Here is a 72089-nt window from a genome sequence, read left to right as displayed (position 1 = left end):
TCAATATGCAAGTCCATCAACTGATCCAGAAACACGAAAATCAAAACTGTAGCAACATGTTTTCGACTGGCGTGTGAAGGCTGTTTTTATGGCAATTTTGGTGGTGGAGATCTGACGTTCTTGAGGTAATGACCTTTGTTGCACTTTCAGCAGAGACAGAGGGTGATGGGCTACTGAAGAAGCCGCAATTATTGGAACAGAGCACCTTATCAGATGGTTATTGCCGATTTTGTTGGATATTGTGACGGCCGTGATCGTCTAATATGGTATGTGGTGGATATGGTGAGGGTGGTGATCGTCTAATATGGTCGTGGTGGTCGCCGACATGTAACGTTTTGTATTTTTTTCATTAGTCGTGTCATTCGTATTTTCATTTCAATCCTTTGTAATTCGGGACTTGATCGTAATGGAAATTATATTTTATATAATTTTTGCATAATTAATCTTGCATGATGCGTAAACAATCTCAAATACGCATTTTTATCCAAAATCGAGCCATACATCGGCTTATATTTTCTTCGGAATGTTAATCATAAACCTTAAAACCTTAAAAACATGCTTAACATTGAGTTTATAGCATAAAATAACCAACAAAACAAATCAAAGGGCTAAAAAATAATTTGTTTTTTTTTTGGTAATTTTGACGGTTCATACGGACCGTATGGGCCTCCTTGCGGTCCGTATGGAGCGTCGCTACAATAGAAAAACGCGAAATTGTTTGATTTTTGATATTTTCCTTCTCCTAACTCCGAACCACCTTCATTATACACCCAACCATTTACCCCCATTATAAATACAACACTTCCACACCTTCTAAACACTTTTACACTCCAAACACACTCTCAAACACTCTCTAATCTCCAAGAAATCCAACTTTGGGTAGAAAGTTCTATGTTCAAAACAGTAAGTTTTGAGCTTTGTTCTTGCACTTTTCTTCTTTTTTTTTTTCTTCCCTACACTTGGATAACCTCTAGGAGTATTACCACGTGTTTACCAAGGTAAACAAAGATAGTAAACGACCATTTTTGAGGTCCAATTTAGGATTTTTGTTAAACTTTATGTACTTGTTTTCCTTTACTTCTTTTTGGAACACCTCCAAGTCGCCAACAAACTTCCACATTGCATGAATTGGATGAGGTTAATTTCCAGAAACATGAGGTCATATACATCCACTTCTTATCCTTGGAAGTCAATAAGTAACCTACAAAACAATAAAGTGAGCGAAACTACACTAAGTCTCCAATCATGCAATGTTGGAAGCATTCGTCTAGGATGTACTTCATTTGGTTACTTAGCACATTAAATAGTTTATTTTATGCAATTCTTACTTATATTCATGACCATCCAAATCATCAACTATGTTGGTGATTTTGTGCAATGGTGAATTCTTGAGATTTTTGGATTTTGGATTTATCCTATCTCTAATGCTTGACAATGCTTGACTACATACATATTAATATATATGCATAATACTTACTCTAAAAACTAAACCACATATCAACCAATCTATGGTTGAATGTGATATGATAAGGTGGATAATATCTTGATCTTAGATTTCCTTATGTTGGGCTTCTAATGAGAGTTTAACACTCATGAAAACACAAACTAATAATTGTGTCCAAATAAGTGTCTAAGCAAGATATGTTTTATGTATTTCCATACTCGTAGATTCCAATTATTTTCCAATCTCCAAGGCCTCGTACTCATAAACCTATGTTTACCTTTGAGGGTAACTGATTCCATTCTTCAAACCGTTCACTCGCATTTTGTGGAAAATCTGTGCAAACCATGAGTTCTTACTTGACCCTTTTACGCTTTAAACACTAATTGGGTTGCAACATGTGTCCATACTAAATACACATACACACATATACAAACAAACTTATGTAAACACTCAATCCATAAACATGCTTATTTGTTATACATGCTAGAACATTCTTATCCTTTGCTATATATTATTAACCTTGCAAGCCTCCCTTAACATGTATAGCGCTATAGGAGTAGCACACACCCGTTTTGTGGATCATTGTTAAGTTATTCTTTACGGTCTTATTACTTCGATTCTAAGGTTACGCTAGTGCTAAACATTGGATTGATATTTAGTCTTTGCATGCTAGTATGATACATAATTTAGTAAACTATAAACGTGTGGATTTAAGGTTTTATTCATACTTATGCTATGTAAACAAACTAGTATGCTCACCGACATAATTTGTGTTGACGGATATTTTATACATGTTGCAGGAAATATTTGATGATGATATCATGAGAAAAGACTAGGGTGGATTTAGATACTCACCTGGTTTAAATTATGCATTTTGATATTTTTAGTTCGAAATTTCAATTGTTGTACTTCTCTCTTTTAAGAATGTAATGCTTGTTTTGACGAAATGGAATTTTAAATTTTTATCTATTATCGCAAATTTAATGTTAGGTTGTCTTTGAGCAATCTATTATGTCACGTCTCGATGTTTCCACCATCGATTAGGTGTGACACGATAAAAACAGGTGCTTTTGTCTTTTCACAACAACTAAACCGAATAAGCAGATAGGGTTAGTAGGGTGGGTCTAATCTATTATATTTAATAAACAAAAAAAATATGGGACACGTGTCGATTCATTAGGGCACTTCTAATTGGCTTTTTGGCGGGAAAAGTAATGGGTTTTTTTTAGCAACCGGTTTAGGTCCATGTGTATTTGGATCGGTATTTGGATCCATATATATTCTTCTAATAAAATAATTTCCCTTCTATTATCATCAGTTACACCTTCATACGCTTCCTCCTCAATGATTCCCCTTTCATTCGTTCTTTTCAAGATCCGCCTCCGCCATGCACTTTAGGGTTTAGGTTTTTTCCGATCTTATCATTAACGGTGAGTGAAGATCCGATAGAATAGCTTGGATTTGTGAAAAAGGTAATCTTTTTTTGATGATATTATGGTTTAGGGTTTTCCCGATTTTAAGCTTTATGGTTTAGGTTGATTTGATGAAGGTTTCTTTAATGTGCAGGAAGAATAGCTACACATAATACTTCAACCACTCTCTCACTTTCTCTAATTCATAGATCTAAAAACCCCTAAAACCCTTTGATGATCAAGTAAACCAAAACATCCGGTAAGTGTTTATTGTTAATATTATCCGGTGAACTGATTTTTCTGTGTTTACTGGTTTAAACTCTCCGATCTTTGTATTTCTGAATACCGTTTTTAAATCTGTATCTATATGTGTGTGTCCGTACACACACAAGTTAGACATACTTTTTGTGTTTTGATGAATTTTACCCGACCGGTTTTCAGTTCAAGAAACGGTTTTTTTTTGGTAAAAATTTCTGCTTTTTGATCGGTTGACGAATGGGATTTTTGTGGGTTGATTGACAAGAAACGGCATAGATGAATCATGTTCGTTGTTTTCAGAGCAAGAAAAAGTACAAGTTGGTATGCGTGTGGTACAACACCTTTCTGATGATTGATTTTTGGGGGTTTTGTTTGTTAATTTTTTTATTTTGATGTCTATTTTCTTATGGGGTTTTTGGGTTTGTTTTAAAGAAGTGATTGAGTGATTGTTGTGAGTTCGAATAAAGATTTGGGTTTTTGTTTCAATTTTGACTATTGGTCAACTTTGTTGAATACCCTGTTTTCATGCAATCTTGATGATTAGATAACCAAAAATCAGGGATTTAAAAGACTGTTTTTAATGGGATTTTTATTTTTCTTTGAAATAACTGATTGTTGTTATTAATATTTGGTTAAAGATTTAGCTTTAACATTCTTGAATACACATAACTTCTTCCATTCAATCTTGATGATAAATAACCCACAACCAACGGATTTAACGGACTGCTTTGTAACAATTGGCAAGTTTACTATTAATGATCATTATGGAAATTCAATTCAATTGTTTGAATAGTTTAGTTATGTTTAATTTTTTGATTTGATTGTAGATTTGAATATAATGGCGCATCGATCATCTACTGTAGCAATGGCGGCAACATTGATGGCTCTAGATCAAGTTTTGACCAGAGAATCAATGGAGATCAAACTGAAGACGACTTGGGTTAACCAGCTTTTTGATCATGTGAGTGAGTCTTTCTATTGTGTTTATTTTTTTATTTTTATTTTTTATTTTTTTATTTTTTATTGGTATATTATTATTCGTTTGTTTGATTTTTACTTTTTCTTTGTTTTGAGTTTTGAATAATGCATACTGAACTGGTAATGATCAGTTTTTGAGTGTTTGGATAAAAGTCGTTATGATTTTTCTATGATTTTTTTAAATAATTTTGAATTTCAAAGTTAATAAATAAAATGTTAATCAAATTTGAATTCTTATTTTGGTAAACTAAATAAATTATATTTCTTCTATAATTATCAAAGATAACATATTTTTCTAAATTAAAACTCCAATCAGTGCCGATTTCAAGGGATTTCATATTCCTTAATTGTGTTTTTTTTAATTTGCATTTTTTTTCTCTTTCTAAGATAACATAGAAGTAATTCGGATTTTTATTTTTGGTAATCAAACCTGTTCCATTCTCAAAAATTTATTTTGGGTAACTTTAAAAATTTAACTTTCTCATATTTAAATTTGTATAACTACTTAAAATAACTCCCTACTTTTTATTATATATACAAGTTCCAAAACCGAATGCTCAAACACGGTTTAGATTTCTTAAACCTATTGAAATATCAGTTTTCAATATGGAACCTCAAAACATAACCATGTTGAACAATCTCAATCCTTTGTCAAACAACTACACGCTCAAGTTGAAGATCGTTTCCCTTTGGAGGAAAATGATGCACGGCCGTCCGTCAGAAACTTATCGTGTCGACATGATATGCATGGATGAAGAGGTACAATTTATCAACTTTTACTATACTGTTATTATATTATCTATTAAGTATGGGTCTTCATCTCCTTAATTTTTTTTATTTAATAACTTAATTTTTTTTTGATATTTTGTAGGGTCACCAGATTCAGGCTAGCTGTATGCATAGGATTTTGCCAAGACTTCAGGAATACTTCAAGCTGGATGAATGTCTTCTGATAACCAGACCATCGCTTGCACCCAACAATTCAACCTACAACTACACCAAAAATAATCAGAAGTTAACTTTCAGTTTTTTCACCCAGATTCAAAAAAGTCAAGATTGGAACGGGCCTAAGTATAACTTCAGTTTTGTGAATTTCAAGGACGTTGTCCAAAATCGACTTGAAGTTAATACCACAGTTGGTATGTCATTTAATTCAACCTGTTTTAAGCAATTCGTGATATTTCTTTTTGTTTTTTATTCATAATTGACCCTTATTTTTTATTTATAGACTTTATAGGATATGTTGAGGTTTGTTTCAATCTAGAGGACACCAACAAGAAGGATGGTACGAAAGGGAAGAGATTGAATGTTAAGCTTAAAGATCTTGAGTGAGTTCTTTACTTAATCATTTATTTATTTCGATATATTGTATAATTGATATGTATTTTACGTATACTTTCATTTGTTCCATATTTAGGAACCACCAGATTATTGGTACACTTTGGGATGAATTTGCAATTCGGATGCATGCCTACTTCAACGCTGAAAATCGAGAGAAGTATGTCGTGATGGTTGTTCACTTCGGTGTTGTGAATCTTTATAAAGGTACAATTTTTACTTACCTATTTTATATTATTTTTTTAAATAACACTTTCATGTGATTCGTTTCATTGTTTACCGAATAAAACTAATAATATATGTTGACTGTTTTTTTTATTAATATAGGAAAACGTGGTTTGTCAACCTCATTTGACATTAGTAGAATTTTCATCGACACTGACATTGATGAAATTACTACTTTCAGGCAGAGGTATTCTATAATTGTTTATTGCATACTTTGAATTTATTAACAGTTACAAATTATCCATACATAATTGCGAACTAATTCCTACGTATACGTATTTAAAATAATGTAGTTTAATTGAGAAGTTTTTTTCGTCGCCATCTTTAAGTGACAACATTGGATCGTATTTGATATCATCAGTGGAGGATGAATTCATGAATAACAGTGATTTTATGCCGACTGTCTATCTTGGTAACATATCGGAGGTAAAATACATTCTTACATATATTTTATGTTATTATATTTAATAATACTTATTTAAGTAATATTTTTTATTTAATTATTTTTTGTTTAATAATTTGTTTAATTATTTAAGTAATATTTACGGTTCTAAAGCTACGAAAAGATTCATATTACTTGATTTGTTTAATTATTTTTTGTTTAATAATTTGTTTTTATGCTTTTTTTTGTTTAAATAGCCGAAGAAGGTTATGTTGGTTGGTACAGTTACTGCAATTTGTTCCGACAAGATCTGGTACTACAATGCCTGCAACCATTGTAAATCGGGTGTCGAGGAAGCGTTTGTTACCGCTGAAAAAGAAGATGGTTCTGTTGATGTTGAACACAGGACGACATTAATTTGTACCAACAAAGACTGTCAAGGAGTTGATATTTTCTCGATACCTCGGTTTGTAACTTCATCTATTATCTATATATTTGTTGAATTAAGTAAATCGATAAATATATATAATATAAAATGGGTAATTTATGTAGACTTTTTTTTTAATATATACAGTTTCAAGATACCTATTCGTGTTCAAGACTCATCTGACACTGTTACGTTGACACTGTTTGATTTCGAAGCGTACAAGATTTTCAAAAAAACTGCAAAGGAATTGTTGCAGGTGCAAGATGAGGTAAATTTATACATCAAACTCGGTATTTTGCACAATTCGCTTGACTAATTTATATTTTTGATTTGATAGTTATTAATATAGATTTGTTTTAACTTTTTAGGAGTTGGCAAATGGCGGTATCCCAAAGCCATATCCTGATGTATTTGACATCTTGATTGGCAAGAAGCTTGCTTTCATCATATCTGTTTCTAAATTTAACATCAAGCATAAAGTCGAGAACTATGGAATTCATATGGCTACTTCAGATCCTGACATTATTTCTGCACTTTACACCAAATTCAAAATTCATCAGGTTTAAGTTTGATAATAATACTACCTGATCTTTTATTGTAAACATACTATCCTCAAGATTCAAGTATTTGTAATTAAAATTTGTATTGTTTTAGGACGATCAATCCGAATCATCTGGTGTTCACCTGTCCGAGATTCAATCTGTTTCGTTTGAAGTTTCAAAGGTATTTTTTTAAAAGGTTTTTTCTTTGAATATTTCTGAATCGTACATTTCTGAATCTTTCATTTTTTTTTTGAAGGATGACGTTTCTTATACGGGAGACAATGAAACGCCGGTGTCTAATGTCATGAAAAGTAATCAGAAGTCGCCGTCTACTAGCGAAGTGAAACGCAATCTTCATGAGGTTTATGATGTAGACAACCCAGTGGGAAGTTCTTCAACCAAACGTCGTGCCAGTGTTGAAAACCATGAAGTGCAAGATTCCGACTCTCTCAAACTTCTCATTCCAAAGATGGAGAAGTAGCGTGTGTCCTCATATTTGTGTGTTTTGGTTTGGTTTTTAAGACAATTGGTTACTATTCTCTTTTCCACATCCTTGGTTATTATGGTTTTTTATGTTGTTTTGGTATGGTTTTGAAAACAATAATATTTGGAATAATATGGTTTATTTTATGTTAGTTATTATTGTCGTTTATATTACTGTTATTCTCAGTATTAAAATTTTGGTTTATTAAATCTCTTTGTACGCATATATTTATCGAATATGATCTATTTTTTAACATTTGTTCTAAACTGGATCCGATTAATAGCGTTTTTTACTCAAAACCTTAGTGCATGACATATATATATGATCTACGCTGCTACCCCTTTTTGAAATTTGTTCTAAACTAGATCCCATTATATATATGATCTACGCTGCTACCCCTTTTTGAAAGTTGTTTGATCGTATATTTGTTCGTGCAGTTATCATGCATCGATTGTGGCCACAAATGTTTGGGCAACAAACTGTTCAAGGACACACATAGTGCATGACGGAATGGTGAGATTTCTATTCGACTCTGTAGTGTTGTTTTTTAATATAATAGGTTTGTGATAGGTTTATTATATTGAGCTTTGGAAAAGTGATAGCTATATCTGTTTTAAGTATGTCCACTGTGGCTGAACTTGGTGGTTAACTGTTCTGACCAATTGAACCGATTGTTTTCGTATAATGTTTTTACTCAAAACCTTAGGTTGAATTTAACTTTTAAAGTGTTTAACATGGATCATGAGTATAATGCATATATATAAATCAAAAATGAAAACTATTTATAAATAATAGAAGTTAAATGGCCTCTTCGGTTTACACATCCAATCTTAATTCTCAATTTCCAAATTAGACATCCAGTCTTAATTCCAAATTTCCAAATTTGACCGATTTAAAGGTGGTTATTTGTATTCCTTAAATAACTTGAAATCAAATTTTAAAATTCCTATATTATTGCTAATTTACTTGCTAAAAATAAAGTTAAACATTCTAAATTTATAAATTTTATTAGATATAAATGATACTTTATAAATTATTGTATTTCCTAATTAAGTCTCAGTCAAATTTTTTTAATAATTTCCGTAAATTAGTGTATTTCCTATAAATAGTCGAAGTTAATAATTAATAATTAACAAAATTTTGATTTTTATTATCTTCGTTAAACTTTTAAAAAATTTTAAATAATATAAATGATTTTTCCAATTCATGACTATATATTTGACAAATCTTTAATTATTTTTTCATTATTTCCTAACATACATTAGTTTTAGTCTATAAATATACCTTTAACTCACATGTATACCTCCCCACTTTCACATAACTCTTTTCCTTCTTTCTTTTGGTCTTGCTACCTCAGGGTATTCATTTAAATTTTGATTTAATTGTTAATTATGCCATAAGGATTAATTGTTAAATCCTGTTTACTCTAATTATCTTTATTTAGCATACTAACGGTTGTTATTATTAAAATGTAGAATTAATAATGTCTGCCAAAGATGATGCTATCTTAACTAAATTTATTAAAGATGCAAGTTTTACTACCATTGACACTATTTGGGAATTAATGGAGGTCAATTTCAACACTTATTAAAATTGTGTATTTAATTTACATACATTATTGAACTTATATTTTTCGATGCAGCCAAAATCTCTTATTATATTGGCTACCGTGGAGAAGGTCGACACTGGCTTTGGCTGGTACTATATGACGTGTCCTACGTGTTCACATGAGGCTTCTCATGAGGTTGAAGAATATATCGCACCCGATGACTATGATGATTTTAAGAAATACGATGTTTATGAGTGCTCAAATTACAAATGTTATGAAACTATTGTTCAACCTGTTCCTAAGTTTAAGATCAAAATCGAAGTGAAGGACAACAGTGATTCTGTTTCACTAATCCTAAATCATGAGCAGGCTACTCACCTTTTTACCAAGACTGCAGAGGAGTTACTGAAACAGAACATATTGGTTATATTATCATCATAATTCTTCAATTATTTGATACCTATATAAATTTGTTTTTATTATTCTTTTGTTATTATTAAGGATATGTATTACTACATATACAAGATGTTGGCATTCCCACCTTTCCAAAGGAAATCAAGTCTGTCGTTGACAAGTTCTTTGCTTTTAAAATTTATGTCAGTGAGTTCAATCTACAAGAGTTCGACGAAGTTTATGAAATTACTACCATGTCTGACGACCAATATCTTATCTCCGAAATTAAGAAGAAGTTTAATATTGGACAGGTTTGTATAACACTTTTGTAAAACAAAATTTTACTTTATAATATTTGATATATAATAGATTTACAATTTACAATGTATACTTACTATGATTATTTTTGTGATTTGACTTCATTTTTTTTTTTCTATCTATAGGACCAAAACACCAATTACGGCAAGCGCAATATCTTTGAAGTCTATGATGTCGATAACTCTATGCCTTGCTCTTCTGCCAAGCGTATGAATTCAAATGGCAATGGCGGTGATAAGGATTATGAGTGAAGATTCAAGCGTTCGCATTTTGAATAATGAGGCTTACTTTGTTTTCAAGGATAATATTACAAACTTTTATATTAATCTATTTTATTTCTGATGTTATTTACATTATTTCTTTTAAATTAATATGAATGCATCTTTTGTTTTTAATTTTCGTTGTTGTTAAGTTTTGAATTTCACAATAGTGTTTCTTTTAAATCCACCACACATACCACCCCCATTTGTGACATCAACACAAACGATCAGTGATTAGTATTTCAATGGCTTTAAAACTATTGAACTCATCACTATTATTTCCTTTATGCTTAATTGAGCTATTTGACCGGGATTGACAGTAATGTTCGCCATTTCCGTTTTTAAACAAATCAAGAACCTGGACATTATGTGGAGCCATAAACACACCAATCATACCATTTTGAAATCCGGAAACATCGTAACATGCCGAAAATAGGAATTGGAACGATTATATAAGCTAACTAAATGTATCACACACATATGTTTCATTCGTAAACAACTCACTTCTCCCTTCTCCATTATTAACGATCCGAAATCCTTCTCTTTTCCTTGCACTGATACCACCATTTCTTTATACATATCCTGTGATTCATCACATATCGGTCATCACCCTTCAACCATTTGCAAGCATTGCTATCTCTGTCTCACTCTACATATGCACTTTGCTGAAGTCGGAGAATATCGCCGGAGCATTTGGAACTCGCCGGAGTTCGTCGAGTTTACGTCCGAACACGTTCGCATGTAAAAGCAACCCACCAGAGTCCACGGATATACCAGAGACACCTATAGCGGCGGGACAAAGTCGTTGGCGGGATCGGGATCACGTGGACATCATTTCGTTCACTGTTTCGGTATCTTCTTTTAATTTCTTCTATTCCTTCTTATTTATAAATCTTTTCTTTTATTATTTTCTATTAGAATGATTTTTCACTAAAATGATTACCAGTGGTTATAAAATAATAAGAAACAAACATTATGTTGCGGAAGAGTTGGAAATCTTAATAAAACTTCGCTCTCTATCTGTTTGCATCGCCATGGGAAACGGTGGTTATTTTCTGTGATAAAAAACCTTTAAATACCCCGTGAATTTTACTGTTCATTACGTTCCTCTTTTAATATGTAGGAGAATATGTAGGAGAATATCAAAGCAAGCTCTTATGCCAGAATTTAGTAGTTTTTATATTTAACAATTATGAGAAGATCTTATTAAAAAAAATATGCATCTAAATAAACTAATTTTGTAATTATTTAATTTGTCAAAAGTGACGGTGTAAAAGTCTTTTATACACCAATCACTACAGAAAACCAACTTGTATAATATTTGATTCAACCTTTTTTAGTCCACTTTTAACTGTAAGAAAAAAAATTCGTCAATGATAAAAGTTAAGACTATCGGGTATGGTGGCTGTGGGTCTGGGGCCATGAGTTGACACGTGGAAAACAAACCCAAACTCACGCCCATGGGGTATGGTGGGGCTTGGGTTGAGGCCTTGGGTTGAGGTCATGAGTTTGGTTTGACCATTGAAAGCCCGTCATGTCACCTTGCTAGCCCGCCCCATGCCCGGCTTGAAACCCAAGCCCCCGGGGTGGTGGCTTGAGTGTTTTTAGCCAACCCACACCCCAACCCAAGCCCCATACCCCATAGCCTAAATAAAAAATGAAATGGATAAGATTAGTTGATAAATAAAAAATTCGTGTACGTGTCATTTTTGTTACATTGAAGTTTCTCAAATTTTTGTATTAATTGGTGCTGTGTGGATGCAGAAACAGTCGAGTGCATATCAGTTAACCTTTGATTGACCAGGTATAATACTTTCAATTTTTTTCTGTAATATTTATTATTTATTTTTATTTTCAATAGATTGTAATAATTATATAAAACCGTAGTATGAGAAGGTCGAAAAAAGTTATATTCTTATACAAATACAGCTACGTAATGGTTTGCAAATTACTTAGATGATTCATCGGATATTATCGATGAATGACCAATAGATACCACAAATTATAACTTCTATTATTTTATGCTTAGAGACATTCGTCGAGGATATATATGACAAATCACCAGCATATATTTAGAAAATCATAACCTTCATCTTTTTTCGGATAATACCGGCTCTTATAAAGAAAAAGGTATTTTTTCAAGTTTATTGTTTTGAGGTAAATACTTTTTTTAGAAATAACGGAGAAAACGATAAATTTTATAACCGTATTCAGGAAAAAAAACACTCCTCCTTCAAGTTGTATTTTTTATAAATGTCTTATGATTTCTAATGTATTCATGTTTTATTGATTCACATCAACAAATGTTCAGGTGTGGACAAGATGTCAAAGAGATCATATTGTTCACGTGCTTCTTCTAAAGCCGATAGTCGTTTACAAGAAAATGTTAACAGTAAGTCCCCAATTTTGTAGTTTGTTTGTAGTTTTCAGTCAATGTCCCATCCATATATCTTACCTAAACCTGTATTTATACTTTTGTTTACATAGGTCACATTCAAAGAACTCCTCTATCAGATATCTCTAATGGTTGGTTTTAAATTTCTTTATAAGCCGCAAATATATGTTATTTTTTCACTATATATTGTTATTTTTTCACAATTTATGTTTTAAATCTTTCAGTTACATCTCCTGGTGATAGGCGTAAATTACGAAAACAAATAATGCTTAGTAAGAAGTCCAACAACACAACATCATTCAGGAATGTTGGTGTTAATTTACATTGCCAACAAAATTCTTCACAACCTTTAGAAGTTATAAACATATCAGACAATTCAAACCTGACTTCCAGCTTTATAAATGCTTCCAGTTCCTTACATCATTTGTCGCCGGGTATTTGTTTTGTTCTTTATTTCTTTCTCATCTTATAATTTTTTTTTTTTTTTTTTTTGCAAAATTGGCCTACTAATTTTTAGTGTTTTATTTTATTTAGTTTCTGATGTCGCTACCAGTAGCCATTCACTGTTACCTACAAGTGGTCGTTACTCCATACAATCAAGCATCATTAGAAGTACTAATCACTCCATGTTAAGTGGTACATCTTCCTTAACACGATTGTCATCTGGTAAACGCAATCTAAAACACAAGCCACGTGATAAAACTCCTATACCTATGGTCAGTTTGGATTCAGATGATGACTCTTCGGTTGTACGTATTGATCAAGATCCTTTTAAAGGAATCTCTAAAGGTTTGACATTTAATTCAATTATTTTCAATTTGTTACTGCTTTCTTATAAAACTATTATGATCTATAACAATACTTATTTATCAGATTATTTGGATCACAGTGACCAAGTTCTCATATGTGAGATTTGTAGTGCTAAATTGTGGACATCTGAAGGTGGTAAAGGTCGTATCACTTTGGAAAAGCTAACTTATAGTTTGTGCTGCGGTTATGGTAAAGTGGAGCTCCCTGCTTTAAAAGATGCACAACCATGTTATCAAGATTTGTTTCGTTCCACCAGTGACAAAAGCAAGTTTTTCCTAAAAAACATTAGACGATACAATTCTATGTTTTCTTTTACATCGATGCGTGGAAAGGTTGATCACAAAATCAACAAGGGTAACGCTCCATTCATTTATCGAATAAGTGGGCAAAATTACCATTGCATGGGTAGTCTTAGACCAAGTAATGGACAGCAGCCTAAGTTCTCCCAACTATACATATATGATACTGAGAATGAAATTACAAATAGGCAGACAATATTTAGGTAATTTAAATTTAATTATACTATTACTTTATCATTAAAGTACTGAATATAATTCTAATGTTACTCTATTTTCTAATTTATCTCTTTTGATGTTCTCAGCGATTCAACCCAGCCGTCATCGTCTACTGATAAAGACGTTGATGTTCAAATTATTGAATATTTAAGGGATTTATTGGATTCACAAAATATGCTGGTTCAGACATACAGGAAGGTTCGAGACCATTTTCATGGATCCCCTGAAGCTAACCTTAAACTAAGACTTATTTACAAAAGAGATAAAGATGGTCGGACCTACAATTTACCGTCAACTTCTGAAGTTGCTGCGTTGATAGTCGGTGACGTGAATGAGTCTATAGATCATCGCGATATAGTTGTTGAAACTCAATCAGGAGTTTTACAGCGTATTAGTGAGTTGCATCCTTCCTATCTTGCACTTCAATATCCTATACTTTTCCCATATGGTGATGACGGCTATAGGATTGATATTCCCCACAGAGATTTTATGTCCACAAAAAAGAAAATAAAACCAAAGTGTACAATGAGGGAATTCTTTGCATAATCCAAGACAGAACGTATGGGTTTTCATTAATTTTAAATGGAAGAAGATTGTTACAACAATTTTTGGTTGATGCGTACACCATGATTGAAAGTGAAAGACTAAACTACATACGCAGGCAACAAAAGAATCTTCGTTGTGAATCATTTGAAAATCTCAAGAAGCATAAAGAGGGTGGTTCAGATTCATTATCGCAGACCGGGAAGCGCGTTCTTTTACCTTCTTCGTTTACAGGAGGTTCTCGGTTCATGCAGCAAAATTACCTTGATGCAATGGCTTTATGTAAGTGGTATGGCTACCCGGATTTTTTCATAACTATAACCTGTAATCCAAAGTGGCCTCAAGTAAAAAGATTTCTTAAGGATTCAACCATTAAAGCTGAAGATAGGCCTGATATATTATGCCGATTGTTTAAGATGAAGCTCGATTCTTTAACAAAAGATCTAAAGGATTCTAAATTTTTAGGTGATATTAATGCTGGTATGTATTTGTTTATTTTTTTCTTAAACCTTAACGTATTTATTCTAATTTTTATCCCGTTTACCAGTCACCTGATAATTTTCCCCTTTTATTTTGTAGTTGTTTATACAGTTGAATTTCAAAAACGTGGTCTGCCCCATGCTCACATTTGTTTATTCATGAAGGCCAATCACAAACTTCCTACCGTAGATCAGATAGACCCCTTTATTTCTGCTGAGATTCCAGATAAGGATAAGGATGAAGATCCTGAACTTTATTCTCTTGTGACTGATTATATGATTCATGGTCCGTGTGGAAATGCTAATTTGAACTGTCCTTGCATGGTCCGTGTTCAAAAAACTTTCCCAAGAGTTTTACATCTCATACAACAATTGATTCAAATGGCTTTCCGATATATAGAAGAAGAGATACCGGACATACTGTTGTAAAATCCGGGGTCAAATTAGACAACAGAAGTGTTGTTCCATATAACAAAATCCTTTTGAAAAGATATCAAGCACACATCAATGTTGAGTGGTGCAACCAAGCTGGTTCAGTCAAGTATTTGTTCAAGTATATTAATAAAGGCCCTGATAGGGCTACTGCTGTTGTTTATAGTGATGGTGATCAAGGCCAACAAGAGAAACCGAGAGATGAGATCAAGGAATATTATGATTGTAGGTACATATCAGCTTGTGAGGCAACTTGGAGAATATTTTCAAACGAGGTTCATTATAGGTATCCAGTTGTTATGAGGCTGCCATTTCATTTACCTGGTCAACAGAATGTTGTTTATGGTGCAGATGATGACATTGATAATGTTCTAAGTAAGCCTTCTGTTGCTTCTTCAATGTTTATGCAATGGATGAAGTTGAATGAAAAAGATCCGGCTGCTCGAAAGCTGACATATGTTGAGTTACCTACTAAGTATGTTTGGAAACTTGAGAAAAGATGTTGGCAAGTTCGTATAAAATACCAAACTGTTGGAAGGATTCATTCCGTTTCTCCTGCGTTGGGCGAGCCGTGTTTTTTAAGAATTTTACTCAACAAAGTTAAAGGCCCACGATCGTTCGAGGAGATACGAACTGTTAACGGGAAAGTGTTCCCGACTTTTAGAGAAGCATGCTATGCTTTGGGACTATTAGACGATGATAATGAGTACATTGAAGCCATTAAAGAAGCAAGTTTCGAAGGGCATGGTCGATATCTACGTGCTTTATTTGCTACAATGCTTGTGTCAAACACCCTTTCAAGACCAGAAGTCGTATGGGAGAAGACATGGAACTACTTATCTGATGATATTCTATACAAACGACAGAAAGAAACTAATATTTCAGGTTCTTTTCCACACTTTCTATAACTAAAAAATGTATAGGATATTTTATTAATTGTATTGTTTTAAATGGCTTTTATTCTTTTTTTTTAGGTTTAGTGCTTCCTGAACATCAATTAAAGAACCTTACATTGTTGGAAGTAGAAAAGTATTTAATTTCAAATGGTTCCACATTACGTAGATTTTCCACTATGCCTTATCCGGATGATGATTCGTTACGTAATGCTACAAATCGGCTAATTAACGAAGAGCTTTCTCATGACGTGACTGAGGCACAAAATGAATTTAATAGACTGCATGAATCTCTTACTGATGAACAACGATGTGTCTTTAACCAAATAATGCTTGCAGTTGATAGCGGAAACGGGGGTATCTTTTTTGTATATGGGTATGGTGGAACTGGGAAAACATTCTTATGGAAGACCTTAGCTTCAGCCGTTCGTTCTAAAGGTGAAATTGTAATAAACGTCGCTTCAAGTGGTATTGCATCCTTACTTCTTTCTCGCGGTAGGACCGCACACTCAAGGTTTCATATACCCATTAATCTAACAGAGGATTCAATGTGTCATATTAAGCCAAAAAGTGATATTGCGAACTTAATTAAGGAGGCAAAGTTGATTATATGGGACGAGGCACCAATGGTCCACAAACATGCCTTTGTGGCTTTAGATAGGTCAATGACAGATGTTTTTTCAGGTGGTACAAGTATACGTTCGGAAGTTCCATTCGGAGGTAAAGTTATCGTTTTTGGTGGTGACTTTAGACAGATTCTTCCAGTTATTCCTAATGGAAGTAGACAGGAAATTGTGAATGCATCCTTGAGCTCATCATATATATGGTCAAAGTGCAAATTGTTAAAGTTGACTAAAAACATGCGACTGACTGTCGGAGCTCAAAATTCGAATATGGAATCAATTAAAAAATTCGCCAAATGGCTACTTGATATTGGTGAAGGAAAAGTTGGTGGTGATAATGATGGTGACGCCCTTATAGAGATACCTGAAGATTTGTTAATCAATGATGTATCTGATCCGATTCAAAGTTTAATTGACTTTGTATATCCTTCGCTAATGGAACAGTTTAAGAATCCCGGTTTTTTTTCAGAACGAGCAATCCTAGCACCTAAAAATGAAGTAGTTCACGACATTAACGACCGGTTGCTAGCGTTATTTCCCGGTGAAGAGAAGGAGTATTTGAGTTCTGACAGTATTTGCCAAACCGAGCAAATGCTTGATCCGTTTCAAGAAAGTTTATACTCTACGGAAAATCTCAATGCTCTTAAGATTTCAGGTTTACCTAATCACAGATTAGTACTAAAAGTTGGAGTTCCGGTAATGCTTCTCAGAAATATCGATCAACAAAACGGCTTATGCAATGGAACTAGACTTCAGATTACTTTTCTTGGTAAACGAGTAATCGAAGCTGAAGTAATATCCGGCGGAAATATTGGATCAAGGGTTTTTATTCCGAGGATTAACATGATACCTTCAGACAAAAAAATCCCTATTCAATTTCAACGCAGACAATTTCCGTTATCCGTATGCTTTGCCATGACCATTAACAAAAGTCAAGGACAGTCATTATCTAGAGTTGGTCTATATCTAAAAGATCCTGTTTTCACGCACGGTCAACTGTATGTTGCGCTATCAAGAGTTAAGACGAGAGATGGTGTGAAGATTTTAATATTCGACGATGAAAGAAAACCAACAAATCAAACTGCCAATGTCGTTTACAAAGAGATTTTTGGCAACTTATGATATATAATTTTTTTTCTTTTGTCCAGTTATATTAATGTTACATGTTGGTTTATTTTGTATTTGTTCAACAAGTTCTTATATTCTTGTGTTTTTATTTTTTTTCAACATTTTTGTCTTAAAGTTTAATGACATAATATGTTACATTCTAATAAAAATACCGGTTTTTTAACTAATAAAATTAAACTACCCGCGAAGTAGTCGCAGGTGATAACCTAGTTGAAACATAAACAAAAAACCACTGGTACTATTTTAACAATTTTTAATTTTAATGGATTGTAATAGTTATTTTCAGCAAATCATAGGGACGAAAAAGATAGTTAACTCTATACGAAGATTAGGTTGGAATAAATTTTCAATTGTAATAGTTATTCTTAGCAAATCAGACTAAAAAAAATAATTAACTCTATTGAAAGATTAGGTTGGAATAGTTTTTTCAAGTAAAAGTAAACCGAGAAAGTGTGTAGTTTTTTATGATATTAAATCAATAACATATATTAATATTGATTTAAAGTGACATAAATCTTATAAGTTAGGCCACTTTATTGGAGATATGAACAATGAAGGTAAGTCGTAATGTTAATAATTTTTTCCATTTTAAAGAAATCATAAACATACACACACTAGGTTATCACCTGCGAACTTCGCGGGTAGAAACATTAACTTTATATTAATCGAACTATGTCATTAAATAAAATAAAAATACATGTTTTCGAACATAATTTTTTTTATAATTGTTTTGAATTGAAAGTTGTAGTCATTGGGTTGCGAGTAAGGTCAGAAACTTCGGGCAAGAACCAGAGACAGAAACTTGCCTCATTGAATGACCCAAGAAACAAAAAAAAAACTTTTATTTTTTATAATAAAATATACGCATGGAGTTGTTCGAACCTACAAAACAAACTCATTTAATTAAATTTAGAAATTAATTAAAAGTTTACATAAGAAAATATAAGCAACAAAAACTTTATTCATTAAATATACATTATATATTTTTTTTAACAATCATGACCAATCGAAATATACCAAATTAGTAACATGGAGATTAATATAGTGTTGATTGTTCCCATTTTCAAATAATCACTTGCTTATTAAAAAAAAATCCATTAACTTTGAAGGCATTAAACTGACTTGCTAATGATATTCATTCATACCTAATACGATACGCTAATCAATAAATAAAACACACACACACTAAAAAACCATTCAAATAATAATGTTGAGTAAATCATTCAAAACTCTATCCAAATGTATGCCATTTGGTAACAAAACATACAACAAAGTGAAACCATCATGCTGCCTCCTGCAATTGAGGTGCCTACATAAAGAGGTACTGCAGAAAACATAGATTAAACTAATCGCTCTTAACACGATACATTTTTCGTATAAAATGAGCGAAACTTAATCTTCCAAGTACCTCGAATGGTTTGCCGGATCGTTCAAAATCCAGTATGTTTAGAGCAACTTCACAGCTCTATGAAACAATCGGCTCTGGATCTTTGGAGAATTCCTCAAGTAGAGATATACACTGGTCATCTACAAAAATGGTTTATTAAGGTCAAAAACATAAAGTTTTTCATAAAAGTGTCCCGAGTCAACCCAACAGAGCCGTTTTGACCCTAAAAACCATATTTGACTACCTACCCAACATAGTCTATTTTCCACCAAATGTTATTAAAAAGTATAGTAGATTTTAGAAGCATGGTTATCTTATATTTTTTGTTTTAAAAAATGTGGCAACTCTCTCTCTCTCTCTCTCATTTTCTTTGTGTTAAATTGTTTTTTTTTTCCTTTTCCTTTCAGTTTTTCGTTCATTATATAATTCAGTTTATAACAACCTCTCATTTTTTATACTTAAATGTGAATCTAATAAGTTATGTTCAAACTTATTTGTCTACAATCAACAAAATCTCATATAACCAGCAATTTCATGCGCAATCAAAGGTGTCACAATCAAACACGGACATCAATAAATCTACACACTTTCTCAAAACATAATCTCTAACATCACTAACCTGTATCAATAATTCAAAACCCTAACTAATGTGTTGTGCACTCACTAATATCTGCTACACACGTCTCACTTATTCATCTTCACAACTTCAAACACATCTTATCTAATACCTTATGCCAATCAACAAAATCTCATATATCAATCAGCAATACAATGCACAATCAAAGACCTCACAATCAATTTCAAACATCAATCAATATACGAAATTTCTCAAGACACAAAGTCTAATATCACTAACCTGATGCGCTACTGCTCAATAATGCGTCGGTGCCATGAAAAACTTCATAACCCTAACTAATGTGTTAACTTGCCAAGGCTCAAGGCTGTATCTTATCCCAATGTTGTTTGTCCGACGCATCGTCACAAATCTAACAACCGAGTCAATCAAACTATTAGCTAAAAAATTAAAATAATGATTGAGTTCAAAATTTAAAATTTAAAATCTGAAAATCAAATCACTAATATCTAATCTCGTAAATCAAGCAAACTTATTAGGAAAGTCTAACCTTGCCAAGCAAAACCAACCGACATGGTACCAATTTCCAGCCATAGCAAGCATATCTCTGTCCAACATAGTTGCAGCCAAAAACTCCGGACCATCCAAAATAAACACCTAATGAATCAAAATAAAAACACATAAACCTTGAATATTACTCAATTTATGACTACTATCCCACAAAACAAAACTTTGTCAACAAATTATACTAACTTATGCAATGGTAAACCATAAAAATAACAAATTAATTTAGATGATTAGCTTTGCAGAAAACCCAAATCGGGAAAGTTTACCTGAATTGTTAACGAAAAAAATCAGACTCAGATTGGGTTACTCAAGCGGATATTAATCACTTGAATAAGATCTGGTATCAAACATAAGAGCACACATGAGTTGATTAACGGAACAAAATGGTGAGGAAAAGAATATACATCAGTTAATCGAATAGAGATCAATTTCCCATAGGATCCCATTCAAGATATATAGATATATAGATATAGATAAAGAAATGTGCAAGATATACCTTTCCTTCAACTTCTCATAGGATCCCATTCAAGAGTTCCTTGTAAGGGAAGGAGTCTGAAAGAAGTTTATCACCAAAAATTACAAAACACAGTTTGAATTAGATATGCAACTCGAGTACAAAAACAATAGTCGAAGACTCGAAGCATTCCTAAAATTACAAATAATATAGTCAAAGCATCTCATAAAAAAACATCAAGATTTCAAAGCATTCAAAATTTTAAATCAAACACAATAATGGTTTACTTCAAAATTTAAATTTAAAATAATGATTGACTTCAAAAATTAAAATTTAAAATCTGAAAATCAAATCACTAATATCCAATCCCATAAATCAAGCAAACTTATTAGGAAAGTCTAACCTTTCAAATTTAAATTCAATTTACAGATTGGAAATTTAAAATCAAACATATTAATGGCAAACTTTCAAATTTAAATTTATATTAATAATAACTGACTTCGAAATTGAAAATTTAAAATCAAGCACAACAATGGTTTACTTCAAAATTTAAATTTCAAATGATGATTGACTTCAAAATTTAAAATTTAAAATCTGAAAATCAAATCACTAATATCCAATCCCGTAAATCAAGCAAAGTTATTAGGAAAGTCTAACATTGTCAAGCAAAACCAACCGGCAATTTCAGTTTTTCGTTCAGTTTATAACAACCTCTCATTTTTTTATACTTAAATGTCAATTTCTAATAAGTTCTGTTCAAACTTATTTATCTACAATCAACAAAAGCTCATATAACCAGCAATTTCATGCGCAATCAAAGGTGTCACAACCAAACACAGACATCAATAAATCTACACACTTTCTCAAAACACAATCTCTAACATGACTAACCTGTATGAATAATTCAAAACCCTAACTAATGTGTTGTGCACTCACTAATATCTGCTACGCACGTCTCACTTATTCATCTTCACAACTTCAAACACATCTTATCTAATACCATATGCCAATCAACAAAATCTCATATATCAATTAGCAATATAATGCACAATCAAAGACCTCACAATCAATTTCAAACATCAATCAATATACAAAATTTCTCAAGATAAAAATTCTAATATCACTAACCTGATGCGCTACTGCTCAATAATGTGTGGGTGCCATGAAAAACTTCATAATCCTAACTAAAGTGTTAACTTGCCAAGGCTCAAGGCTGTATCTCATCCCAATGTTGTTTGTCCGACGCATCGTCACAAATCTAAAAACCGAGTCAACAAACTATTAGCTAAAAAATTAAAATAATGACTGAGTTCAAAATTTAAAATTTAAAATCTAAAAATCAAATCACTAATATCTAATCTCGTAAATCAATCAAACTTATTAGGAAAGTCTAACCTTTGCCAAGCAAAACCAACCGACATGGTACCAATTTCCAGCCATAGCAAGCATATCTCTATCTAACATAGTTGCAGCCAAAAACTCCGGACCATCCAAAATAAACACCTAATGAATCAAAATAAAAACACATAAACCTTGAATATTACTCAATTTATGACTACTATCCCACAAAACAAAACTTTGTCAACAAATTATACTAAGTTATGCAATGGTAAACCATAAAAATAACAAATTAATTTAGATGATTAGCCTTGCAGAAAACCCAAATCGGGAAAGTTTACCTGAATCGTTAACGAAAAAAATCAAACTCAGATTGGGTTACTCAAGCGGAAAATAATCACTGGATTAAGATCGGGTATCAAAAATAAGAGCACACATGAGTTGATGAACGGAACAAAATGGTGAGGAGAAAAATATACATCAGTGAATCGAATAGAGATCAATTTCCCATAGGATCCCATTTAAAATAAATTCAAACACAATAATGGTTTACTTCAAAATTTAAATTTAAAATAATGATTGACTTGAAAATGTAAAATTGAAAATCTGAAAATCAAATCATTAATATCCAATCCCGTAAATCAAGCAAACTTATTAGGAAAGTCTAACCTTTCAAATTTAAATTCAATTTACAGATTCGAAATTTAAAATGAAACACATTAATAGAAAACTTTCAAATTTAAATTTAAAATAATAATTGACTTCGAAATTGAAAATCTAAAATCAAACACAATAATGGTTTACTTCAAAATTTAAATTTAAAATAATGATTGACTTCAAAATTTAAAATTTAAAAATCAAATCACTAAGGAAACATACCAAAAATATAGGATCATATTCCTCAATCACCTTTAACAACGGATGAGAGATGTTTTTAGGATCCATAACTGCAAAGTAAGTAACTACTGTTTTAAAAAATATATAATGGTAATCTATTTATAGAAACAAAGTCTATTTACAGAAACCGAATCATAATTCCGAATACAAAAATCATCTTTAACAACAGTAATCTGTTTACAGAAACAAAAACAACTTTAAAAATGAAATTAAAGGCATCTTTAAAGAATTAACAACTAACTAAATACAAAAATTATAACTAAATGACTCACGATAAATCATACTCAATAATTTTAAGACATTAACATATGGAAGTTGTTCTCCCCACAATAAGGTTGCAAAATCATACGGTATTTCCTATCAATCGAAAAGAAAAACATATAAGTTGCAATAACTTATTGTGTGCACAAAACTGAAAACTTAAGAAACATACCAAAAATATAGAATCATAGTCCCCAATCAACATTAATAACGAAGGAGCGTTATTTTCATGATCCATAACTGCAATGGAAGTAACCACTGTTTTAAAAAAATATAACTGTAATCTATTTATAGAAACAAAGTCTATTTACATAAACCGAATCATAATTTCGAATACAAAAATCATCTTTAACAACACTAATCTATTTATAGAAACAAAAACAACTTTAAAAAGAAATTAAAGACATCTTTAAAGAATTAACAATTAACTAAATACAAAAATTATAACTAAATACAAAAAATTACAACTCACAAAACAAACCATAAGAACTTCAAAAGATAATCACATAAAATTTCAAATTAACAGCTAAAGAAAAAAATAAAAAAGAAAGGCTATACATATCAAAAAACAAACAACAACAACAAAACTGAACTAACTTGTTTTTGGTCGACGAATAATTCGAAAAATATAGGATCATAGTCCTCAATCAACTTTAACAACGAAGGAGCGTTGTTTTCATGATCCATAACTGCAAAGGAAGTAACCACTGTTTTAAAAAAAATATAACGGTAATCTATTTATAGAAACAAAGTCTATTTACTTCAAAATTTAATTTTAAAATAATGATTGACTTTAAAATTTAAAATTTAAAATCTGAAAATCAAATCACTAATATCCAATTCTGTAAATTAAGCAAACTTATTAGGAAAGTCTAACCTTTCAACTTTAAATTCAATTTACAGATTCGAAATTTAAAATCAAACAAATTAATGGAAATATTTCAAATTTAGATTTAAAATAATAATTAACTTCGTAATTGTAAATTTAAAATCAAACAAAATAATGGTTTACTTCAAAATCTAAATTTAAAATAATGATTGATTTCAAAATTTAAAATTTAAAAATCAAATCACTAAGGAAACATACAAAAAATATAGGATCATATTCCTCAATCAACTTTAACAACGAATGAGAGTTGTTTTTAGGATCCATAACTGCAAAGGAAGTACCATTGTTTTAAAAATATATAATGGTAATATATTTATAGAAACAAAGTCTATTTAAAGAAACCGAATCATAACTCCGAATACAAAAATCATCTTTAACAACAGTAATATGTTTATAGAAACAAAAACAACTTTAAAAATGAAATTAAACGCATCTTTAAAGAATTAACAACTAACTAAATACAAAAATTATAACTAAATGACTCACGATAAATCATCATCAATAATTTTAAGACATTGACATATGGAAGTTGTTCTCCCCACAATAAAGTTGCAAAATCATATGGTATTTCCTATCAATCAAAACAAAAAAAAAAAAACATATAAGTTGCAATAACTTATTGTGTGCACAAAACTGAAAACTTAAGAAACATACCAAAAATATAGGATCATAGTCCCCAATCAACTTTAACAACGAAGGAGCGTTGTTTTCATGATCCATAACTGCAATGGAAGTAACCACTGTTTTAAAAAATATAACGGTAATCTATTTATAGAAACAAAGTCTATTTACATAAACCAAATCATAATTTCGAATACAAAAATCATCTTTAACAACACTAATCTATTTATAGAAACAAAAACAACTTTAAAAAGAAATTAAAGACATCTTTAAAGAATTAACAATTAACTAAATACAAAAATTATAACTAAATACAAAAAATTATAACTCACAAAACAAACCATAAGAACTTCAAAAGATAATCATATAAAATTTCAAATTAACACCTAAAGAAAAAAAATAAAAAAGAAAGACTATACATATCAAAAAACAAACAACAACAACAAAACTGAACTAACCTGTTTTTGGTCGACGAACAATTCGAAAAATATAGGATCATAGTCCTCAATCAACTTTAACAACGAAGGAGCGTTATTTTCATGATCCATAACTGCAAAGGAAGTAACCACTGTTTTAAAAAAACTGTAACGGTAATCTATTTATAGAAACAAAGTCTATTTACTTCAAAATTTAAATTTAAAAAAATGATTGACTTCAAAATTTAAAATTTAAAATCTGAAAATCAAATCATTAATATCTAATCCCGTAAATCAAGCAAACTTATTAGGAAAGTCTAACCTTTCAAATTTAAATTCAATTTACAGATTCGAAATTTAAAATTAAACACATTAATGGAAAACTTTCAAATTTAGATTTAAAATAATAAATGACTTCGTAATTGTAAATTTAAAATCAAACAAAATAATGGTTTACTTCAAAATTTAAATTTAAAATAATGATTGATTTTAAAATTTAAAATTTAAAATTTAAAAATCAAATCACTAAGAAAACATACCAAAAATATAGGATCATATTCCTCAATCAACTTTAACAACGAATGAGAGTTGTTTTTAGGATCCATAACTGCAAAGGAAGTACCATTGTTTTAAAAAAATATATAATGGTAATATATTTATAGAAACAAAGTCTATTTACAGAAACCGAATCATAACTCCGAATACAAAAATCATCTTTAACAACAGTAATCTGTTTATAGAAACAAAAACAACTTAAAGAATGAAATTAAAGGCATCTTTAAAGAATTAACAACTAACTAAATACAAAAAATATAACTAAATGACTCACGATAAATCATCATCAATAATTTTAAGACATTGACATAAGGAAGTTGTTCTCTCCACAATAAGGTTGCAAAATCATACGGTATTTCCTATCAATCTAAACAAAAAAAACATATAAGTTGCAATAACTTATTGTGTGCACAAAACTGAAAACTTAAGAAACATACCAAAAATATAGGATCATAGTCCCCAATCAACTTTAACAACGAAGGAGCGTTGTTTTCATGATCCATAACTGCAATGGAAGTAACCATTGTTTAAAAAAATATAACGGTAATCTATTTATAGAAACAAAGTCTATTTACAGAAACCGAATCATAATTTTGAATACAAAAATCATCTTTAACAACACTAATCTATTTATAGAAACAAAAACAAATTTAAAAAGAAATTAAAGACATCTTTAAAGAATTAACAATTAACTAAATACAAAAATTATAACTAAATACAAAAAATTATAACTCACAAAACAAACCATAAGAACTTCAAAAGATAATCACACAAAATTTCAAATTAACACCTAAAGACAAAAATAAAAAAGAAAGACTATACATATCAAAAAACAAACCACACCAACAAAACTGAACTAACCTGTTTTTGGTCGACGAACAATTCGAAAAATATAGGATCATAGTCCTCAATCAACTTTAACAACGATGGAACGTTGTTTTCATGATCTATAACTGCAAAGGAAGTAACCATTGTTTTAAAAAAATATAACGGTAATCTATTTATAGAAACAAAGTCTATTTACAGAAACCGAATCATAATTTCGAATACAAAAATCATCTTTAACAACACTAATCTATTTATAGAAACAAAAACAGATTTAAAAAGAAATCAAAGACATATTTAAAGAATTAAAAACTAATTAAATACAAAAATTATAACTAAATACAAAAAATTATAACTCACAAAACAAACCATAAGAAGTTCAAAAGATAATCACATAAAATTTCAAATTAACGCCTAAAGACAAAAATAAAAAAGAAAGACTATACATATCAAAAAACAAACAACACCAACAAAACTGAACTAACCTAGTTTGGTCGACGAACAATTCGAGTCCAACTGTCACAAAAGATTGAGGGTTTACCATGAGAAAAACAAACCATAAAACATTCAGAACATATGTTATTAATTTTTGAAAAAAAATACCGAACAGAAAGGATAAAATCAAACCTACACAAACTTAAAAAAAAGAAAACAACTATAACATTTTACTAACCTCTGTTGTTTCACGAATGATCGGAGTCTGATTTTATCCAAGATTTAGGGTTCCACATGAAAACAAAATCAACAAAAATCAGTAACTTTGATAAATGTAGATGATGATAATAAAACCTCTGATCTTGATTTTGTTTGCAAAAAAAAACAAAAAGATAAATGTTCAATCGCTTGATTAAAGATACACAATAGATAAACAACAAACTAAAACAACATACCTTCAATTTTTATGATCAGATCTACAAAGTTTAGGACAAAGAAGAAGTTAATAGCATTCGACACAATCTTTATAAAATCAAGTTTCTATAGAATTGAATAACATAAATAAAGCAGATTTAGGATCAATTGTGTAGATTACAATCGTAAAACAAAGAAATCAGAAACAATAAAATCAAAAACATAGAAACATACCTTTGATTGGTTAATAGGATTGATTTGTGTGAAGAAGATGATGTTGCAGAGGTTTGGCTATGGTTTGGAATTGAGGATCTTGGTGGTGGCGATAGGAGAGAGGATGCAACTTAGTTTTTTAGGGTTTGTAAAGTGTGTGCAAGAAGAATGATAAAAAAAAAGGAAATATATACTATGACCCGAATTCAAAAAACCCGACCCAACACATTTCGGATCCCGCCTCTTTTTTTTTTGGAATCGTGAATGTAGAAAGCAAAATGGGATTTCCCTCCTAAACCAAGTTGCCACATCAGCCAAGATGGCCAAATACAAATGCCACCTAGCCCAAATCCATCTCATTTATATATATATATAGATATATCTTTGTATACTACATACATGTGAGGGTTGCACATGACACATATATTGTGTAGATCAGATACAAATAAGTTTTAGCAAAGTTTTAGCATACGAATTATATGAAGTAAATAAAAAATTGCTTGCACGCATTGGCAATTTCATAAATATTCTAAAAAGAGTAATTACGTTATAAAAAAGATATATTAGATTAATGATAATTACGCTACAGTGTACTAGTGGCTTGATTGTATTAGTCTAGTACAATTTTGTTATAGATAAATTATTAATACACTACGACAAAATGAAGTAGAGTAATAAAATTTGGCTACATTTTACAAGTAACGTAATTTTATCACCTTAGCAGGGGCAAACCTAGGTTGTGAGAAGGAGTGGCGGCCGCCCCCTTGAAGAAAAAATATGTGTAATTTTTAAGAAAATCTCGATCATCCCCTTTGAAATTTTGTAATAAACCCTTGAGCTTGGACCCTAAAGATGCGAAACAAAAGAAAATGAAAATAGCACGAGATTTTGAGTCTCGCGTGTCTACCATTTTACCACCAAGGCATCTTGAAAGTGAATCGTATTCCATGAATATGATATCTATCTAGTGTGATGTATGGAATAGTGGAGTGTTGGAGTATTTCTATTGATCGGCCATGTCATATAGGCCCGAATTGGACATCCAATGGCTTCGATTTGAATTATCCGGAGAATGCCTTATATAGATATCCAATATATCAAAAAGATGGACAATCAAACCTATTTCTCTATTCAATAGAAGCCCAAAGAGGTGAATAGGGTCCCAAATAACGATAGATATGTAAAAAGCAGGTCTGATTACGCCTATTCCTAATCCTAAATGGAATGTAACGACGTAGGGATCCACATAGTATCTATTTAGATACGCTCAAATAACCCCTTCTCACAATGAGAATGTATATAACCCTATTCCGGTCTGGTCCGGTATGAAATGAACTAGCGTTCACCGGATTTTAATTCAATTTAAATTGTGTATGAGTTTTGCTTTTATTTTGTTAGATTTTTACTATTTTATTATATCTGGCTTAATTTATTTATTATTAGTTACTTGATTAAATTTAACTATTTACATAATTATTTGTTACAACCTTATTGTGATTATCATAAATAAATATATTCTAAAAGTTATACCAGTAAAAACATTCTAACCAAACATTGGTGGAGGTGGGCGGGAAGGACCACCGGCCAGGGCCCGAGATTCCGAAGGGCACGTTTAAAAAAAAACTGATATATGGCTTAGTGGTTAAGTTCCCCACTTCCAAACTTGAAGGCCCAAGTTCGAGTCATGCTTCCAGTTATATTTTTGAAGGGTTTTTTTAAATCTAAAATTGATGATATTAGTTTTGATTGTGAATTGATTTTGGTGGAGATTATGCTGACAAAAGTAAACCACACTTAGAGAAATAGGAAATGTGTTTGCTACTTTCATTTTTTCTTATTGTATCGTGTTTTTTTATTATGTGATAAACCTTATTTGGCCCGAATCGTTGAACAGACCCGAACTGTTTGGTCTGAGTGAATACTATGATTTCGTGAACAGTTATATAAGAAACTAGTTTACATTTTATATTAGAAACTAGTTTACATTTATATATTTCGTTAAAGCCGAAGGGCACATTTTTTCGAGATTGAACAGGGCACACAAATTCTTAAAGCCGGCCATAGGTGTTTCATACAACCATTAGATATTAGTGACACTTCAAAAAAGTTCATTAAAAATGAGATTGTTCTTTCCCATTAATAAACCAATAAATTATAATTTGTTTAGCATTCGAAAAGATGAGACATAAAGAAACGTTTATACAGGTACTAAAATTGGCAGTGAATATGGTACCTGTTCGGTACCAAAAATACTTGTACCAAAAAACGGAGAAAAATGGTACCGTTACTGAATATACCGGTACAGTACGATACCGGTATAAAAAAACGGAGAAAACGAATACCGCTACCGAATATACCCAATACAGTACGGTACTTGTACCAAATCCTTATCCCTGACTAAAACGAGGTTGTTTTACAAAACTTTCAAGATACGAGTTTTGAATACAAACTATAATATTGAATTGGTCTTAATAGTTTTGATTACAAACTATGATATTGAATTGCATCATATAGTTATTTTACTATTGAGTAGTTAATGTCGACTAGAAACATTGAGTATTTGAATACTTACGAATTATGAGTTATAAGTTAAGATTGAGCCCAATCACTAATGTGATTATGTGAAATCCGTGTTAAATACTTAAATTTAAAGTGAATATGGGATAATAATATATTGAGATATATTATTGAGTTATTGACTTAAATGAGAATCATGGTAAGAATTTCCTTTTCCGTTTCGATCTGAACCGAAAAATATTATTATTTAACAATAGACAGAAGACCCTTGGAAAATTTCCGCCCCCATGAAAAAATTTCCTGGGTCCACCACTATACTTTAGTACAATTTTTTTTTAGGATAATTATTTGCTGAATAAAGTAATTATTGAAAATGTGACATCGTCTTCGTTTTCTTTACTTCCTAGACTTCGCACGTTAAGTATTATTTGTATCGGATCCCACCATATATGTATTTATGTGTTAATGTATGTATATATATCACTTTTTTAAATGAATGTTAATTGCATAATGATTCATAATCTCACTAAATGATGATTTAGCATTCCAAGTTGTGGCTAAACTACTCGTTGGATGCACATAGTTTCCCATTTGCCCCAATACAGAAGTTGAATATTGTTTTCTATGCTATAATTGTTTGTTTTATTTGGTTAATCTAGATCACTTTTGAAGCTAAAATAATATATACTATGGCTTTTAGCTGGCCTAAACTTAATTATTGGTCTATTTTTTATTAAGTAAATTAATTAAAAGTATTGACATTTTGATCCTGGATGTGTAAGTTGCTAACCATGAAGTAGGGGCGTTTTTGTCTTTTTGCTCATATTTCTTACATATGATGCTTCACGAGTATGTTTTTTTAGTGGAATAACATGGTGCCACATTGTGTGAATCGTTTGATTATTTCTCATAATACCGATCACGGATACAAAACTGAAGATACGGGCTCATGAATCATGATATAGGTCTTTCAACTTGAGTATTTTAAAAAAAACATGTAATTGGAGCTATTTGTGAAAAAAACCCCTAATAATTAATGGCATCTGATCTAGCATTTGTTTTCGTTACATTAGAGTACCCATATCAATGGCCAACGGGTATCTACTTGGCAATGACGGACAAATGAAACCGGACCTGGCCCAGTGGCGGATCCAGAAATTTTTTTCAATGGGTTCGCTGTTTTTAGATGCTCCAATTTTAAAGGAGCGGACAAAAACATTTTCGGGTCGTTCGACGGTTCTGGTCGGGTAAGCTTCATCACATAATAAAAAATACGATACATTAATAAAAAGGGGAAAGTGAATATGTGGCTGTTACACATCTAAGCTTAGATGCGAAACCCTGAAAACTACGTAGTTTTGTTGAAAATCCTTAAAACCTGATCCTCTTTCTTAATATGCGTCGCCTATTGATAAGATTAGTATGAAATCGATTGGGTTCTTGCTGCTTTTTTCTAGCGATTTCAAATTAATTAATTTTGTAACATATCAGTTATTTAAGTTCTATGGATTGTTTTAAAATAATAGGTATACATTGTACAATCCATCAAACTTTAACATAAATGAATCCATCCTTTTATGCTTATTATGAAATAATAATATTATTATTTTGAAATGAATTTTATCAACCTAAAGAGTCAGATTAATCAACATAAAAAGGTTTTAAAGTAATAAATTAATCATATGAATTATAATGTAGACTTAAAAAATGTTTTGACGGCGGCTTAGTTGGAAAAAGAAAAAAAAAGGCTGTGAACAGTCCCTTTTGCTATTGGCCGTTTGAATCTCAATACAAGAAAAATAGAAAAGAACATGGAGCCCCTCTTGGTAAATTGTGAAGACAAAAAAATAACTAAAAGAATACAAGGTCTGAGAATCGAACAGCTGACAATTCCTTTAAAACTCAAAGCCTTTACCGCTTGCTCAATGTTTCATTTTGTGAATGGGTTCACTGCATAATTTATTTATGGGTTCACTCCCTATTTCGTATATACAGTTGCTATTAAAAATTTAAAATACCGTGGGTTCGCGTGAACCCGCTCCGCTCTATGTAAATCCGCCCCTGCCTGGCCCGATGTGGAGCTTGTCTGCTTGTGTGGTCCGGAAGGGGAGTCCGGATTCCGGGACTTGGTTTCGGATGAAGAGGTGGGCCCTCCCTTTAATAAATTAGTTGGGGGGGGGGGGTACATGCACCAATCAGTCTCTGTCCCGATTGTTTGAGTGTTATGTGTCTTAGGTCCAAGGCTTGATACAAAATACAATCGAGTCGGGGTCTCACTGGAAACAGCCTCTCTATTCCTACGTGGTAGAGGTAAGGTTGTCTACATCTACCCTCCCCAGACCCTACCTTATCTATTGGTGGGATTTACTGAGTATGATTATGATGATGATTGGTGGTGGTGGTGGGGGGGGGGTTATGGAGGTTTGTTGATGTGAAAAAAATGGGTATTTTTTATTAAGTTTGGAACTGATGTGACGTTGAGATGGAGGTTTCTGGGGTTTGTTAATGTGGACGCACTGAAAATCACTTATGATCATAGATAGAAAGCTTTTAACGAGTGTTGGTGATGGTAGCGTTATTGACTATTTTATATGATTGAGATTTATATAAGATGAAACATATGTCGGTTACACTTAACACAAATTAGTAGGTGTGGAATGGATGCTTGTATAACTAAAGCTATGTGTGATAAGCATTATAGGGGTGTGAAGGAGCTTGATAATGCCCTCAACACCGCCCCCCCTGTGTATTATAGAGACATTGAGAGGGAGAGACATTTTTAGTATAATGCCCAATAGAAAGAAAACAAAACGGAAAATAATGATTGAAAGGGTCATTAAAAAGCGCTAATCATTACACATTTTTTAAAAAGATGTTATGATGCTAATGTGATGGAAAATGCTCATTATAACCATTCTGTATGGTGTAATATAAATATTAGACACAATGAATGTCAAGGCTTAAAAGATTCAATCATTAAAGTTCACTGATACCAACTCAATTTTGGTCTTTACCCTAAGCCAACCTTGATAAAGTTTACCTTCCTTATTGATATAATTAATATTTTTACAAAGTCAACATTATACTCGGTAATGCGTTAGTTTGTGTAAGTAAGTCAAGCCTGGGTGTTGGTCAACGTTAGGCATTTGTACAAGCACAACTTTTGGAATGGTAGTGTTGATCTTTCAAAGCAAACCTTACAAGCGCCTACGATGATGATCGTCCACTAAAGACATGTATTACTCTAGGTAAATCCTGTATTGGTCGTTGATAGGGGAGACGTTGGGTTTATAAGGAGTGATCCACCTCAAATATCACCAACGCATTTTGGACACATTGGTTGTGGATCCCATTAGAACATTACAGTTAAGCATGCTAGCTGGGAGTAGTATCAGGAAAGGGGGGCTCCTGGGAAGACTCTACTCGGTTTTACACTCATTGGGTGGAGAAGTCCGGATGAGAGGTGCGTAGAAGTTAGAACCAGATTACAATCGAAGAAGGTGGTGGACCCATTTTCAAGACAAAAACTGCAATTATATATTTATATTATATATATATGTATATATTATAAACGACCCAAAAGAAAAACCTATTTACCTACTAAATTCTGAACGGGACAGGTCTGCTGAAGACCCAAAATTTAAACCCACTAAAAGTGATTATTCACTAGGATGTAGGCGCTTAAAAACCAACAACAACACCGACATTTTAGGTTTTTTGGGTGACGATTAGTCAATTGACGGACGACATCATCAATTCATCACATCAACGTTTGACAACAATCTTGCATTCTTGCTTACAACGGTCGACGTTTCAGGTTTGATACCAGCCTACAATGAATTTCAATGTAAAATTCTACCTAGGGTTAAGTCTTATGGGTTTGCATTCTTGCTTCACAGTCACTAATCAAGTATGGAATTGCGAATTAGTACATAAAATTTAGATTTTTGATGCATTGCTTGATGAATGATGGTTTCTTCCATCTTTGATTGTGTGCTTTGAATGTTTAAAGATTGAAAGTTAAAACTTTGATGTTTAGATTTAGAATTAGATGTTTAAACTTTAAGTATGGTTTGGTTGTGTATTGATTTTGGTTAAAACTTTGTTGTTGTTTAGACTTTTGGAAGATGAAACTTACATATTTTAAACTTTGAATTTTTTTGTCTAGAAATTATGCCTCAAAGTCCCAAATACAAATATCTATTCTGTAGTGAAAAACGTAAAAGAAGAAACTATAGGAAGAAATAGCAAAGGCTTGCAAAGGGCATATTGTTAGCCCTTTTGATGCTTTAACTTAAAGAGGAAGCTAAAGAAGAATCGGCAGTTGATGCTAATGAACTTTATTTGGAGTTGAAGTTGATTGAGACATTCTTACCGAGTGACGTTGTTAGCCCTTTTGATGCTTTAAACAATTTCACGCGGCTCGGTCATTTTCCTAATGCTATAAATGTATATCAAGTGCTTTTGACAATTCTGGTTACGTTGCATTGACAGAAAGAAACTTTTCAAACTTGAAGTTGTTAAAGTCTTATTTGCGATCGACAATGTCCTAAGAAAGATTTAATGGGTCGGCGATGATATCTATTGAAAACGAAATGTTAGAAGGTATGGAATACAAAGACTTGATCGAGAGCTTTGCTTCCAAAAACTCTTGATCGAGAGCCTTGCTTCCAAAAACTCTAGGAGAGCCTCACGATTTGTTTAAGTTAGTTCGTTCATTTTGCTACCCTACTATTGTTTATTTTATTTTATAACAATTAATCAATTATCGTCGTATTGTGGTTTTCAGATATATAATTGATAAGTTTATATTATAGGGAGGGGACCTAATTTTTTTTGTCTCACGCAAGATCCAAAAGTTTTTTTTATCATTTTTGGAGACGGTATCATTCTCGAGGACAAATCTGAAGCAAGAAATAACCCTACATTCGTCACAGTCAAGAGTTTTTGACATAATCTTTATAGCCGACATTGAAGTTTGCAAATTGTGCTTTGTAATTTGATTGCCCTCCTTAAAGTCAATAAAGGAATCGGTACACTTAGCATCAATCATCTTTTTGTAATGGGCACATATAAAGGAACCCTTGTTTCCCATGCCTCTTTTAATAACATTATGGGAGCATCCATCACTCAGTCTCAACACTAGGAAACCATTGTTCATCCACATTGTAGAAAACCACAAATCATAAACCATGTGAAAACCAATATTTTTTTTAAAAAAAGAACCAGATTTATTATTTAACCGGCTGTTTTTTATTGATATGATCAGTTTAAAAAAAAAATAGCTACAATAGTTTCGGTGACAGATTATGACGGCTAATCTGACATTGCAACTAAGACGTATTTTCCAACAGGTTACCGAAGTGTATTTTCATTTGGTCACACACATTTTTCTAGTAGTTTTTGCAAAGTTGGCGAAACATGAAAACCGAAATAAACGATAAATAGAGCCTAAAGTATTAATAAATCAGTAACTAAAATAATAATAGAAGAATAAAAAAAATCAAATTTGGGTCCAACCATCAACTTGGTTTTTTGTTCAACCGTTGGAGTCAAACTAATCGACACAAATGAAGACGGTTCAAAAGTACCCTATCAGAACAGCTGTATAAACGGTTACATGTCTATCATCATGTCCAGTTATAAGAACACTAATGAACAGGAAAAAAAACAAGAAAGAAAAGGTAAGTTAGAGGTGGACGGACAACAAGCTGCGCCGCCAATGTGATAGTTAAAAGATAATAGTAGAATAAAAACCCGTTCTCTATTAGTAATGGCCAATGTGATACTCATATCTAGTTGATCATTAATAATAGAAAAATACGACTATTGATGATCTTGAAATTCTATGGGACATGAGGTGATTGCGATGGTATCTACTGCTTATGACGTTGGTCTGTCTTTAAGTGTAGTTGGTAAGGTTCTCCAATTTGAATACTCTCTACTTTCCGTTATTTTTGTGATTAAATTATTACAATTATTCCTTAAGTTAAAGTTGTATTCATTAATTTATCATCATAAGGAATAAAATACCAGTACGGTAATATAATAAGTTTCTAACATAACCGTACAAATGGTACGACATAAAAAAATGTCAAAAATTGTTTGATTATGCATGTTACAATAACATGTTTAACCTTTATAATTTATTATGTCATGTTCGGGTTATACTAAAATCACACAAATTGACCTAATTAAAAGTTAAAATTAGGAAAAAAAATTATAGATTATATGTGTATGCGTCAACATGATCAATCAGTTTACAACTCAGTTATAATATGATTAGAACCTATTATATAACTTGTTAACGTATTTGATCTTATAGGTAAACGCCTTACATGAACCTTTTAAGTATTTATAACATGATTACAACCTATATCCTATAGATAGATGCGTTACATGAACCCTTTTAGGTTAAGCGATTAAGTGCGAATTTTATGAATAAACATGTGTCGTCGTTTTGTTTACTATCAATTAGCAACATAAACATGTGTCGTGTTCAGAGCCGTCCCCAAAAACTCTAAAAAAAATTAGGCATCGGGTGACAAAAAAATTTGGGCCTAAAATTGTGATTGGGGAAATAAATTAAGAAAAAAAAAAAAAAACCTTGGTGGTGGAGTCAAGACTTGAACTTCAGAGTTTTACATTAATATGAGATGGTTTTTCCACTACACCACCAACACTTTTTTTGCATAATGAGTAGATGCATATACTAAATATATAATTAAGTATATATATAAAAGCTTATAGAAACCTTTCGGGCCCTTTAAAAATTTGGGCCTCGAGCGACATCACGGGTTGGCCGACCCAAGAGCCGGCTCTGGTCGTGTTTTTATTTACTTATATACTATCAACTAGCAACATGCGGGTGCGTTCTTTGTATGTGTACTATGCTTATTTGTTTGTTTATGCAATTGTGGGTTGTATGTTTGGCTGATTTGGTTGTAACTTAATCTGGTATTTAAGTGTTGTTTTTTTGTGAGTAGCTTCAATTCGAAACCACATTTTCTTTCACGTCCATCATTTTCTCTCTACTTCCTCCTACCACTACCACCCTGTTGGCACATTTTGTGTGTTTGTTACTATGCGAATAGGCTAGGTAGAGAGTGTGTTGAATATTGTATAGTTAAGATGTATGTATAGTAGAATAGGAAATCATGACATGAACCAACACAGGAGTCATACGCACGTAGAACTCGTACACACGTACGAGTCGTACGTTCGTAGTGATGCGTTGGGAATGTCTATATGTAGTAGTGTCATGCGCTTTGTGTCACAAGTTTGACATTTTAGGAATTGGATCACTTGATTACTCGTGGAGCTTAAACGATGTATACTCTTTCGGTAGCTAATAAAAATATGTTGTTGACTAAACGTTATGCTGCCGAAATTGTGTTAAATGTCCAAACTTCCGTCTAAACAACATCCGTGAAGTTTAAAGATCCTATCACTAGGAACCTGCAGTGGTATCAGAGCTATGATACCGATTAAATTGATCTAATTGTTGCTTGAATCACCTGCGCTCGTAATTAAAGTGTTTTAGACGTTAAAAAACAAGGTGCCGACATGTTAATGTCAAAACTGGAGATCAATTGATGGTCATAATGTCAAATTGAAGATAGGATTGTGTTTAGAACTGATTTTCGCACCTGTCTATGGTGGTTTTATCATCTAATTATCAGAAATGAATATTTTAGATCAAAAAAAATTCTTAACAACGTGTTTGAGCGCATGAGTGGTACGCACGTAGGACCATGAAACATATGAGTGGTGAGTGGTATGCATGCATGAGTGTTACGCGCTCACAAGTGATACGCTAAAAAGGACATGGAAATTAGGGATGAGATCGGTACGATACCGGTATCGTACCGGTACCGATACCGTAAATGCCGTTACCGAAATTGAGTAAATATGGATACCGATTACCGTACCGTATTTATAGATTCGGTACCGGTACGGTACCGGTATCGGTACCAGTGTTTCGGTACTTTACCACATTGGTACCGCTTTGGTGTCATCCGTTGTTTTACCTAAAAAAATATCATGTGCAACCCATCCATCCATTATTAACTGGACTAGAGAAATATATAGAGTAATGTAAAAAAAAGGTAAACATATTAAACATCCATGGGTTCGACTTTTACCCAATTCCGAGTCACCATCAAGTTTAACAAAAAGGGTTTCTTCAACAATAGTGTCGTCTCCTTACACAACCAAACACAAAGATATTAAAAATCTAAAAATAAGAAAAGATATATTGATAATTTATAACCAAACTATTAAAAAATTAACTTACTTCAATGGATTCCATGCTTTTTACCGATGATTATTAAATTCGGTATTAATACCGGTATTTACCGAAAAATACCGGTACCGATACCGTTTTTTACCGATATCGAATTTCGAAAAATCTAGTACCGATACCGGTACCGTTTATGATCGGTGCGGTACGGCATCGGTACGGTACCGGTACGGTACCGGTATTTCGGTAAAAAATCTCATCCCTAATGGAAATTCCGAAATAAAGAACCAAGTAAATTTGTTTTTATAATCGTATTGAGTAGACGGGTGTATAGGAAAAATATGGTGATAGTAATTTTTTCCAAAAATTTTAGCATCAAATACGGTTTGTTCGGGACACGGTGGAGTATTCAGAGAGAGAGGGAGAGAGAAGAGTTGAGGATAATGAAACCACAATGTGTTAATGATAGTAGCGTAGTCACTGAGATCAAACTGAATGAAGTGACTATTATGGACCAAAACAACGAAGTCAAATATTTCGCAAGTTAAGAATTAGAAAGTATAGGTCAGAATTTGCCAAAAATGAAAGGGAATAAAAATTTCATGTCAAATATTGAAATTTTGATTTTTTTTGGAAATACAAAGAGAGAATATGATATGATAGATGAGATGCAACAGTTTTCGGGTGGTTCTGACTCAAATTGTTTGGTAATGCATAATATCTCGTATTTTTCATTTTGGAAACAAATTGAAATCTCAGTCTTCATGAAAGCTGGTTTGCAGAGTATATCAGGGGTTCTTTACTGAATGTCAGTTTTCAGAGGAGCTTTCAATCTCTGGAGATCATTGGTAAAAAAAATGCGAGGGGCTTGATCATGGCGGCTCTAACTGGAAAAGACTACATATTGGATTTTTCAGTAGGTGAGTTATTTTTTGAACTAATCATCAGGAAATAATGATGTTTGAATATTACGTTGCTTACCACTATTCATGGTGAAGACTACAAATTGATTTTTTAAAGAACGTTTATCTATATACTTTAAAGATCACAGTGTATTACCAGATGATTTTGATCTAGCGAAGGTTTGCTGATTGTGGAGATTACCGTTTCAACTGATCAATCATTGATGTTGATGGAGCATAACGTTGATTTCGGAATACGAGATTTCAGTTTTTCGTGAGTATTGCATATTTTAAATTGATCATTGAGGTATTCGAAGTTTCTATCAAATGCCAGTTGGGATTTTGTAAATTAGTGGATCGAGCAAGGAGTGTATTAAAACCAAACTCGGATGTGGTTAATGTCGAAATGAAGAAGTTGCATTATTTTATTTCAAGTTTGTCAATTTGCATGAAGATTGCAGTTTAGCAAGTCAGAGGATTGTGTCAGGAACCGTGTAGATGCAAACCCGGAGCATCAATCAAGGGGGAATTTGTTGACACGTAGTCTACGACATCAACAAATGGTTGATTGAAGTTGTAGCATATTCAACATGACTTTCATATTTGAAGTTCAAGTTTCACCAAGAACAGACAAGGGGGAATATGTTGGTGCATTTTGTGTGTCCTTACTGCGAAACATGCTAAATAGAGTGTGTGTGGAATGTTGTATAGTTAAGATGTGTGGGTAGTTGAATATGAGCACATGACAAACCAACGCAAGAGTCCTACGCACATAGAACTCGTACGCACGTACGAGTTCTATGCTCGTAGTGATGCTCTAGGGAATGTATACAGATAGTAGTGTCATGCGCTTTGTGTCACAAGTTTGGCATTTTAGGTGTCACACCCTGACCCGCAGCGGATTAGGTGACCGAGGCATAATGATTGTTCATAGCTTATGACAACTAATTAAAAGTTAAATATTTTTAATATTCAAATTAAACAAATGTCACAATACCAAATAACAATTCTAATAATTGAACAAATCAAAACATGGCATAAAGTAAATCCGGTTTATTTTCTAAGGCATTATCCCTATGTGTCATCATGAACTCTTTAAACTTGTTTACCTTTATCATGTGTAAAAATAGGTTTTGGGTCAACATAAGTTGGTGAGTAAATCTAATGTTTGAATAAAATTTTTTTGTTTATTTATTTAAGAGTGTTAACATGCGATTCAGTGGTAATTAAATGATAAAACTGAATAATACCAATAACTGGATAACCACAACCAAACAACCAACATGATGGTAAGATAATATGAAACTACAGTAAATCTAATAAATGCGATAAATATGATAATGCGGTAAATGTGAGACTTAAGCTCACCGACGAGCGAATCTAAATGTTGCGGCGATACTAGGCTACAACCCATGGCTGTGGGGAACCTAGTCAGACAATGGACTCATGTGAATAATGATTAGCGATACAAACTGTAAACAAAACTACAACTACCACATAATTATACATTGAACTTTGCATGTATTTGAATAATGAAAAACTCGAAGTAACGAAATAATGCGGAAATGACACATAATACCCCAAAACATTTAAGTTGTAAAAAGAAGAATTAGGAAAGATGTACTCATGGGCTGCGTTTTCATTCCTTAATTAATCGCACGAACAAGAGAAATCCAAAATGACAAAATTATCCTAAAGACAATAAATACAAAAAAAAAAAAAAAAAAACTAAACAATCAACAAAAATATAGTAAACTTTAAATCCTATGATTTTGGAATTTTTTAATGAAAACTATATTTATTAATTATTTAGTTTTTATTATTCGCAAGGTACGTCTTATGTGACGACTATATACCTTTGCGAAAATATAAAATTACTAAGTGAAAATTAAAAGACAATTAAACTGTGGAATTTATAAAATATTTTGGTAAATTATACGTTTGTAGAAAATAAGTTGTTTAATGTATTTCTTTTATATATGTATATATATAATTTTCTGATTAAAATAGTGAATTTACTTATTATTTGATTTATAAGAAATAAAAGGTTTAGTTCTATAAAAATAAAACTAATAGTGTGATACATTATAAATCTCATTTACAATATTTAACAGGTTTATAAAATTATGGTTATAAAAAAACTAATTAGGATTAAATAAAACAATTAATATGAAAAAAATATAAAAATAACAAAAAGGCACGGGAGATTGGGATCGAACCAGCGCCCCTGCGGTATTTTCGTGACTTACCCAAACTACTAACCCATTGGACCAGTGCGCCTTTTTGTGTTTCATATGATCCTGTGATCTTGTAATGTGAACTCGGAAGCATATCCTCTTCCCAATCAAACCCAAATCAGAACCTTAACCCTTTTACTCCAAAAATCTCAATGACACAGATGTTATTACTTGAAATTTATATAGGGCTTTTGATCTACTATAAAAACCAAATAGAAGGATGCTTAGTGAACTTACGACAAGCGGAGTTTTGGTGGGTTTCGACAAGCTCCGACGAGGGTGTACTCCGGCAAATGTTGCAGACGAGATTTAGAGTGTTTCGAGTGGGTTGTTTGGAGGTAAACGATTAGAGGGGGTTTAGGGTTATTATTTATAATGAATTTGACATACTAACAAGTCTATATCGCAATTTGATCGGGTTTTAAATTTTTGTCGTATTAGAAGATTTGGGTTCATAATACAACGATATTCGATGATTATAAGGTGCAATATGGTTCGGTTTAATGCCTGGGTTCATTTTTTATGTACATGGAAACAAGATCTCGCAAATTGTGCGAAGAACAGAGGAGATCTGAATGTTCATCGCTGCTCCTTGGGCGGCAAGTTAAATTTAAAAGAAAGAACGAGTTTTAGGTTAAAAGGAAAAAGGGTGAGGAGATGTCAACAAACTAGGCAGTGGTTTACAAAATTAAATAACAATAAATAAATATAATTCCATCTTTATTTATTACGCGGAAAAATCTGGTTTACAAAATGAGTCGGGTTTTTATACAATATGTTTTTCACGGATGTTACATTAGCTTTGGATCACTTGATCACTCACGGTGCTTAAACGATGTATACTCTCTTGGTAGCTAATAAAAATATGTTGTTACTAAACATTATGCTGCCAAAATTGTGTTAGATGTCCAAATTTCTGTCAAAACACCGTGCGTAAAGTTTAAAGATCCTAGCACTAGGAATCTGCATGGTAGGCGCCACGACCTCCATTTTTCCCGGTTGTTCTATTTTCTAGTATGCATTGGATTGGTTTGTTGCGTACTTTTTAGCTTGGTTACTTTAATCAAATAAATTAATGGCTTTGTGTTGTGTTTTGTTTTGGTTTCTGATGTTTGGGTTTTTTTTGGTATGGTGGTCTCTTCGACCGGCTTTATTATTAGTTTATTTTGGCTTTGTTTTTTAGATGTTTTTTTTTCAGTTGGGTGTTTTGATGTAGATGTATGTGGGTTTGTGTTGTCTTTGTTATTCCCGTTGGGTGTTTTGATGTAGATGTATGGGTGTCTTTTTAGTCGGTTTGTTTACCTGCGAGGCCTAATTGGTTTGTTTACGGTTTGTTTTTTATGCATTTGAGGCTTGTTTCAGTCTGATTCACTTGCTTTATGAGTCGAGTTTGATCGAGATTGCAGCTGGGTGCTTATCTCAAACTCGATTTCGATGAAGATGATACATGGTTGCTCATCCGAGATTTTTTTTTGGGCAACAAGTATTTTTTATGTCTTAAAGACATTTTGTGATTAATGCATGTTCATTATGTCTCGATGAAGATGTTTGGATCGTCATCTGACAGCGTGGCTTTGATGGTACTTCAGTTTTGGCTTGGCATTGTTTTGTTGCAGCCGACTGAAGGTTCTAAGCTTGGTTGTTTTGTTTTGTCATTCCGGTTATGGTTGTGAGAACATTCGTTGTAATATACATATTACCATTTAGCTACATTTTGTGGCTATAGAATGGTGTTGATATGTATGTCCATATTCGGATTGTTTGTGTACTTTTGTATACTATCAATTAGCAACATGTGGGTGCATTCTTTGTATGTACACTATGCTTATTTGTTTTTTTATGCAATTGTGGGTTGTATGTTTGGCTAATCTGGTTATAACTTGATTTGGCATTTGAGTGTTGTTTTTTGGTGAGTAGCGTCATTTTGAAGCTGCGGGTTGTCTCATTGACTAAATGTGTGTCACACCCTGGCTTTGCGGAAGCGTGGTTAATTTGTGTGACCTCTTAATACCATAGCTTAATCATAACAAAGCTATATGAATTTAAAAACCATGCAAGTCATCCATTAAGTTTTTGAAAACATCATACAGTACCATTGTTTTTAACATGCAACCATAACCTTGTTCAGTAACATTACAACTTATAACAAAACATAAACGTGATTTAGGGATTGTGTCTTGTCCAGGTAAGAGACACAACCCTAAACCCTGATGACTTCATGACCAGTGCAGCGGAAAACGTTCCATACCGTGCCAGATCCGTTTAATTTCCTGAAATACATGTGAGTTGAAAAATCAACAATAATGTTGAGCGAGTTCACGTGTAGGTGAGTATGTAAAACATTTGTGAGTATAAAAATAGTTGTGGTATGTAGCAGTGTAAGAGGACTTGTGATCATCAATGGTTTGCAAGGCCACTGACATATGTGAAGTGCAAATAGGGAGACTCAAACCTAGCAGATTTCGCCACGGCAAAGTATGTGGACAAAGTCACCCCACGGTCCGTTTCTAGTTTGGCCGGGGGCTGGGCTCGCTACACCCAGATAGATCTACCGCTCCTGTCCCTCGGTCCCACCATGAGGACTAATGGCCCCATGTTGTTCCTATCCACTCACATGATCGTATAACACCTCCTTACGTTAAACATACCGTTGTAAAGTACTCGTAAATCATAGTAACATGTATTTCACCCCCGCAGTTAAGTAAACTGAAAACAGTTAGAGAAAAGGGGGACATGAACTCACAGTGAATGCGTATCTCTACCAAGTAATCCGAATATCCGAAGCTGTGCAACGACCTACAGGTGCTAATTCTATTAGACGGATGGCCGTGTCTTAGCTTTATAACTTACATTTTTAGGAGACGGTTAGACAACCGTTTCGTGTACATACTTGGTATTTTACCTTCCTTCCCAAGGATGGGGGATTTAAATACATGTGTATTTATACTATCTCATTAAGTCCCACTTAATATATTTTTATTTCTCTTTCCAAAATATAATTATTTTTCTCAAAAATAATATATTTTCTCTTTACATAATACTTTCCAAAATAATACGTTGACAACATACGCGTTTGTGAATATTTCCGTAATAAGCGTAAGTTACGTTTTAATGATTAGGTGGTAATAGAAATTACCGTTGTAACTTTTATGCTTGTCGTATAAGCGTTTGTATTATTTTGGGTTTGACAAGTTAATAAATATTATTTTTACTCTAAAAATAATATTTATACATTTTCACAAAATAATCATAAACAGTGTTGTGAAAAATATATTTATCGAATAAATATTCATCACGTTTATTTTTGTGAAAATTCCACCTCCGATTATTTAATAAATAAAGTCATGGCGAAATATAGTTTGAAAACATTTCAAAATAGTTTAACACTTGTAAATAATCCTAAGTGTTATATTTTTAGAAAATTTCGCCAGAGTTTCCCCTGTAACTGGAGGTGGCCACGCTTTCAAGCGTATCATTTTCTTTTACAAAATCATTTCAACAATTCTTCAAATCAACCAAATCAATTTCCAATACTTCAAACTAGTTTCAACACATTAAACTTGTAGACTAGTATGTAATATCACATTATTACATGAACTTGTAATTTTTCTAAAAACTATTGTGTAGATCTCGTTATATTTAGTGGATCTATGTATAAAATAGCTTAGTCTTGCAAAAACCCCGTTTTTGGAACAAATCACTCTTTACAACTTCCGACAATTTTTATAAAAATTGTTATTTCGTCGGGTCCTTCGTTTCACAAGTGTTTTTACACTTGTAGTTTATAGAAATCATCTTTTATTAACATGTTATCCACTTTTATAAAACATGATTTTCTCAACACCCGGTTCTACGAATATACCACTTGTACATACGTAGATCGGCTTGTTTTAAATACTATTTTTCATGTTAAAACACTTTTACACAAGTTCATGTTTCCCGTGTGGTGGAGTTTCACCTTTTAACCCTTGTACCGCTAGAAACAAGTGTATGTCAAGATTCGGGATCTTAACAAAGTCGGGTTAAACGATGATAAGAGCCACCACACCATAGATCGGGCCATAATAACCAACATATTCAAATACTACAACTTTTACACGCGACATGACCTTTTATCCAACGATTTTCATGTTTTAGAAAGCTTTTTAGATTCGAATGATGGGTTACCGACTTTTAACCGTCAAAAATCCTTTTAACCACTTTAGACACGATTAAAAATGAGTTTTAAATGTTATACCTCTAGCTCGGGGCTAGGGAAGAATCTAGTCGAAGACGGCGTGGATAAAAGCAAATGCACGAGGTCCTTTAGCTTCCGTTTGCTCCAAGCTTCGTTGTGCGTGATCCCCGACACTAGTGTATGCTTGGAATGGGTGAAGCAAATCCGAAAAATGGATGGGTGGTGGGGTGTGTTCTCGGCCGAGAGGGAGCACAAGGGAGGGAGAGAGTGTTGTGATCTTGTGTTTGTTTGTGTGTGTGAGAGAGTGCTCCATTTATAGAGATTTCCAAGCGTTATCGACCATCGGATCTTGAGGCTTCTAGATATCCACGAAATGAATTAAATAATCAAAGGGATGTACCCTCTAGTTCCATCCCAATGGAACCGGCCCAAGGGGGGTGGGGTCGCCCGGTTGGGTCTCAATCGTTCAGTTATAGTTCAGTTAAGTTAAAGTCGGTTACTTTAAGGTCTAACCCCATTAGTTGTTTAATGTGTTATATTGCGGGTGTTAGGGTAATCAGGGACCCTAACTGGCTCAGAAAAATACCAACAATAATTCTGGCAATATTTTTATGTTCCGGGTATTGTCCGGTTGTTCGGTCGGATAGGAATCCGTTAAAGTGCTTAAGATATCCTTTAAGCGTCGTAAGTAATATTTTTAGCGACACAATTTATTCAGCAAAGTGTCGGGAATAATTCTTTGTATTTTGGCACTTTATTAATTAGCTAGAAGCTAGTGTGTAAATAAAAGTGCTGTGTTCCGTGCTTAAGGTACGTTTTAGGCACATCCAATCTCTGTATCTTATTCCTAGAGACGCAATTATACAACCCTTGTATCTCTACACACACTATGGGTGTAGTAAAATAATTCTGGCTCATTCAGGCCTTTAGAGGCAGTGTCTGCCTGATGCTGGTTATATCAGCATGTTCAATAGGTTATCCGTTCAAATGCTACTGTGCTTTTGTGCATCATGTTTGTCACTAGAGTTCAGTAAATAAATAATGTAGTGACAGGAAGAATCAAAGTATGATGCAGACATGTACATGTATCAACAATCAAGTAGCAGTTTATCAGAAATCTCAGTTAAGCACAGTAATTAGGCAACAGTTAATAGCTAACTAAGTCGTACGGATACCTGGTTTTGTGAGGGTTGTCACATTCTCCCCCCGTTAAATAAATTTCGTCCCGAAATTTAAGTTCTGCTTGTAGATGCAGAGTTCTTAGGAAATAAGTGGGGGTATTTCTCTTTCATCCGGTCCTCACGCTCCCAGGTGTATTCAGGACCATGTCTGGCATTCCAGCGAACCTTGACGAGTTTGACACTGCTCCGGCGGGTCGTGTTAACTTTCCAATCTGTGACCTCGACAGGTGCTTCTACGAAGTGGAGCGTGTCGTCAACATGAATCTCGTCGATAGGAATGGCAACGTCAACTTGAGTTGGACTCTTCTTTAAATTGGATACATGAAATGTATCGTGAACACCATTTAGTTCAGCAGGTAGGTCCAACTTGTATGCTACGGTTCCAATTCTTTCTAGAATTCTGAAAGGACCAATGTAGCGTGGATTTAACTTCCCACGCTTCCCAAAGCGTGCCACACCCTTCCAGGGTGATACTTTCAATAAAACCATCTCTCCAACTTGAAAATCCATATGTTTTCGGTTTGGATCCGCATAGGCCTTTTGTCTGTGGCGAGCGGCTTCGATGCGTTTAAGAATCTGCGCAATCTTGTCTGTCGTCTCTTGGACGATTTCGGGACCGGCAAGCTGCCTATCACCTGCGTCAGCCCAACATAGTGGTGATCGACACTTGCGTCCGTAAAGGGCTTCAAAAGGCGCGACACCAATACTGGTGTGGTAGCTGTTGTTGTATGAGAATTCGACCAAAGGTAAGTGTTTATCCCAGCTACCGCCCAAATCCATAGCACATGCTCTCAGCATGTCTTCCAAAGTCTGTATCGTTCGCTCGCTCTGGCCGTCAGTTTGCGGATGGAACGCAGTGCTCAGATTCAATTGTGAGCCAAAAGCTTCTTGGAAGGATTGCCATATCCTTGACACAAACCTTCCGTCTCTATCAGAGATGATCGAGAGGGGTACTCCATGTCGTGCTACGATCTCTCTCAAGTAAATTTCCGCAAGTTTACTAGTACTGTCTTTCTCCTTGATTGGCAGAAAGTGTGCGGACTTTGTTAGGCGGTCAACAATCACCCAAATCATATCATGACCTCTTGGCGTTCTTGGCAGTTTTGTAACAAAATCCATTGAGATTTGTTCCCATTTCCACTTGGGAATCTCAGGTTGTTGCAGAAGTCCCGAGGGCTTCTGGTATTCCGCCTTGACCTTAGCGCACGTTAAACATTTGCTCACGTAAATAGCAACGTCGCCTTTCATCCTAGGCCACCAATAGTAATTTTTGAGATCTTGGTACATCTTATCCGATCCCGGGTGGATAGAGTACCGTGACTTGTGCGCTTCATCGAAAATAACTTCCCTTAATTCACCAAATAGAGGAACCCAAATCCTTTTCCCAAAACATAACGTTCCTTCCTCGTTTGGCACCAATATCTTCTCCATCCCACGGAGATACTCTTTCTCAAGGTTCTCCTCCTTGAGAGCTTCTTTCTGCGCTGCACGAACGCGCGAGGAGAGATCGGTTTGGATTATCATTTCCATAGCCCTAACCCTTAGGGGCTTGATCCTTTCCTTACGACTTAAGGCATCGGCGACTACATTCGCCTTCCCTGGGTGATACTTTATCTCGCAGTCGTAATCGTTCAATAATTCAACCCATCGTCTTTGCCTCATATTCAACTCCTTCTGGTTGAATATATGCTGTAGGCTTTTGTGATCTGTGAAGATTGTGCACTTCGTACCATACAGGTAGTGTCTCCAGATCTTTAGTGCAAAAACCACTGCGCCTAGCTCCAAATCATGAGTGGTATAGTTCCTTTCGTGCACCTTCAGTTGGCGTGATGCGTAAGCGATGACCTTTTGACGTTGCATCAACACACAACCCAATCCCTGACGCGATGCGTCGCAGTATACCACAAAATCGTCGGTACCTTCCGGTAGAGCTAAGATTGGCGCGTTACAAAGCTTGTCCTTTAATATCTGAAATGCTTCATCCTGTTTGATTCCCCAATCAAACGTCTTGTCCTTCTGCGTGAGGAGCGTCAAAGGTTGAGCGATTTTCGAGAAGTCCTCGATGAACCTTCGATAGTAGCCGGCCAAACCCAAGAATTGTCGAATCTCGGTTGGCGTTGTAGGCGTTTCCCAATTCTTGATTGCCTCGATCTTGGTGGGATCAACATGAATTCCATCCCCATTAACCACATGTCCAAGAAACTGGACTTCGCGTAGCCAAAACTCGCACTTAGAGAACTTGGCGTACAACTGTTCCTTCTTTAGCAGCTCCAGAATGGCTCTAAGATGCTGCTCGTGTTCAGCCTTTGACTTGGAATAAATTAGGATGTCATCGATGAATACAATCACGAATTTATCCAGGTATGGCTTACAAACTCGGTTCATCAAATCCATGAACACTGCAGGTGCGTTTGTTAAACCAAACGGCATAACTAGAAACTCATAGTGCCCATATCGAGTTCTGAAAGCTGTCTTCGGGATACTCTCCTCCTGTATCCGTAGCTGATGGTATCCGGATCGAAGATCGATCTTTGAATAGAAGCTTGAACCTTGAAGCTGGTCGAACAGATCATCGATTCTTGGCAGGGGATACCTATTCTTGATCGTCAGCTTGTTCAACTCTCTGTAGTCGATACACATACGGAAACTACCGTCCTTCTTCTTCACAAACAAAACTGGAGCTCCCCAAGGCGAGAAGCTTGGTCGGATAAATCCCTTGTCTAACAACTCTTGAAGTTGTGTCGACAGTTCTTGCATCTCAGACGGAGCAAGTCTATACGGTGCCTTAGCCACAGGCGCAGCGCCTGGAACTAAGTCGATGCGAAACTCCACTTGCCTTTGAGGTGGCAAGCCAGGCAAGTCTTCTGGAAAGACTTCTGGGTATTCCCTCACGACAGGGATGTCTTCGATCTTTGGCTCAGCAGCCTTCTTATCCACAATGTGTGCTAGAAAAGCAACACATCCTTTCTTCAAACACTTTCTTGCTTTCAGGCAACTAATCATCCTTAACGGCGTCTCACGCTTTTCTCCATGAACAACAATGGTCTCACCATCGTCGGTCGGAATACGAATAACCTTCTCGTGACATACTATCTCAGCCTTGTTCCCGGATAACCAATCCATTCCTACCACCACGTCGAAGCTTCCCAACTGGACTGGTAGTAGATCTAGAGTAAACTCGCGTTCTCCTAATTCAATCACACAGCCTCTGATCACATCATTGGCTTCTACAAATTTTCCATTAGCCAATTCGATTGCGTAGGGAATGTCTAACTTATTAGCGGCTAGCCCAAGTATATTCTTAAATTCTAGTGATATGAAGCTATAGTCGGCACCAGTATCAAACAGAACAGATGCATAGCGTTGATTTACAGGGAACGTACCAGTGACAACGTTGGGATCCTGGCGTGCTTCCCGTGCACCGATCTGGAACACCCTTCCACGGGCTTGGTTCAATCCCGGGCAATCCTTCTTGAAGTGCCCAATGTCACCGCAATGAAAACATCCTAATCTTTTTCCACTTCCCGCACCGTCCCCAACTGGCGGGTTGTTTCGATTGGCAGTTCCGGCTTGATTTGCATTGTAGCCTCGATTATTCCCTTGTGGGCGATTTCCCAAACCACCACGATTATCGTTTCTATTCATATATCCTCCCTGGCCTCCCCGGCCTGCACTAGCCCAACATGATTCCTTTGAGTGGCCCGGTTTTCCACAAGATTCACAAACTTTCACGTTACAATTGCCAGTATGGTGGCGTTGGCAGTTGTTGCATTTGGGCTGGGTGCCCTGGTACCCTTTCCCTTTCTTGGTACTACCAGTTGATTTTCCTTTCTTTACTGCCATGCTGACGCCTTGTTTGAAGTTTGAAAACTTCCTTTTGTTATCTCCTGAGGACTCAACGTGAGTCTCTGTCTTCTTTGCCTTGACTTCATCAAACTTGTTTAAACGAATTGCCTCCTCAGTGAGAGCCACGCTCAAATCAATGGCTTCCGTGATAGTTGTCGGTTTGGAGGAGGTCACCATGCTAATGATTTGGGGAGCTAATCCCCAAATGAAGCGCTCAATTCGCTTGTATTCAGGCGTGACCATATAAGGAACCACTTGAGATAGGTCATGAAACCTCTGGATGTATTCTGCAACCTTTGGTCCCTCCATTTTTAGGTGCCAAAATTCAGTCTCCAACCTTTGAATTTCTGCGCGGGAACAGTACTTCTTGCGCATAAGCTCTTTCAATTCGGCCCAAGTCAGGGCGTAGGCGGCAGCTTCGCCTAGTGTTTGCACTTGTAAGTTCCACCAAGATAGGGCTCCGTCTAGAAACAGCCCTGAGATGTAAGTGACCTGCTGGTCGAGCGCACATTTGCTCATGCGGATGGTGGAATCAGTCTTCTCTGCCCAGCGAACGAAAGCAACAGCACCACCTGTGCCGTCGAAGTTGATGGGCTTACAGTCCAAGAATTGTTTGTAGGTGCACCCTGCACATACATCATATCATAGGAATGGCATTAGCATTTGCTAAAGGAATCCATTTATGCCATGGTATGTCTTAATGACTTAGGTTTACCATGAGGAGGGTTTTGGTTGCCGTTAATATTCGAGCTACTTCCGCTTGGTCCTCCTTGCGAGGCAGCATACTGAGCAATGGCAGCAGCAATAACTTGCTGTAGTTCTTCAGGAGTAGTGGGTATCGGCTGCGGTTGACGTCTTGGTGCCATCTTCTAAAGATGCGTACGTCGATTAGGCCATAATAAACATACGTATATAGTAATAGTAATAGCATATAACATCTCATGTTATCAATACATCACACACAACATCCCATGTCCCAACATCCCATGTCACAAATATCATACACAACATCCCATGTCCCAACATCCCATGTTGCAAATATCATACACAACATCCCATGTCCCAACATCCCATGTTGCAAATATCATACACAACATCCCATGTCCCAACATCCCATGTTGCAAATATCATACATATAACATCCCATGTCCCAAATCATAAATAAGCAATCATGTGAATCAGATATGGTGAGAATACAGCGATTGTTATATATCGAGACCATAAAGTGTAGCAAGTGTGTCAGCACGTCACTGTATCATACAATCACAAATCAAATAGGGGCTACATCACCCCTGTCAAAAACAACATCACATCAGTGTCACATACAACCAGTACATCAACAAATATCAACAAAAATCTGTATCGTCAGATGGTCTCCAAAAGGCTGTGCAGTCACAATCGAGGTCGTCTCACCATCGCCTACCACTACGGTACCAATGAGCCCTATGCGGATGGGGGTGGAGGAGGGGGAAAGTGAGCGAAAAGTAAGCGGCGTAAGTGATACCAGTCCTCCTCCATCGCCTGCTGAGTACGGATCACGGACGCAACCTGCTGCTCCAAGGTCGAAAGTCGGGCAGCAATGTCAGGAGGAAATGATCGAAAAGACTGAAAAGATGAAGATGTCTGACCAAGATATGGACTAAAAGACAACTGAGCTCTCTCGAGCTCCTGGAGTCGCTGTGAATGAGACTCGTGCTGGTGTACAAACGACATCAAAAGATCCTCAATAGTATGGCCCAAATGAAATGGGTGGTATGGATCTGTAGGTGGCATGGCAGATGGGGTCGACCAAAGTAATGGCGTGCTGGTAAGATCGATAGGTGCAACAGAAGATGGGATAGATGCTATCTGAGGCATGAATGGCATGGTCATCGGTACATGACCGAAAGGGTGGGCTGAAGAGCCCTCTCCAGGCCCCGCAGAAGGAATAAATGATGGGATCTGAAATGAGAAATCAGTATGATGTGTGCCAGTGTGATGTGGGGGAAACGGTGGAACATCCTCGTCCGCCGGTATCCACCCGTGCTGTGCCTCCTCATCTGGAGGATCCATGTGCTCAGCAAAAAGAGCGTGCTCGGGCTCGATGGGTAAAGGATCGATAGGAGCAATAACGGGGTCAACAGGTGCAATATCAGGATCGACAGGATCAATAACAGGATCAGCAGGTATGTCACCAACGGGTAAAGGAACAATGGGATCAGCAGCAACATGATCGCCCTCGATCACAGGAACATCTACAGGGGGATCAACATCAACAGGCTCAAGAGGAAAATCAGCATGAACAGGGTCATGCTCAGGTAAAGGGTCAAAAGCAGCTGCCTGCTCTGGGGCTATGGCAGGCTCAGGGTCGTCGAACGCCTGATCAGGGTCTGAGTCAAAATCTGGATCAATGGGACCGATAGGATCATCAGGGTCCTCCATATGCTCATCCATAGGAATATACTCGATATCATGGTCAGGATCAAATCCTGGAGGGAAAACAGGGTCAGAATCCTCGATATCATCATGCTCCAACGTGTAGCTCGGAATGGGGGCAGCTGAAGACGCCTGATCAGGGTCTGAGTCGTGAATAAACTGCTGCACGCTTGCCCCGCGAGATGATACAGATGCCACAGACTCAAAAGAGTCTGGGACTGGTGAGTGAATGGGCGAGTCTCCAGCTGGAACGTCAGCTATCATCAAGAGACCGCCAGCAGGTAGAGGAGCTACGTCAGGATCCTCGTCCTCAAATGGCTCGTCCTCGTAAAGCTCGATGTCGCCGTCGGCATCGGCGTCTGGTAAAAGCTCATACGCAGGGTAAGAAGCAAGAGGAATCGGTGCCGGAATCGCAACAATAGGGAGGTACTCAGCAGGATCGCCATCAATAGGCTCATAGGCACCCTCGGGTAAAGCGAAGGGCAAGGAGTCATCAGTGTGCTCATCGGCGCCGTCGGGTAACGCGAACGGCTGGAAGTCGTCATCGTCAGTGCTAGTATAGTCTGAGGTGTGCACCTCATGCTCCGAAGACATAACATCGTCTGACACTAACGGTAGAGGTCCAGTGGTATCTGATCCACCTGTAGCTGGTGAATCCATGGGTCTGTAACATAACATAGAATAAGCACAAAATCAGTGAATCAAATAGTCACATAAGTTACCAGATAATAATCACATAATCCACCTAGTCCCACTAGCCTCCCAGCCTCCCAGACTGTCCTTCCTAGTCCCACTAGTCAACACTCCTAGTCCCACTAGCCAACACTCCTAGTCCCACTAGTCCGAACCTCAGCCTCCCAGACTGAGCCTAGAATAATGAATAAAATGTGCTCAACATTTGTTTGTAAAAAGTTTGTGGATCTGGACTTAAGTGGTATGCAGAAAAATGTTTTCGTGAGAGCCCTAGTGATCATAGTCTAGACTCAAGAAAGAATCCTAGTTCGCTATGATCAGAGCTCTGATACCAAGCTGTCACACCCTGGCTTTGCGGAAGCGTGGTTAATTTGTGTGACCTCTTAATACCATAGCTTAATCATAACAAAGCTATATGAATTTAAAAACCATGCAAGTCATCCATTAAGTTTTTGAAAACATCATACAGTACCATTGTTTTTAACATGCAACCATAACCTTGTTCAGTAACATTACAACTTATAACAAAACATAAACGTGATTTAGGGATTGTGTCTTGTCCAGGTAAGAGACACAACCCTAAACCCTGATGACTTCATGACCAGTGCAGCGGAAAACGTTCCATACCGTGCCAGATCCGTTTAATTTCCTGAAATACATGTGAGTTGAAAAATCAACAATAATGTTGAGCGAGTTCACGTGTAGGTGAGTATGTAAAACATTTGTGAGTATAAAAATAGTTGTGGTATGTAGCAGTGTAAGAGGACTTGTGATCATCAATGGTTTGCAAGGCCACTGACATATGTGAAGTGCAAATAGGGAGACTCAAACCTAGCAGATTTCGCCACGGCAAAGTATGTGGACAAAGTCACCCCACGGTCCGTTTCTAGTTTGGCCGGGGGCTGGGCTCGCTACACCCAGATAGATCTACCGCTCCTGTCCCTCGGTCCCACCATGAGGACTAATGGCCCCATGTTGTTCCTATCCACTCACATGATCGTATAACACCTCCTTACGTTAAACATACCGTTGTAAAGTACTCGTAAATCATAGTAACATGTATTTCACCCCCGCAGTTAAGTAAACTGAAAACAGTTAGAGAAAAGGGGGACATGAACTCACAGTGAATGCGTATCTCTACCAAGTAATCCGAATATCCGAAGCTGTGCAACGACCTACAGGTGCTAATTCTATTAGACGGATGGCCGTGTCTTAGCTTTATAACTTACATTTTTAGGAGACGGTTAGACAACCGTTTCGTGTACATACTTGGTATTTTACCTTCCTTCCCAAGGATGGGGGATTTAAATACATGTGTATTTATACTATCTCATTAAGTCCCACTTAATATATTTTTATTTCTCTTTCCAAAATATAATTATTTTTCTCAAAAATAATATATTTTCTCTTTACATAATACTTTCCAAAATAATACGTTGACAACATACGCGTTTGTGAATATTTCCGTAATAAGCGTAAGTTACGTTTTAATGATTAGGTGGTAATAGAAATTACCGTTGTAACTTTTATGCTTGTCGTATAAGCGTTTGTATTATTTTGGGTTTGACAAGTTAATAAATATTATTTTTACTCTAAAAATAATATTTATACATTTTCACAAAATAATCATAAACAGTGTTGTGAAAAATATATTTATCGAATAAATATTCATCACGTTTATTTTTGTGAAAATTCCACCTCCGATTATTTAATAAATAAAGTCATGGCGAAATATAGTTTGAAAACATTTCAAAATAGTTTAACACTTGTAAATAATCCTAAGTGTTATATTTTTAGAAAATTTCGCCAGAGTTTCCCCTGTAACTGGAGGTGGCCACGCTTTCAAGCGTATCATTTTCTTTTACAAAATCATTTCAACAATTCTTCAAATCAACCAAATCAATTTCCAATACTTCAAACTAGTTTCAACACATTAAACTTGTAGACTAGTATGTAATATCACATTATTACATGAACTTGTAATTTTTCTAAAAACTATTGTGTAGATCTCGTTATATTTAGTGGATCTATGTATAAAATAGCTTAGTCTTGCAAAAACCCCGTTTTTGGAACAAATCACTCTTTACAACTTCCGACAATTTTTATAAAAATTGTTATTTCGTCGGGTCCTTCGTTTCACAAGTGTTTTTACACTTGTAGTTTATAGAAATCATCTTTTATTAACATGTTATCCACTTTTATAAAACATGATTTTCTCAACACCCGGTTCTACGAATATACCACTTGTACATACGTAGATCGGCTTGTTTTAAATACTATTTTTCATGTTAAAACACTTTTACACAAGTTTATGTTTCCCGTGTGGTGGAGTTTCACCTTTTAACCCTTGTACCGCTAGAAACAAGTGTATGTCAAGATTCGGGATCTTAACAAAGTCGGGTTAAACGATGATAAGAGCCACCACACCATAGATCGGGCCATAATAACCAACATATTCAAATACTACAACTTTTACACGCGACATGACCTTTTATCCAACGATTTTCATGTTTTAGAAAGCTTTTTAGATTCGAATGATGGGTTACCGACTTTTAACCGTCAAAAATCCTTTTAACCACTTTAGACACGATTAAAAATGAGTTTTAAATGTTATACCTCTAGCTCGGGGCTAGGGAAGAATCTAGTCGAAGACGGCGTGGATAAAAGCAAATGCACGAGGTCCTTTAGCTTCCGTTTGCTCCAAGCTTCGTTGTGCGTGATCCCCGACACTAGTGTATGCTTGGAATGGGTGAAGCAAATCCGAAAAATGGATGGGTGGTGGGGTGTGTTCTCGGCCGAGAGGGAGCACAAGGGAGGGAGAGAGTGTTGTGATCTTGTGTGTGTTTGTGTGTGTGAGAGAGTGCTCCATTTATAGAGATTTCCAAGCGTTATCGACCATCGGATCTTGAGGCTTCTAGATATCCACGAAATGAATTAAATAATCAAAGGGATGTACCCTCTAGTTCCATCCCAATGGAACCGGCCCAAGGGGGGTGGGGTCGCCCGGTTGGGTCTCAATCGTTCAGTTATAGTTCAGTTAAGTTAAAGTCGGTTACTTTAAGGTCTAACCCCGTTAGTTGTTTAATGTGTTATATTGCGGGTGTTAGGGTAATCAGGGACCCTAACTGGCTCAGAAAAATACCAACAATAATTCTGGCAATATTTTTATGTTCCGGGTATTGTCCGGTTGTTCGGTCGGATATGAATCCGTTAAAGTGCTTAAGATATCCTTTAAGCGTCGTAAGTAATATTTTTAGCGACACAATTTATTCAGCAAAGTGTCGGGAATAATTCTTTGTATTTTGGCACTTTATTAATTAGCTAGAAGCTAGTGTGTAAATAAAAGTGCTGTGTTCCGTGCTTAAGGTACGTTTTAGGCACATCCAATCTCTGTATCTTATTCCTAGAGACGCAATTATACAACCCTTGTATCTCTACACACACTATGGGTGTAGTAAAATAATTCTGGCTCATTCAGGCCTTTAGAGGCAGTGTCTGCCTGATGCTGGTTATATCAGAATGTTCAATAGGTTATCCGTTCAAATGCTACTGTGCTTTTGTGCATCATGTTTGTCACTAGAGTTCAGTAAATAAATAATGTAGTGACAGGAAGAATCAAAGTATGATGCAGACATGTACATGTATCAACAATCAAGTAGCAGTTTATCAGAAATCTCAGTTAAGCACAGTAATTAGGCAACAGTTAATAGCTAATTAAGTCGTACGGATACCTGGTTTTGTGAGGGTTGTCACAATGTGGGTGCATGATTTGTTTTGGTTCTACTTTGGGCTTACTATGATGTGTTTGTTGTGTGACCATATTGTTGGTTACTAAGGTTTCGATGAAGGTGACTTTGTATTCATCCGAGAACAGGCGTATTGTTTGGGTTTCTTGGCTATGATGGTACACGTCATAGACTCGTATGGCATGCCAGTTTTTATTGTAACCGTGTCGTGTCTGAGCCTTAATATGTATGTTTACCTGTTGCTAACTGATAGTTATAAATGCATGGGTTTTGAAGTTGGTAATTACCCTATTGTCGCTTTACGTGTAAACAAACCACGATGTCAAAAATCTTCGCTTAGTAAACTGTGATGACTTTTTATAAGCAATTGGTAAAGCTAAGATTTCCGAGCCTAACTAAGACACATTACAAACATGTTGAACATATTAGTGTGTATGTCAAATTGTTATTACATTTTTATATTTGTTTTTTAAGTTTATATTAACTTTGTATTTTTGTTGGTGATAGTTTGGTGACATCAAAGAAACGTAACGTTCAAAAATATGTGTACGAGCCTTCTTTTCCTAATACAAAATTAATTTTCTTTTCCTAATACAAAATTAATTTGACTTATTATTTTGTTTCTTTGTTTTAAAGAATTGGATGCAATTCTAACACATACATTAATTTATCAAAATTAGTTTGCCTTATTTTGTTTCTTTGTTTTAAAGAATTGAATGCAAATTCTAACTTATACATTAATTTATAGGTTAAAAATGACTAACCCGAACAAAGAGGCACATATTTTTGAACAACTTGAGCTCATTCTCGAACAAGTAATTGAGTCGGACCTTATGATAAACACTAAACTCGCTGAGCTAACCGAGCGCAAGTCAAAGATACACGAGAAACAAGCTGAGCTACAAGATGATGTAAACGTGCTTCATGCGCGTTATGCTCAATCGGCAAATGTTAATTAAAGTTAATATGTTTAGTTGTATTAGTTTTATGTAATAACTGGTTGCAAATTTTGTAAAAATTCATATTAACAATCAATGATATAATATGATGTTTTCGCTTATATTTTATGATCGCGTGTACAAACTTTATTTATTTAACAAACTAAGGGGCTGTTTGTTTGGCTCTTAATGATTCAGACCTCTTACAGGTTCACTACTTAATGATTCAGACTGTTTGTTTCACAAGCAGATGTCTGAATGGTTCAGACATTTGTATCTGAATGGTTAAGCATTATACAATGTCTGAATGATTAAGATCTCTAGTCTGCATTGGGCAGATATTTGTCTTTGAACGGTTAAGCATTATAAGACTCTTAATGGTTCAGACATATTATTGGTTCAACACTTAATGGTTCAGACCTCTTACTGGTTCAGCACTTAACCATTTAGAAGTTGCAAAACAGCCCCTAACATCGTCGGTCACAAACCTTGCCGCAACATGGCACGGGTAACATCTAGTTAATTTTAATTTGTTAAATGCTAACACCATCTTTAGTTAAATAAAGACTAAAAGATGATGTCTTGAGGTTCTAGATTGGTTAATTATTGGAAAGTCTGAAAACAGACTATATAATTCATTATTTTTTAGTCTGAAAACAGACAATATAATTCATTATTTTTTTTAACGGTAAAAGTTGACACTTTCGCTATTATAAGTAACTAATACATTGTTCAACCATCTTAATAGAAAAAGATTGTGGAAATATTTCTTAACTAATTGTCAAGAATTACGACTTCATTTTCAAATATTATTAATTAGTTAATTAACTTACGAAGCAAATTCTTTCACCACATATCTCATGAGTTCAACAAATCAATTGTATTTAATATGAAATAAAAAAATATATTACAACTCGGACAAAATTTGTTGATGGTGTACATCTTCCTATACATATGATCAAACCTTGTTTTAACTTCTATATTTCCTTCAAATTTGATTAGTTATCAACCCATAGGCCATGACTATTGCCATTATTAACGATTGATCAACATGGGGTTGTAATGTTAATGTAAATACATCATTTCCAAAGTTAATCCCTGTGGTTGTTTGCTTTTGTTTGATCTCTGCAACAAGTGCACCTTCTTGATCTGCATCTACAATCTTGAATCCTAGTTTGCCATCATTTCTAACAATCTTGTATGTACACATATCATCACATAAACTCACACAAATACTTCGATGTTTTCTTACACGAAACCATAGTTGTTTTTTTGAACTAGAAGCATCCCATTTATATCCGTCCCAACACCCAAATAATCGTAATTTCTGCAACCACACAATAACAACAAAACAAATAAACGTACCCAGTTAGATCTCACTCAGAGAATAACAATAGTCAGTATCGTTTTATAACTTGAAAAATAACAAACGGTATATTGAGTGAATTTGTACCTTTTGTAGCAAGGAAAATAGAACTTTTCCTCGAATATCCATAAGATAAACTTCTTGACCAGATTTATTGTCGTAATTATCAACCCTGTAAATGATTTCGCCTTTTGAATTATATACGGTGCATCCTCGCGTGTTGAATACTAGAGATTTCATCCATATTGTGAAAGATTCAGGTTTTGAAACTGAGTGAGAAGAAGGATGAGAAGGACAAGGTGTTTGAGGAAAAACCCTAGACATATTGGAAGAGTAAATGAGGCAAGTCTTGTTAAAAGATGTAGAAAGATGTATATATAGACATATTTTTGCATGTAGGTCAGCTTCTGGGAAGATCAAGTCTGTCCAAGTGATAGTGACCCCTGTCTAGAACCCTACATATTATAAAATAAATGCTAGAGTTGATTATTTTAAAGAACACACTAATTATAGTCTTAAAAGTATACTTAACAATAACAATAGATATAAAATCTTGTTTTATATAATTGTTACTAATAGTTAGAATATAACAACCGTATCGGTTAATTAACAAAATTAACTAACTGAGCATATGGTTGGGGTGTAAATGGTATTTAGGTGTAAATATAGTTATTCAAAAAAATAGAAAAGGACAATGATTAATGTTGGATATCTAGAAATTAAACCCAATATGGAAAGAAATATATATATTTTGAAACTCGTCTTCAAAATACACATGATTTTATTTTATTATCTTAACAATTCTCTTTTCCTAAAACGTTACACAAGTAAAACTTCAAATTATATATTTTACATATAGTTAGCAAATATAAAATGTCACTACATGTGAACTGTGGTATATAGAGGACATTGTTGTGTGTGTCACCAATCGATAATGGTGTAATATATTTCTTTTTAAAATAAGTATATACTTGAAAAATAATTTATTTATCGGTTGAGGAATTGGTGGTTTGCGGAGGTCCTTTCTTTGGAGACCTCCAGTGGCGACTTGCTTCTTTACCTATTAGGTTTGGAGGTTTGGGGTTGTATTCGGCTGTAGAGGCTTCATCCTATGCTTTTGTGGCCTCGAGGGCCCAATCGTGGGTGCTACAGGACCACATCTTAAGAGACAGTGGTATATGCGGTATGGATTCTGATTATGTTTGTGCTTTGGCTTGTCTTCGTGATACGATTCCAAGCTTTGACTTCAGCGGTTTCACTAATAAGGACACCGCCCCCCCTAAAGCTCAACATGCATTGGCGAGTGCTCTTTTTAGTAAAATTGTCCACGAAATCGAAGTGCAGTTTGACTTGACCGTTAGACAAAAAGCCGTTTTGAGTGTCTCCGAGCACCACATGCACAAGATTTTCTTCTTGCTATACCTATAGATGGGTTAGGCCAGCATATGTCGCCGGTGGAGTACCGTACTATCCTCAAGTATCGCCTCATGATTCCTTTATTCCCAGTTGACGAGGTATGCCCAGTTTGTCATAAGGCGTGTTTGGATTCTTTTGGTGAGCATGCAATTCATTGTAGAGAGCTCCCGGGGTTCAAATACCGACATGATTTGGTTAGGGATGTCCTTTTTGACATATTCAGGTGCGCTGGTATTTCTACTAAGAAAGAGGCACCCGTTAATTTCTTAACAGACCCGTTGGAAGGGAGATCTACCCTTCGACCAGCCGACATTCTTGTCTTTGGATGGGTAGGAGGAAAACACGCCTGTGTGGATCTAACAGGGGTTTCCCCGCTAGTGGGCTTAGGGAGTAGTGCTTTCACAGTGGGTCAGGCTGCTTTAAAAGCTGCTTCGGGTAAAGTGATCAAGCATGAGAAAGCGTGCCTTGACAACCAGCACGTGTTTATCCCATTTGCTTTTGATACTTTTGGTTTTCTGGCGCCAGAGGCTGTGGACCTACTTAGTCGAGTTCAAAGGGTCATGCATAGTAATGTTATGACCCCGAGATCTATGGACGTAGTTTTTAAAAGGCTTAGTTTTGCTATTCAAAAAGGGGTAGCGGCGCAGCTTGTTGCCCGTTTACCAACTATCTCGATGTAAATTATTGACCATTTATAGATTTTAAAAACAACAAAGGACTAGTTGTATCTCGAGTTAACAAGATTTTTCTGTTTTGTCTTGTCTAAATTAAGATTCGTTTAGATGTTGGAGTTAAAAAGATTAGATTATTCATAACTTAAATATTGTAATTTTTACGAGACAAATATAACAATACTAACAAGTATCGATATCTTGTAAAAATAAAGTGGCACGTCTCTTCACATTTATCCACTAATATGATTACTTAAATTAGTAGCGAATTTACTTTGTAGTTATCTATTTTTTAATAATCTTATTATAATTATGATTAGAACACGTTAATAATCATACCTTAAAAATAACTAATGTTTAAGTCATAACAATTAATAGGCTTCTTAAACACAAGGTTATAGCTTTGGCCATTTTTACTACATTTTTTAATACTGGAGGTCAAAATCCGACAATTATACGGCTGGTTTTCACATCAACCACTACATTGTATTATTATTAATTTATAGATTAATTAATACAATGACGAAATAAGCAAACTATGTATATTTATATTCCGCACGCTTTAAAATATGTTTTGTTTGTATCTACTTGTAGCGACCTCAAAACTTTATTGAACTAACAAATTCTACGCGCAACGTCGCAAGTTGTGCATGTTTAAGGCTTAAAAGAAGATGAGTAGCGATTTTGCTTAAAACAAATTCATTTTCATCTTAATTTGTTATTTTCATAGCTTTCTTTTCTCTAGTCAGTTGCCTTCGTTTGTTGCCACCACAATGTGCTACCACTACGTACAACCACCATTTGCCACCACCGCTACTCTCAGTTGTGAACATCTCCTTCACCTCCATCTCCACCATCATGTTTCTGATAGAGTCATCCCTGAAAATTCATGGGTATGTGCAACTAAAAAAATTGCCCTCTTAAAAAACTTTAATGAATTTAGTTGTGTCAAGACCTTGATATATTCCTTTACCAGTCTACCATCAATTGGTAATCACAATTTGATTCACCATAATATTGGGTCTAAACTAATTAGTTACCTAGTAACATTATGTTTGCATCAAAAGTTGATTCACCACAATATATTTGCATAAAATAAGTCACAATTTGATTCACTACAATATCGGGCCTAAACAAATTCAATTATAGGTTGTTTATTTTAGAAACATTATATATAAAGTGAAAAAAAAAAAAAATTGAAAAATTTACCCCTCCCCCCACACCTTGGTGTGGCATCCATTGTAGCCAATCCCTGAGGCTGAGCCTTAGACTACAATGTATGGTGATAAACCATCCTTGGAGGATGATCCGCCACGTAGGCGCCACGTCATATTCCTCCCAAAGATGGTCCATCCTCCAAAACTAGAGGGCATGGTAGGATGGTCCTAGTCATAGTCCTCCACCACATTTTATGTTTTTTTTTAGTATTCTATTTTTTTTTAACATTTAACAAATATACTAACAAAATATTTTCATTAATATTAAACCCACATTACATAAACATAAAAAAAAAACATAAACTTAAAAAAAAACCAAAGACTTAATAAAAATAAACATAGAGTTAAATAATTTGATGTTTTTTCATGATGTCGTGTTGTAATTTTTTCAACATCGAACGTTTCGGCTCGGGTTCGTCCTCGACATTCATCGATATTATTTCCTATTCCTTGAGCCGAATTTTTTCATCGGAAATTCGGATTTTCTCATTCGCCAATCGGACCTTCTCGCGTAACTTTTCTTCCGATACACGACTTTTTTCTTCGACGCCCCGCTCCTTCGCCTTCGTCTTTTGGGCCGTGACGTCGTTGTACATTTTTAAGTGTTCCATAAACTCAACCATGTTCGGGTCCACCTTTGAGGAGACCGGGTCGACATCTCGATACGGGCCTTGGTCCATAAAGACGAGAAACTTGGCCAATACCTTGGACCAAAACCCCTCACCCGATTGGTTATTACCTATAAAAAACAAACAAAATATATAAAGTGTTGACATAATAATAAACAAAAAAATTAAACTTTAAAACTAATAAAGTAAAAAACCTACTGTTAAAAAAAAAACTTAAAGTAAAAAACCTACTGTTAACAAAAAAAAAAACTAAAAAAAAAAAAAACAAACTGTTGGTTTTTTAAAACTTTAAATTTTAAAAAATTTAAACTTTAAAACTTTAAAACTTTAAAAAATTTAAACTTTAAAAAATTTAAACTTTAAAAAAAATACGAACCTTTTGTCGGGTTGTCAGAAGTGCCAATGAAAGCCTTGGCTAAGGCTTCTTCTTCGATTGGTGTCCACTTAGTCGCCTTCGGTTTCGACGGTTGATCACCCACCACTTGCTTGCCTTTGTTTCGTTTTCCTTTCCCTTTAGGCGGTTGGGTTTCGGGAACAATCTCCACATCGTCTTCGGGTTCGGACTGGGTCGGGATCGGTTGAGGTTGAACGGGTGGTGTGGGGATCGGTTGAGGTTGAACGGGTGGGAAGTTCCAAGCACCCCGCATCATCATTTGTTGAAGGGCTTGATTTTGGGAGATTTGAGCGAATTGGTTTGGCGAGTGTTGGAATGAAGCAAACGCATTCGATGAATATTGCGAGAATTGGTTCGGTTCTAGCGTCGGATAATGTCCCGGAACCGAGAAAACATTAGGTTGGGTCGGATTGTTGGGATTATTCGGGTTGTTCCGGTTGTCCGGGTTGTTGAACGGATCCATGAAAAAGTGTAAAAAGGTTTATAGTGGAAGAAGGTTTATAAAATAGTGGAAGAAAGTTTATAAAAATTATGTGAGAGAGAGATGAAATTTTGGGGTTAATTTGGTGATTGAAAGTGAAAATGGAAGGTAAATATATATATTTAAAAATTGTGACCGTTTGGAATTATTCAAAATTTGGAATTTTTTTTTATTAAACGGTCGAATTCTTTAATGATGGGCCCCACTTTTTGGACCGTCTCAAACGGCGAAGAAGAGACAGAGAGGCCGGGACGCGGGGGGGGGGGGGGGGCGGCATGGTGTAGCTTCCGTCGCCGGACCTCGACGGTGTAGGGACGTCTCCATACCGTGTAGCCTTATAACCTACCCAAGAAGTCAAAAAGGACCCAATTATATCATACTAGTAATATTAATATTAATAGTTGTCACTATATTATATATTATATATACATTATTAATGAGGAAACTTTATGAACAGTAATTGTGGTGTTGGTGCCCTCAGCTTGGTTCAACGTGTTCGTGGTTGCCTCTAGTTGGTTTGTGTGGGCGTTGCTCTCCACATGTCGCCTTCCCTCGGATTCCTTTGAGTTTTTGTTTATGTGGTGGTATCCCCCGCTACGATTTGTCGTTGGGCTGTGATGAGTTCATATGTCTAAGCTTAAATTGGACGGTGAAGTTGCTTTGGCGTGGCAGGGTTGGTGGATGGTCAGTTTTTATCTGCAACCCCACTACAACTACGATGTATTCTTCTTTTTTGAAATTCTGAGCCCGATGTTCTACAACTATGGCTTTTGTTTGACGTTTTTCATGAGTATTGAATTGCTTGTGATGTGGGTTTTTACTACTTGCACTTAAATTTGCAGGGGTGGGATTCTCGTAGTTGATGGCAAAGGAAGACGAGGAGATGTTGATGTCTGCATTGTTGACGTTCAAAGAGAAAGAGCGGGAAATTGAGAAGAGATTGGAGGTTAGGGAAATGGTTCAGGCTCAATTGGGTCGTATTAAAGAGGAAACAAGGCGTTTGCTTACGCTTCGTATGGTTTTCTTTTGGTTTTTGATGTTTTGGTGGTGTTAGTTGTTTGTATATACCAAACATGTGGCTGGATTTTAGAAATTAACACATTAATTAGTCATCTAGTATTTAAATGTTAAAACCTATGTACTTCTCGAATTTTCTTAATAACTCACGTTGAAATATATCAACAAGCTTTCGCGCACGCAGTGTATAAATGATACGGGTTAGCGTGCCGCAACGCACACGCAGTGTATAAACCTAAATAAAGACACTTGAGCCTTCACTCTTATTTAGATTAATGAGGTACGATACCCAAACTGATGCATTTTACAATTGCATATTTTTAATAAAATATATTGTCTTGTTATAAGACCAGTGTTGTGGTTCCAACCCACACCCATGTCAGAGCCACTTCGACGCAAACCTGCCGCATCCCCTTGACGCCTTCCCCCTCCTCGCTTTTAAGCAATGTCCTATTAAAATCTTGCTTATGTTAATTTGCAGTTTGGTTTAGAGTATTCTTTTGAAGTACGTACTTGTGGTCATTGTGTCCCCCGCTACTTTCTAGTTTAAAACGATAGAACACAATGAGCTCTGATTTCCATCCTTATTTAAAGTTTGAAGGTAATCGACCAAATATTGTTTAATTAGTTGTTCACTACATGATGTAAAGTAGTAGTCTCACAATGTGTGTTTGAAAAGTGATTTTATTTTTTAAAAAACTCATTTCAACTCTAATATCTCTAATATGTATGGCTCACTAGTTGTCCTTTTATCATTTCACTTGCTCTTGATTGAATCATAAGAAAAAAAACTCAACCCAACTCGAAGAATAGAAATACGAGCAACGAATTAATAAGGTAACCCTGATGTAAAAAGAATCCTAGCTTTGCCACTATAACTATATGACACATTAAGATTATACTAAAGCGAAATAGGTTGACTCATTTAAATGTAGAATAAAAAGGTTACCGTTTGTAAGTTCAACCATCAACTACAACGTGATTATAATGTGATTACAACCCTCTAACCTGTTTATAAACAAGTTACACGATTTTAACTATGTAGGTTGATCAACATCCAACTCCTACCAACAAAAACTCTTAGGATATAATCATGGTTGCAAAAGTCGCTAGGCGCTCCCTAGTCGGATTCGGGAGTACTCGGGAAGTACTCAGCTTAGGCGGAGATTACTCGGGGAGCAATTGGCCTGGGAGACCAGTACTCGTGCCTCGGTAGCCTACCTTGTAGCGAGTACTCGGGGAGTACTCGGCGCCTAGGCGGGACTTTTACAACCATGGATATAATTAGCACCTGTACTAAAGAAGAAAGGAAAATAGCTCGAGTTTGAATTTTATCTATTGGAAATTCTGATAGTATATTAATTTTTTGAAATGTGAAAGGTTATATTTTTATAATAATCAAGTAACTAATTCATTGTTCAATGCTATCAATACATTTTTTTAATTAATCATATCACCTGGTATAAATTTCTTTCTAGAAAAGTTAATATATGTGTTTGGCGAGTGTTGATTAACAGGCGTCCAACAATAGCAACCTTGGATGGAAAGGGAATCGATGTCCCAAATGTTATATATATGTCTTGTGTCTTATGGAAACTAAATAGCAACCTTGGATGGAAAGGGAATCGATGTCCCAAATGTTATATATATGTCTTGTGTCTTATGGAAACTAATGATCACATTTTTTGGTGCTTGTTTGGTTGCTCCCAGTACTCGGTGTCTTATCCAGTGGCGGACTCAGGATTCTTTTCTGGTGGTGCGGAATACGTTTAAAGATTTTAGGTCCCTGACTATATAAAAAAATCGGTTGATATTGGGTCGGATCGGGTTAGGTCATGTAAGACAAAAGAACATCAAACTAAAATTTATATAATCATCAAAAACACATCAAACATTATTCATTACAAACACATTTAAAGTTGTGCCATACATGTTTTCTTTTTTTGATCTATCCAAAACATCATCTAGAGATACTAAACACTCCATAAGTTCATTACATTCCTACCCATGGTTACTATCACATATAAATCGCTCCATAAGTTCATAAAACAACACTAAACAATAAAACCAAATAAAAAATCATGTTCAACCATAGTCCATAGTTTTCAATTTTATTTTCAAACATTCAACCCTTGATATTAGATGTTGATTACTTGTAACTAATCATTTAAACAAACAAATCTATAATTAAAACAACAAAATCATTTAACTACAAGTCTAGAACAACCAAAAAATATAAAAATATCAAACCCTTATACATCTGTATTTTCTCATAATGATCACATAAATAACAAAAAAAAAATCAATAAAAAAACATACTAGTTCTATATCGGAATTCTGTCGTAATATGGGTCGGTCTTGCCGTAATTTTGGTTTTTCCGGTAAAAAAGTCGTCCGGTCGTCAGCAGTGGCGTCAAGTCGTTGGGGTTTTAATTGGGGCGGGATTTGAAATTGGAATGGGTGGATGAGTTTGAGTTATTTTATTTAGTTCAAATTTCTTTGGGTTGGGTTAATAAAAATAGATTATAGATTGGGCTTTGATTGTGTTAATTAATTAAGTGAATAAGTGGTTAACGAATAATTATATAAATTGTGTTATCTTGCTATACTAATAAACAAAAATCCTTTTTGGACACGTGTCATTCTTTGGTAATTTCTCACCTTTATTTTTTTATTTATCTCTTTTATTAAATAATAATAATAAAAATATTAACTATCAATTTAACTAAATCTATTTATCTCTTTTGTTTTCATAATCTGAAATTGATTTCTTTTTTAACTCTAAAGTTTCAATCTTTGTCAATTTAAGTCTAAAGTTTCAATCTTTGGTATTTTAACCCCTTTGATTAATTTGATTTTTCACTTCTAATTCAAAAGTTTTCATCTGTTGCAATTTAGCCTCTTTAAATTTTTTTACTTTAAACCCAAAGTTTTTCATCTTTCGCAATTTAATCTCAACACTTTTTTTACTTTCAACTTTAGTCTCTTATATACTTTTCATCTTTCATAAGTTCTCTGATTAACGTGTCGTTCTAAATTTCCGAGTTAACACGTCGCAATGTGCGTGTGAGGTTCAACGTTTATCTTTCATCTAATCTATCTACTATAATAAAAGAAACCAACTTTTGGACACGTGTCATTCATTGAAGATATTTTCAAATCTATACTTATCTTATATTAATTAAATAAATAATAAATTAATATTAAATCTTATCATACTTTAATAAAATATTATCCTCAAATCTAAATTGTTAATTTAATATATTCTTAAAACAAATATCTCTCTTTCCTACTCATCTTATATTAAATATATAAATAACAAACTAATATTAAGTGTTATCCTAATTTATTAAAAATATAATTAATATTAAATGTTATCCTAACTTATTAAAAATATTATTTTTTTTATTATTTGTTATACAAAATTATATTTATTCAACTCGTGAAAAACGCAGGGATTTTTTAAAATATAATTTTTTTTATTATTTATTATACAAAGTTACATTTATATAACCCGTGTAATACACGAAGTTTTTAAAGATATAACTTTTTATCATTTGCTATGTAAAATTAGATTTATTCAACACGTGTAATACACAGGGTTTTTTAAGAATGTATTTTTTTTATTATTTGGTAGATTTTCAACCCGACTATACACGGGTTTTTTACGACGTTTTTAGTACTTAATATACAAAATTACATGTATTTAATCTGTATAATACACATGGTTTTTAAATATATAACTCTTTTTTAGATCTATTCAATACGTGTAATATACGAGGTTTTTAAGGATGTAATTTTTATTATTTGGTAGATTTATTCAACCCGATTATACACGGGGTTTTTAAAGATACGATGGTTTTAGCATTTAGTATACAAAATTACATTTATTTAATCTGTGTAATACACATGGTTTTTAAAGATATAATTTTTTTTATTATTTGATATATAAAATTACATTTATTTAACCCGTAAAGATATAACTTTTTTATTATTTAATATATAAAATTACATTTATTCAACCCGTGTAATACACGGGATTCTAACCTAGTATACTTATATATTAAATAATAATCAGTGTTTAATTTTTTTGTAAATTCATAATATTTTTTTCCTAAGTGGGGCGGTTGAAAATTTTCAAGAGGTGTGGTTGAAAATTTTTAAGGGGTGTGGGTGAAAATTTTCAAGGGGTACGGTTGGAATTTCTGGCAAAAGATAATGCTAAAAATTATTTTTTCAAGGGGTTCGCCTGCCCACCCATAACTTGGGGTGGGTACGCCCCTAGTCTTATTGCGACATGGCTAGGTCTGCTTATGCCGATGTCCAGAAGCCTAGTTGAGCTGACGACGTGGTTGGAAGCTCTGAAGTTCAACAAAACAAGAAAAAAATTGATCAGGTGAATTATCTTTGTTACTTGGTGGGCTCTATAGAGGTTCATAAGACTTGGTATTCAAGAAGAAGAGCCACAAGGCCCACAACCAAACAATCTTAGATAATATTATACACTTTTTCTCCCTATGGTTTAATGTATTTGTAGAAACCTGAAATACAACATTTCTTAGACCGAGTGGTTTAAAAATCCATAATTATATATGTAATCTTTTTTCTACCCTAACCCTTGCTAGGCGCGTTATTTTAATTTAAGCCGCCATTCCAAAAAAGTATAAAATAGTAAGTAATAAGATTTCAAATGGTCAAGAATTAAGACTTAAATTTTCAAACCAAATTAATATACTCAAACAAATTCTTTCTCCACGAATATCTCGTGTCCATAAAACATGTGCTCAACAAATGAATTATCCATTGGGAATAGCCCAATGATGTTGGTGAGTTAGATAAGGTGTAGAATAGGTGGAGGTCATGGGTTCAATCCCCATGGGCCATGGCATGCAAGTTTAGCCATTCAAAAAAAAAAAAAACAAATCAATTGAATTTAATATGAACAAAATATATTACAACTCGAGAGAAAATTCTGTCGGTGTTGTACATTTGTGAATTCAAGACTTCATGTCTTAGGCACATATTATCAAACATAGTTTAAGTTTAACAAAATTTGATTCAAGGGGGAGTGAAAATGTGAGACAAAGGCGTTGAGCCCTCACTTTCTTATTGCATAAAAAATCCAGAAAGAAAACAAAACATATGTAAATAGTTTGGCCTTCGGAATTATTAACGGTGGGGCGTGTAGTCTATAATTATCCATATACACAAATAATATAAAAATATACAAATCATAGGATCAAAACCAGTTTTTTTTGGTCGAAAAGGACCCAATTTTATTACTCGCTTTGAGCCCCAAAACACTTGAGAAAAGGACCGCAATTTGTTACTCGCTTTGAGCCCCATTTAACCTTTTTATCTACTGCAAATTTGATTATTTATCAACCCATAGACCATGATGAATGCCATGATCAAAGATAGGTTAACATGGGGTTGTACTACCTCTAACGTAAATACATCATTTCCAAAGATAATCCCTGTGGTTGTTTGCTTTTGTTTAAACTCTGCGACAAGTGTACTTTCTTGATCTGCATATACAATCTTGAACCCTAATTTGCCATCCATTCTAAGAATCTTGTATGTACAACCTGAACTTGCTATATCATCACACAAACTCAAGCAAATGCTTCGATGTTTTCTTACACGAAACCATAGTTGTTTTCGTGAACAAGACGCATCCCATTTATATCCATCCCAACACCTAAATAACCGTAATTTCTGCAACCACACGATAAGAACAAAAAAACAAACGTACCCGGTTAGATCTCTCTCGCAGAATAAGAATAGTTTGTAAGTATCATTTTATAACTTGAAGAACAAATTTTATGTATGTGTATATGGAGTGAATTTGTACCTTTTGTAGCAAGGAAAATAGAATTTTTCCTTGAACATCCATAAGATAAACTTCTTGACCACACTTATTGTTGTAGTTATCAACCCGATAAACGATATTGCCTTTTGAATTATATACGGTGCATCCATGCATGTTGAAAACTAAGGATTTCATCCATATTGTGAAAGATTCATGATTTGAGGTTAAGTAAGAAGGAGGAGGAGAAGGACAAGGTGTTTGATCAGGATAGACTCTAGACATTGAAGAAGAAACAAAGTAAGTATTGTTAGAAGATGGAGAAGGATGTCTATATATAGACATAAGATATAATAATGCTTGGTTTTTTAGAAGAAGTTAGGCTTTTAATAATAATCATTTGCGCTATTAGTCACATATTTTACTCACGTAGAAAAATATGGATAAATGTTAGAAAATCCCTATTATATTATCTATATGTTTGCATAAATGAAAATTCAACAATCACATAGTTAACTTGT

At 34.4% G+C, this 72089-nt stretch overlaps 6 protein-coding genes and 2 long non-coding RNA genes across 8 annotated transcripts; 4 read left to right on the top strand and 4 right to left on the bottom strand.

The window, feature by feature from the left end:
- The first annotated feature begins 2767 nt into the window (after window positions 1-2767).
- Window positions 2768-4069, top strand: LOC110905858. Its single transcript, XR_002573480.1, has 3 exons — window positions 2768-2916; window positions 3011-3115; window positions 3942-4069. It is a non-coding gene; the product is annotated as an uncharacterized LOC110905858 (long non-coding RNA).
- A 735-nt stretch (window positions 4070-4804) lies between these two features.
- On the top strand, window positions 4805-6084 carry LOC110905838 (replication protein A 70 kDa DNA-binding subunit C-like). The gene is made up of 6 exons (XM_035983518.1): window positions 4805-4851; window positions 4964-5231; window positions 5321-5420; window positions 5510-5637; window positions 5758-5842; window positions 6017-6084. The coding sequence occupies exons 1-6, from the start codon at window positions 4831-4833 to the stop codon at window positions 6024-6026; spliced, it is 612 nt and encodes a 203-aa protein (XP_035839411.1). The 5' UTR covers window positions 4805-4830; the 3' UTR covers window positions 6027-6084.
- Window positions 6085-6286: 202 nt separating this feature from the next.
- Window positions 6287-6943, top strand: LOC118486772. Its single transcript, XM_035983517.1, has 2 exons — window positions 6287-6503; window positions 6612-6943. Exons 1-2 carry the CDS (start codon window positions 6307-6309, stop codon window positions 6778-6780), a joined length of 366 nt encoding a protein of 121 aa, XP_035839410.1. The 5' UTR covers window positions 6287-6306; the 3' UTR covers window positions 6781-6943.
- Window positions 6944-14356: 7413 nt separating this feature from the next.
- On the top strand, window positions 14357-17822 carry LOC110896161. The gene is made up of 4 exons (XM_022143616.1): window positions 14357-14753; window positions 14853-15042; window positions 15153-16069; window positions 16159-17822. Exons 1-4 carry the CDS (start codon window positions 14357-14359, stop codon window positions 17820-17822), a joined length of 3168 nt encoding a protein of 1055 aa, XP_021999308.1.
- Window positions 17823-20077: 2255 nt separating this feature from the next.
- On the bottom strand, window positions 20078-26267 carry LOC110905814. Its single transcript, XR_004879834.1, has 3 exons — window positions 26225-26267; window positions 20340-20446; window positions 20078-20201 (listed from the first exon to the last, which is right to left on the bottom strand). It is a non-coding gene; the product is annotated as an uncharacterized LOC110905814 (long non-coding RNA).
- A 33162-nt stretch (window positions 26268-59429) lies between these two features.
- On the bottom strand, window positions 59430-60272 carry LOC110896093 (protein LURP-one-related 11). Its single transcript, XM_022143529.2, has 2 exons — window positions 60022-60272; window positions 59430-59895 (listed from the first exon to the last, which is right to left on the bottom strand). The coding sequence occupies exons 1-2, from the start codon at window positions 60256-60258 to the stop codon at window positions 59557-59559; spliced, it is 576 nt and encodes a 191-aa protein (XP_021999221.1). The 5' UTR covers window positions 60259-60272; the 3' UTR covers window positions 59430-59556.
- Window positions 60273-63681: 3409 nt separating this feature from the next.
- LOC118485764 lies at window positions 63682-64724 on the bottom strand. The gene is made up of 2 exons (XM_035982205.1): window positions 64244-64724; window positions 63682-63977 (listed from the first exon to the last, which is right to left on the bottom strand). The coding sequence occupies exons 1-2, from the start codon at window positions 64722-64724 to the stop codon at window positions 63682-63684; spliced, it is 777 nt and encodes a 258-aa protein (XP_035838098.1).
- Window positions 64725-70932: 6208 nt separating this feature from the next.
- On the bottom strand, window positions 70933-71856 carry LOC110896092 (protein LURP-one-related 11). The gene is made up of 2 exons (XM_022143528.2): window positions 71614-71856; window positions 70933-71477 (listed from the first exon to the last, which is right to left on the bottom strand). Exons 1-2 carry the CDS (start codon window positions 71851-71853, stop codon window positions 71115-71117), a joined length of 603 nt encoding a protein of 200 aa, XP_021999220.1. The 5' UTR covers window positions 71854-71856; the 3' UTR covers window positions 70933-71114.
- Window positions 71857-72089: the final 233 nt, after the last annotated feature.

Source organism: Helianthus annuus, chromosome 2 (genome assembly GCF_002127325.2).
Source record: "Helianthus annuus cultivar XRQ/B chromosome 2, HanXRQr2.0-SUNRISE, whole genome shotgun sequence".
NCBI lineage: Eukaryota > Viridiplantae > Streptophyta > Magnoliopsida > Asterales > Asteraceae > Helianthus > Helianthus annuus.
The sequence above is the reverse complement of the archived record's forward strand: the minus strand, read 5'-3'. Positions and strand labels throughout refer to the sequence as shown.

What these genes read in the sequence shown, in the direction of transcription:
- LOC110905838 (XM_035983518.1), top strand. Translation starts at nt 4,831, where the DNA reads ATGATATGCATGGATGAAGAG. An exon ending in TGATATGCATGGATGAAGAG is followed by an intron (nt 4,852 to 4,963) that starts GTACAATTTATC and finishes GATATTTTGTAG; the next exon opens with GGTCACCAGATTCAGGCTAG. An exon ending in TGAAGTTAATACCACAGTTG is followed by an intron (nt 5,232 to 5,320) that starts GTATGTCATTTA and finishes TTTTATTTATAG; the next exon opens with ACTTTATAGGATATGTTGAG.
- LOC118486772 (XM_035983517.1), top strand. Translation starts at nt 6,307, where the DNA reads ATGTTGGTTGGTACAGTTACTGCAATTTGTTCCGACAAGATCTGGTAC. An exon ending in GATATTTTCTCGATACCTCG is followed by an intron (nt 6,504 to 6,611) that starts GTTTGTAACTTC and finishes TAATATATACAG; the next exon opens with TTTCAAGATACCTATTCGTG.
- LOC110896161 (XM_022143616.1), top strand. Translation starts at nt 14,357, where the DNA reads ATGATTGAAAGTGAAAGACTAAACTACATACGCAGGCAACAAAAGAAT. An exon ending in TTTAGGTGATATTAATGCTG is followed by an intron (nt 14,754 to 14,852) that starts GTATGTATTTGT and finishes TTTATTTTGTAG; the next exon opens with TTGTTTATACAGTTGAATTT. An exon ending in GAAAGAAACTAATATTTCAG is followed by an intron (nt 16,070 to 16,158) that starts GTTCTTTTCCAC and finishes CTTTTTTTTTAG; the next exon opens with GTTTAGTGCTTCCTGAACAT.
- LOC110896093 (XM_022143529.2), bottom strand. Translation starts at nt 60,258, where the DNA reads ATGTCTAGGGTTTTTCCTCAAACACCTTGTCCTTCTCATCCTTCTTCT. An exon ending in TATTTTCCTTGCTACAAAAG is followed by an intron (nt 59,896 to 60,021) that starts GTACAAATTCAC and finishes GTGTGGTTGCAG; the next exon opens with AAATTACGATTATTTGGGTG.
- LOC118485764 (XM_035982205.1), bottom strand. Translation starts at nt 64,724, where the DNA reads ATGGATCCGTTCAACAACCCGGACAACCGGAACAACCCGAATAATCCC. An exon ending in TTCTGACAACCCGACAAAAG is followed by an intron (nt 63,978 to 64,243) that starts GTTCGTATTTTT and finishes TGTTTTTTATAG; the next exon opens with GTAATAACCAATCGGGTGAG.
- LOC110896092 (XM_022143528.2), bottom strand. Translation starts at nt 71,853, where the DNA reads ATGTCTAGAGTCTATCCTGATCAAACACCTTGTCCTTCTCCTCCTCCT. An exon ending in TATTTTCCTTGCTACAAAAG is followed by an intron (nt 71,478 to 71,613) that starts GTACAAATTCAC and finishes GTGTGGTTGCAG; the next exon opens with AAATTACGGTTATTTAGGTG.